Raw genomic sequence first — 72,089 nt, 5'->3', positions numbered from 1 at the left:
TTTGAGACTATAAAAGGCCTAGCTCACATCCCGTTTATTTTTTGGTTTTGCTAGGCTATAAAGAAAAGAGCACATGGGGCAGGGTCACATATGGCCATTGTTTGGTGGTTCTATTGACTAATTTGAACAGAGTTTTGGACATTTAATTGAGCTATAGCAATTAGGTGGTCATTGCTTGTGTCTTATTATTGCCAATTTCTGTGCCTATTTGATTTCCTGTTTGTTCAGTGTGTTGTTAGTGTTTTCTTAGTTTCCCAATATTAAAAAAATGCGTTGCTCTTGTACATTTTCTTTTTTGTAGGACAATTTAAAAAAAGCCAAAAAAGCAGATAAATATTGATTAAGCTTTTGCAGTTCCCCCCATGTGCGTGTATTGTTGTCATCCCATCTCTCTGCTTGCTGTTCTGTTGCTGGTGTTGTGTGCTGAAGTGATATGTGTCTTAGTAGCACAATAGTAGAATGTCGTTACACGTTCTAAGAGTTGTTTTTCTTGTTTAGTGCAGTGGTTTCACTTATTTTGGTTCTCACGGAATGCTTTGCTTTCTGACACTCCTCTCAATTGAGGTTTTTTTTATGACTGGCCTGCGACACTGGGAGGGAAAGGGGAGAAAGTGGGGGCTGGGGGGCAGAGCTACATTTCTCCTGACAGTAGATGAAGCGAAAAATATCTTTTGCTGTTTGTTGCCACCAAGCAGGGTCCTAGGCCATGCAAAATTGCTGAAGGTTCAATACAGAAGAAGAGTTGAGGCATTGGAAGAAGCCTCAGGAGAAGCAATGCCTGCAAGCTACCTTTATGGACCCAATTGTCAAAGTAAAGTAGAGACTTTTTCCATCAACATGTGTTGACAGAGAAGGACTCACAGGAAACATCATACGGAGGAGACACTGTGCAAATGTGCAAGGATGCTTTGGTCAGTACTTGGAAATTCAATTGGAGAAAGAGCACATGCATTGTGGAGACACTGCCTGCCATGTGACTTGTGATAATGTTTGCCAGGATCAAGTACTTCCACACTGGCCTGACTCAATGGGCTATCACCTTTGTGCACTATTTGGGTATAGAGATAGAGATTAGTTTGAAGCACTGACACAGTGGCTGTATTTTCAAGGGTAACTGTTAACATTGATGGATATATGTTGCTTGTCTAATGTTTTGAAGAATCTACTTCAGATCTTTTGACTTCTTCTGATGTCTGTGCATCGTGCCTTAGCATTTGGGACCACAAAGATGTGGTACACAAGTTTGTCCCTGCACCTACTCAGCACACCATTTTCCAGCATATGGTGCAAGTGGCTACATTTGGCTGATGTTTCTTCTGTGTGAAATACTCTTTCAATTTTGAATTTCTTTCAAGGCAAACACCACACAGGCTGGGCTCATCTGCGAATGCTAGTACTGTTGGTAGTGGTATTGATGGTATTTTTGATTGCAAAAAACAATGTCATGCGCTTTTTGATCTGTGACTGGAAGGCTGTTTCTCAAAGACACTATACAGAGGTTGGGACCAGCTTCTAATAATATGACATTCTCTGTATCTATAATGTCATTCTCTCCCTCCTCATCATAATTACTGCTTTCCAACCTCAATGCTGATTCCTTTATGGATTCAGATCGATCATCATTTTTGCTTTGATTATCATCCATCGTGTCATCATAACAATTGTTTGACTTATCAGTGGGTCAGGTGGCAGATATAGGCACCTGATATTTTCAATATACTCTTGCTGCTCTACTACATGGTTTTGTTCTTCCCTGATATCCAGTAGATAAAATGTGTTTACCTCTCCCTTCAGCACTTGATACATTAGCTGAACTGAAAGTGTAAACTCCTCTGACAGTCTTGGTGGATTGTCATCATCAAGGTGCAATAACCATGTATTTACTTGCCGTGGTGCATGAACAGCAAAGTGTTTTGTGAGAGCCGTGTGCAACATGAGTTAGATGATAGCTCCAATTCATCTTGTGCAAATTGTGCATCTCCAGTGCACAGAGCAATTGCTTCTTCAGAAGTGAAAAGACCACAACAATGAATCTCTCCCTGTCTCTGGTTTGTTTGGGTGATGACATATTGCTCCAAATGTGTTGCACACTCAGATGCTGGAGTGACACCATCATAAACACATTTCTAGTGCTGCTCCCACCAAAACACAGGCGAGTGTAACTCTTCCACAATCTGGGCTCAGAGATTCCCAGCTATTCCTACATGTCAAGGGATGGGCACAGGCTGTATATATCACCTGCCTTCTTGAATATTTGGTGCCCCTAACATTAAAATTTTCAAGTTGACCCCTGGGATTCCCAGCACCCTTCCTCCCCCCGACCTCCCATCTATCAAAAGATGTTGCAAGTTTGATCCACTCACCTCAAGAGAATGACACTCTCTGGTTTTTAACCCACCAAAGTGACTTTCAATTGCTCCTCACATCACAATGAGCTGAGCATGACTATAAGTTGCACTCACAGATTCCCAGCACCTCCTCCAAGTTTCGCCCAATGGCATATGGCTCATCCATTAAATTCTAGATATGTACACTGACTGGTGGTTGAATAGCCTCCCAGAATCCATGGTGCTCTTTGCACCAAAATCAGAAGGCTCGGACTCTCCCAACAGTCGCCCTCAGGGATTACTGGCTCCTCCTGACCCTCCTCCCAGGAGCTAACTGATGGCATATGCCTCATCCTCTCTCTTCAAGAAATGAACATTAACAGGCATAACCCACCTCCCCAAACCTCTTGTTTTCCTACCTTAAAAATAAGACGAGCATGTCTTTCTCCAAACTGGTTTCTGGGATTGTCAGTTCCCCCTGCCACTCTTCCCTACCAATGTTTAGTGCTCCTCCCACCAACATAACTACCTCTTTGGATTGCTTGCTACTCATGCTCCTCCTCTCTGATTTCATACGATTGCACATGTCTCATTCACTCACTTGAAGAGAAGAACAATGACTGGTGGTTAAACCACCTCCCAAATCTCTCCAGCTCCTCCCTCCAAATTCAGGCTAGTATGACTCCCCCACAGGCTGCCCTCAGTGATTTATGGATTTACTTCCTCCTTCTCCCAGGAGTAACATGATGGCATGTGTCTTTTCTACTCATATCAAGAGAAAACCACGGACTGGTGTAGTGGCTGCTTGTCTGAATCTCTCGTGTTCATCCTAACCAAATCAGGGGTTTGTGATGTTTCACCAAGCATCACTCACATACTCCTAGCCCCTCCTGCTCTTCCTCCAAGGTATCGCCCAATCAAAAATATCGTATACACTTATTTCAAGAGATGAATACCTGGTCTTTCTCCAGGCTAAGCCAAACGTTCATGACTCTTCAAGTGCTCCTGGGGATTCCTAGCTCTTACTAATCATCCTTCCGGGAGTGACCTGATTGCATATGTCTCATCCACTTAGTTCACAAGACAGAAAATGGACTGGTGTGCCACTTCCCCCCAACCTTCGCCCAGAGTTTCTGGGCCGTGTTTAGATGAGCCTCAGTTCAACACAAGATACTTGCAGGGAAAGTTAGAATCATGTACAAAGTTCCATACAGTCATCCAAGTTAATCACCTTCTCAGTAAGCCCCTTTTCGTAAACATACTCCAGACTCAACCACTTCAAATCACTGAATGTGTCACACAACTCGCCATAAGAAAAGGTTGTCTTAAATATAACTCCCAGGCTGGGTCCCAGTCACTCAATACTTCTGTCTCCCATTCGTTCTAATTTACTGCTTTAACTCCACACTAGTCTATTAACCTTTCCCTGCCTGCCTCCAGCAAAGAAAGGTTGCTGAGACTGGAACAGAGCTCCAATCACATGTTACCAATATGGTCTAACGTCAGACAAAGGTTTTTAAAAGTTCTCTGAAGTGCAACCACCTGAAATTCGGATGATTTGAGAATCTAACAATTAATAACGTCTGGACCCATTCAGAAGGAATACAACCACAATGCCTGTTAAAACTGTAAAATAAAATGGGGGCATTGCGAAATGATATGGTTAAACATGTTTGCACTTTATGTGGAAACATATGCCATCAATTCCGAGGGTCTATTATTCTTTGTAAATAAGGAACAACAACGTAGATTCCTTTGGAAAATATGTGTGTCAGATAAGTTCTCGGAAAGAGCTGAGAGTACAGTACAGGGGTCCTCATTACAAGTCAGGCGGAGGACCATGGTGCTATTAGCACCATGGTCCATGACGGATTCCGCCATGGTGGATGGCGGAATTACCGCCCCATTCCAAGGTGAGTGGGGCGGTAACTCCCCATTCACCATTTGTCCTTCCCCATTCCCATTTTTGCCCCATAGGGTATAATGGGGATGGGGAAGGCGCTAATTACGGCACCGTAAATTACAGTGCCGTAATTAGCACCAAGGTCGCTTAGCGCCTTGGACTTTAACGCCTGCAAAAAGCAGGCGTTAAAGTGTGAATCAGGCGTTAAGGGTTAACGGCACCGACGGCGCCGTTAAACCTTTAACGCCTGACTTGTAATGAGGGCCAGTGTCTTTGAATGTGGGTAATGAAAAAGAAAAAAGTGGATGTGATACAAAATAACGTTGCTTTGAAAGGTAAAACTAAAGGAAACGTTGATGAAGAGAGTCCCTCACCTACATACATGCCATCTGAAGTTGTGGAAAATGTGTACGTACAAGAAGAACATTTTGAATACTTGGAAACGCTGAGGGGATCAGTGTAAAAAAAGAGGGAGGATTTTTAATCATAACAACAGGTGGGAAAAAGTAAAACTCTGTAATATAACATGGAATATGGCCTGACACGTGAAGACAATAATTATGATTGTTCTTTTATAAATGTGAGAAATCATCTGCATTGGTAATTTTGGCTGATACACGTTTGAGCTGACTATGCTTTTGTGATAAAGAAGTCTGCAATGTATCTGTCAAACTTTGTAGAAACCGTTTTGAACCCTGTATCCTCCAAAATGAATGACTGTGGGTCTCCTTTCTTACTTAGTTACAAAACAGTGTGGGAACCCTTCTACTGAGAACGTACATGGCTCAAATACCCTGTTTTATGGAATTACTTCCACTCAGGAGGGTCTACAACCATATTTGAGCTCACTGAACCCTTCACAGTGGAGAAATATCCCTATACATATAATTCTTTGTCCCACTCGCAAGGGCAGTCCAGCACCAAAGGCGAGGCAATTCTCCTCTGAATAAGAGTACCATCAGCAACCCCAGACACAGGTTTTGGCCTTGTTCGGTCTCCTTCGTGAGGTGAAGCTGAGCCTCCCTAAGGCACTATGACCAAGGGGTCCACTTCTGAATTACTTTGGGTTACTTAGGGTGAAACCCCACATTTTTCAAAATTACAAAGGAGTGTGGGAGCTCCTCTACTGAGAACGAGCATGGGTCAAATACCCTGTTCTATGAAATTTCTTCCACTCAGGACGTTCTATAACCACATTTTAGATCACTGCACCCTTCTCATTGAAAAACATCCATTTGCATGTCAGTCCTTGTCCCACCCACAAGCGCAGTCCAGCACCAAAATGCTAGGCAAATCTCTGAACAAGAGTACCATCAGCAACCCCAGACACAGGTTTCGGCCTTGCTGGTCCTCCTTAGTGAGGTGAACCTGAGCCTCTCTAAGGCACAGTGAGCAAGGGGTCCATGTCTGGATTACCCTGAGTTACTTAGGGTGAAACCCCAAGATTTACAAAATTATAAAGGGGTGCGGGAGCCCCTCTACTGAGAATGAACATGGGTCAGATATCCTGTTCTATGGATTTTCTTCAACTCAAGAGGGTCTATAATCATTTTTTTTTGTTTTTTTTTTATGTTTTAGTTTGGTGTCAAACTTTTCCATCATTGTGAATTGGATAAGTTGTGGTGAGAAAGTATGAAGAGAAAAGAAAAAAAAAAAAAAGAAGAAGAACAGTCTTGTGCTGTGATTCAGGCATTTCTTCCGTTGAGTTGAAGAATGCTGGAGAGGAAAAGGGAAATTGTGTATATATATTTGTTGTTTTTTCCACTGAGAATGGCAGCCCATCTTTCTTCTGTATTCATTTGTTGCGTTGCAAGATCGAAGTAAGTGCCAAATTGCTTGCGTTGAGGTGTGAGGGTCTGACATTCCATAACCAGGTGGAATATGGTTTCCGGTGTTGTTTCAGCTTTGCAGAAGCGGCAATAGTTTTGTGATCTGACAATCTGTCTTATTGTGGCAAGATGAGAATTTGTTGGTAAAAAGTTCAAACGAATTCTTAGAAATATTGATCTGATGGTTTGGTCTGGGAATGATAGAAGATACCGCAGTGGTTCATGTATTTTTCTGTTGTCTTTGTTGCATTGAAGAGTCTGTTTGTAGCTGTTTTTCATTTGGATGGTTTTGATCCAATCGTTCTGTAAAAGTTTGGTTTTGGCATGTTGGGGGCGCATGGTTAAGAGTTCTCCAGATATTTCTTCCTTTTCCATTTCTTTAATGATAGATTTTTTCAATTTTTCTAGCACTGTGTTGTTAAAGGTGTTTGGTTGGGTTTTCAGAATTTGAATTGCAGGAGTTTTCTCGTCAGATAGTAGTTTTCGATAGATGTCTAATCTTTTCCAGCATACAATGGATCCAATAGATTGAGTTGCTGGTTCATAACGTATTCTCGGCATTGGGTAGGAGTGCGGGAGGTGGAGAATCTTACGCCACAAGGTTGACTCAAATTTCATCCAGTTTACATTTTCAGTATTCATCATTGTTTCTGTTCCGTATGTTATTATCAGAATGTATTTTAGTCTGTAATAGGTGATGATTGGTCTGAATGAACATTTTCCATATTTCCTGTGGAGTATGTATCCTTGTCGTGCCAGTGTTTGTGCCTGTTGTTCCACTTTATCCAGCCATTGTTCTTCAGTCTTGGATTGGTTGATTAGTATGCTGAGGTATTTGAATGTTGTCACATTTTCTAATCGGATTCCACTGATGTTAAATTGCGGTTGGGGTATTGTTTTTGATTGTTGTTTCATTAGAGTGATACGGCCTCATTACACGGTAGGCGGTAAGGGTTTACCGGTACCGTTAAGGGCACCGGTACCGGTAAACCCCTTACCGCCTTACTACGAGGTCCCTTTGCGGGTTGGTCTTTAACGCCTGCTTTTTAGCAGGCGTTAAAAACCAACCCGCAAAGGGACCAGGGTGCTAATTACGGTACTGCAATTTGCGGTACCGTAATTAGCACGTTCCCCATTCCCATTATCCCCTATGGGGCAACAATGGGAATGGGGAAGGGCAATGGGGATGGGAGAATTACCGTCCCGCCAACCTTGGAATAGGGCGGTAATTCCCCTTTCCACCAAGACGGTGCTGGTATTTTACCGGCATGGACCAAGGTCCTAATAGCACCTTGGTCCACCGCCTACCGTGTAATGAGGCCCAAAGTCTTTGTTTTTGAGATGTTGATTGTTAACTCGTTGTTGTTCATGTAGTTACTCAGTGATGTCAAGGCAGCTTGTAATCCAGATGCGGTTTTATCGAGCAAGATGATGTCATCGGCGTATGCCATAACAGGGACAGGAGTTGAATTTATTTTCGGTGGGTTTGGTTGCTCATCAGATGCTGTTCAATGTCTGATGTAAACAGATTGTAGAGGGTTGATGCTAGATGGCACCCTTGCTTTAGGCCCTTTGATGTGGTTATCGGTTTAGTGGTCATACCTTGTTTTGTTAGTCTCACTTTTATTGAAGTTTCTGAGCAGAGTAGAATAATTGGTTCCAGGATGTTCGGGGCAGTCCCATGTTTTGAGTTTTGCCAATACCTTCTGCCATGATATGGCGTTGAAGGCCATCTTCAGTTCGTTGAATGGAGCGTATATGGTGGTCTTGTTGTCGATGGCTTCATGTTTGATGAGATGGAGTAGTAGTAGGTTGATATTGGTTCCAACATTGGGAGTAAAGCCTGTTTGTCATGTTGAGATTCCGCCATTTTGTGTGGCCCAAGAAGTTAGTTGTCTCAGAAGTGTTGTTGCAAAGAGTCTTCCAAGTGGGTCCAATAGGGCAATTGGACGGAACTTCTGTGGTTGGTCTCAGGGTCCTTGTTTGTGAATGGGGACAATTGTGGCTGATCTCCAAGAAGTTGGAATTTGGTTGAGTATGTTTATGATGTCTATTATCTGGCACATGAAGTTTGCCCATGCCGGAGGATCTTGCTTTAATACAGCGTTTGAAAGTCCGTCGGGACCAAGTGCTCTTGATGTATTTAGTTTTTTGATCATGCATATCAGGTCGTCATAGGTGACGCTTACTGTCCACTTTGCTTTGTTATTGGTTGTTTCTTCTTCGAGTTGGGAAGGTCGGGCTGCATAGATGTTCGAAAAATGTGTAATCCACGTTTGTTGCGGTACGTTAGCCGTTAGCTTGTGCTGTTTTTGGGAATTGTCATTCAGGAGATTCCAAAGCTCTCTTGTGTTGTTTGAGTTATACGTCTTCATTATGGTTTCTGCATCTGTTTGCAGCAGAATTTTTTGTTGAGATTTTTTCCAGTTGTTATATGATTGTTTCAGTTTCAAAATCTGTAAGATGTTTTCTGCTGTTTTTGTTTTCTTCAGCTGTTTTAACGATTTCGCCAGGGCTTTTTTCTTTTCGGCTATTTTCTGGTTGTATATGTGGAGGTGGGGTTTTTGTGATCGTGTTTTTACCGTTTGTTGGAAGGGTATTAGAATCCACTCGTAGTTCAGTTTTTCGAGATCTGTCTTGTTTGAGGCAAAAAGTTTCTTCGATAGAGAGGCTATCGCTGCTTGTGGGATGCAGAGCCTTGAAGATGTTCCATTGAGTTCTACTGGACATGCTGTCTGGGTTGTATCTTGTTGGGTGATGAGATGTGAGTACACTGTTAATTTATTGTGGTCGCTTTTGTCAGAGACTATCGTTTGGGCTGACTTAACCGATTCATGCAGGGTTTGTGAGAGGAATATGTAATCAATGATTGTGGAAGAGGATCCTCTGGCCCATGTTGGCACGTATAAAGTGGAGTTGTTCCTTGCATGGTTAAGGAGGATGAGATCTCGGGTGAATATTTCATTCATCCATCTTGTTGCTTTTGGTGAAAGTTGATCGTAGGTTCGGGGAGTTCCATTCTGTGTGAATAAGTTAATGTTGAGATCCCCGCAGAGTATTATTTCTAGGTTGTAATGAGTTCCCGCTAGATTGTCGATTGTGATGAATACACCATCAATGAATGCTTTGGTTGTTATTGCTACGGGATTCCAGTACAGGTTTAGTGTAGCAATTCTTGTTTCATCATTTTTTTGGGTCTGAGTGTTCTCCATCATCGTTATTATTGTTAATTGGATCCAGGGATTGATGTTTTCGCTGATCATTACTTTCCATTGAGGGTTTATTTTGATTAGAGTGAGTAGGCCTGATGCTGGTCTTCCTTGTTTTTTGACTATAGCAGGGTTGAGAAAGGTGAGAAATCCATCGCACGCTGGCGTTTCACTGATCCAAGTCTCTTGCAGGCATATGATTTGATAATTTTCTAGATCAGTTGAGGGATGGGTAAACAAATGCAAGTTTCCTCTAGTATTCCATGAGCAAAGTTACCATATGAGAGCTGGTTTCAGTGATTGTAATGATTGGGAGTTAAATGAGATTCTTGAGGATACGGTTTCTGTGATTGAAGATTCGAAGTCATAGATTATCTTGAATGGTCGGTCTGTTCTGTTCCATTCTTCCGGTTGTCGAGCATGAGTCCGATTAGCGGCATTTCCTGTGTGATCCTCGGTGAGGTTGCTCATCTGCTTCCTTGGTTGGTGTTTTCTCGTTGATGTAGATGCCCAGCAGTTAAAGCCAAGTTTGAGGAGCTGGGCACGCTTTGATAGAATCAGTTCTTGGTCATTTGGGTTGGAAAGTTCAGCAACGATCTTGTCTAAATGCTTGTTGTCTTTGAAAGTTATTAGATCGAACTTTTTTGTTGTTATTTTTTGTAGTTGCGAAATCGCTCCAAAGAGGCGGAGAGTATTTGTTCTGTTGAGTATTAGTGGCTCAAATCGGTTGGTTTTATTTTCAATGTGGATTTCATAGATTTGGTTTTGTTGTAGTGGATTGACAAATGATGGAAATGTACAATCGGCGTTACTTGATGGACATGAACTAAGAGAGTCGTCTGAGATTTGGTCATAATATTCTCATGCTGATGGGGCGAAGGAGCCGGGATTGAGAGATATGTCTGCGGTTTCTTGTAATGGGTCCTCAGAAATTTCTTCATACATGTCCGATGGTTGTGGTTCATGATGAGTAGTGTACTCATCTATTATTATGAAGGTTGAGGGCATTGTGGGTTACCTAGGTGGCGGTGTGTCATCTGTTATCTGGTCTCCGTGGGTTGAAAGGTTGAGAAGTTCTTTGTCTTGGGTGGAAAGTTCGGACGGTGGCTCTGTCGGTCCACGGGTCTGTAGGGCCCGAGTATGTTGCTCCTGGTTCGGGTTATTGTTGTCCTTTATGGAGGGAGAGGGTATCTTCTCTGTGGGTAATGAAAGAATTTGACCCGCCATCTTCTCTATTGGTAATGGATGCCTTTGTTTTTGTCGTCTTTACTGTTCTGAGGAACGCTCTGGAGCCTGTTTGTTTTTGTCATTTTTTAATTGGTTTTGACTATACTGGTTTGATGGTAGTTGCTAGTTTATCCTTCGAGAAGATCTGATACTGCTCTGTTGTGTTCTTGATTGGTTGGTTAGGATCTTGGATCTCTGGATGTGAGGTTATGGCAGGTTCAGTCTTTCGTTGTGTGTGAAATACGCCGATGGTTCGGACTCCACCAATTGGTTGGTGGAGCGTATTGTTCGCTAGAGGAGCTAATGTAGCTTGATCAATCGTTATATTTGCTTTCTGCGCTGTTTGGTGTTGATGGTGAGCTTTAAGTAGAGCTAGTACTTCTGCGTTTAGGTTGGTTTTTTCTTGGCGATCACTTCTTGCTATTTCTGACAGACGATGTTGCCATCGATTGGTTTGCTCTGCTTCCAAGTTCAAACGGGATTCGATTGTGGTTATAAAGTTCTCAATGTAGATCTGTTTGGCGTGTATCAGTGCTAAGAGAGTTGCCTGGTCCTTGATATTGTCATTCATGGAGATTTGTGTAACTTCATAAAAGGAATCATGGATAGCGGGAGCACTGCAATAAGCATGTTTTGTAGGTCCAGCATGGTAGTCGGAATCCTAGGGTTGGTGTAGTCCTTGTGTTCGAGTTTGTTAGATGTCGTATTGGTAGTTTTGATTTCTGGTGCGCTCAGTTGAGGCGCAGGCTGTTGATTCTTGGTCGTAAAATCAGGCGTGTAGTAAGATTCATCTGTATCATAGGTGAATCGAGTAGGAATATTTTGGTTTCTTGGTAGGTTTGATTCAGTTTCTCTTTTGATGGGTCTTTGACCGGTTCCTTGTGTCAGGCATGGGGTCAAAGTAAGCTGCGATTGATGGTTTCCTGTTATATTGCCAAATATTTCTTTTCGTTTGTCGAGGCTTAGCATAATTGATTCAATTTCTGTCATATCCATTGAAAGTCTTCTTGCCTTGGTTATAGTTTGGTTATCGACGTTTTCTGGAGCTTGAGCAAGTTTGATTGAGTTATGTGTGTGTAGCCACGCAAGTTTGGCTAGCCTTGCTTTTTCTTTCTTTCTTTGTTGAGTTAAACTGGTTGGTGGTTTTTGTAAGGTAGTGAAAACTCGTGGTTCATCTGATTTAGGTTTGCCAGCTTCGTGATTGTTGGGATCTTTCGTGATCACACGTGGTTCTTCTAGAATGGCAGGCTCAGACTTGGGTGTGTGGGTGTGATGCTCGTTTGGCTGGTTTTTGGCAGTATCGTTCGAAGTCTCGTATTTTTGTGAGTCAAAAGATGGCGCAGATGATTCTTGGTGTTGGCCAGCAGGAGACTTGTGAGATAAGTTGGTTGTTTTTTCTGTTGGTACAGAAACTGGGTTGCTGGCCAGTGTGTCTCCTAGTGGTGATACAAGTCGTTCTTGTGGAATAGAAGCCTTCGTGTGACAGTTAGATTGTGTGATACCGTTAGTTGAAATATCATTAATAGTGGAATCCGGTTTTCTGTTTTATGGACTTTCAGTAGTGTTTTGCTGCTGGAGAGGGTGTAGGTTTTGAGACGTCGATGATGTTAGTTCTTCCCGTTCGACGTAGCTTCATGAGTTACCTTCTGTTGGTTGGACATCGGTGGATGACTGAGTAGGGGGGGTTCCTAGTCGAGCGGATGCTAGTTCAGGAGCGTTGTGGATGTTGGAGCCTTGGATGTCATGATGTTCAGTCATAGTGATGGTGCTGTGGATCTGTGCTTGTCTGTTGATCTGATTCGGTAAGACTGGTTGATCTTTCAGTTGTTGATTGAGTTCTGGAGTCGAAACATCAGTCTTTATTTTTGGGGGGTCATCTGTAATGAGGATTTGCTCGATGTCCAAGTCCACTTTCTGTTGGTGGTGATTCAGGTCAGATTTTGTCATATGGGCTCTGGAGAGTGATTATTCCAAGGTTAATTGCGAAGAATCTAGGGCAGACATAGCAGCGATGTTGAGTTTGGTTCTTAGTCTTGTTTTAGGGCGCGCAACGGTTTGCTGTTTGGGTCGAGTTGCCGACATTTCTCCTTTGAATGTTCTAAGATCTGTGTTGAGATCTGTAGTGCGGACCCTGACAGGATCCAAGCGGCGTGCCCTTTCGGTCTGCGGGTGAGAGTATGACAGTGACTCTGTTGAGGTTGTTGTACAATTTCCTTTTGGTCTCCTGACCAGAGGAAAGGAGCATTGTTGATGCTGTGGTAGAAGTTCCAAGGGATATACCCTTTCGGTTTCCTTGGATGAGGTTGTGGTAAAGAGATTGTTGCGTTTTGGTTAGGATCCAAGGTCCGAACCCTTTCGGTCTTCTAACAGAGTAGGAAGTGCGATGTTGAAGCTGTAAGATACAGGATCCAAGGGACAAGCCCTTTCGGTCTGCTGAATAGAGGACGTTGAAGAAGCTCTGTTAAGATCCAAGGGCCGAACCCTTTCGGTCTCCTAACAGAGTAGGAAGTGATATGTTGAAACTGTAAGGTACAGCATCCAAGGGACAAGCCCTTTCAGTCTCCTCAATAGAAGACGTTGAGGAGCTCTGTTAAGATCCAAGGGACAAGCCCGTTCGGTCTCTCAACAGATGTGGTCGAAGAGTAACAAGTTTGGTTGTAGTCTTCAGGATCCCAGGGACAGGCCCTTCTGGTTTCCTGAGCAGAGGGTGTTGTAGGAGCTCTGTGTAAGTCCAAGGGACAGACCCTTTTGGACTCCTGACTGAGGTGGTCCAAGATCTTCTGTAGGATTGGCCCGTTCAGTCTGCTGGCACAGTAATAGACAGAGGGGTAGGTTGAACTGTAGGCTCCGGAATGTTGTCTATAGGATATAACAGAGGGTCTGCCTGAAATTTGGAGAAGCGAACAGAGGAGTGATGTTCGTCCTGGCTTATCAAAGATTTGGGAGTTATTGTTGTCGAGGGTGGTGTTCTTAGTGCGGCACCCGGAGAGTGGTGGTATGTAGTAACAGAAATAGAGAGGATCCCTGTGTTCACGTGTGTAGTAGTTGCTTCAGGCGTTCTTGCAAGGAAGAGTTGGCTACGTGCGGTACTAAATGGTTGGTGGTGTAGGGAGTCAGAAGGGGGGGTAGACCCCTGCAAGCGCCTGTTCCTTAAACCTTAGGATTCTTTGTTCACTCTCTGATTGCAGTACTTGAGAGTTGATGCTGAGCAGTCTCTGTTACGGCACTGTTGGATAAGGGCAGAGAGAGGTTTGGAGATAGAGCACCGATGGAATGAAAATATGGTGCAACTAAGGTATGCAAGTCTGATCTTCTTTTAAGTAGTTTGCGTTCTTGATGAAGCACTAATGCAGTAGTGCTTAGGGGCTCCGTGTGGGTTAAGCGTGCTTTCATGGTTGCAGCGTGGAGTCGCTGTTTGTTCGTTGGGCAATATTCCGGGAGGGTTTATGTCTGTTTTGCGGCAGAGAGCAGGCTCGAATGCAGGTCTGTTTTTTGATGGATTAGCAGGAGCTGGACGGTGCGGGCAGAAGAGTCGAATTCCGAAAGCAAATGGCAGGGAGCTCTCAGCGTGATCCACGAGCAAGGGAGGGAGAGGCACCGGGAGGGAGACGCTGGCACTGTTGCAGCGCTAAGCGTTGGAGGGTGGGCGTTGTCTTCCTAATGTGGGGACGGGGGGGCGTAAGAGTCTTGTAAGTCTGTCAAGTATGGGAAGAGGGGCGCTGAAGCAGCACGGGCGGGTGATTGCTGAGTGTGGAGGGGTTGTGCCGGTGTTGTTGGCGAGGATCTGTCGGGGAGGGTGGCGGACAGAGGGGGAGTCTCGCTGCGGCACTCAGCGCGATCTGCGGGCGAAGGCAGGAGAATGGCCAAGGGGGATGGGTTAGCACGGCAGGTCACACAGGTGGGCAGGATGGTTTCTGTAAGTGGGTGGGGGGGTGCGGTCGAGTGGCAGTTGAGTGAACAGGCGGGAAGAAGGTTGATGTGTTGTCACTCACCACAAGGGCAGGGGTATGATGGTATGCTGTGCAGGTCCAGCCGGCGGAGATTTTCTTTTGCGGGGATACTTTAATGAACTTTGAGAGCGAAGTGTAGTGGCGCCGCGGAGCCTACAGAGCCTAAAGACCAAAAGACTCTGCAGCAGACTCCGCGGCCACTCCGTGGCTTGCTGGGTAATTTAAAACTGACAGGTAGTAGCAGTAGAAAGAGGACAAAAAGGGCTTCAATTCCTCAAAAAAACTGGAGCAAAAAGCTGACACTGACCAAAAGAAATATCCATTTGCATATCAGTCTTTGTCCCACCCACAAGGACGGTCCAGCACCGAATTACGAGGCAATTCTTCACTGAACAGGAGTGCTCAGCAACCTCAGACACATTTTTCAGTCTTGTTGGGCCTCCTCACTGAGGTGAAGGTGAGCCTCTCTACGGCACAGTAAGCAAGGGGTCCATGTCTGGATTACCCTGCGTAACTTAAGGTGAAACCCCAAGTTTTATACAATTACAAAGTAGTGAGAAGGGTGCAGTGGACTAAAATGTGGTTGTAGACTCTCGTGAGTGGAAGTAAACCATAGAACAGGGTTTTTGACCCATGTTCATTCTCACTAGAGGGGCTCCCACACTCCTTTGCTCTTTTTTCCTTAGGGTTATTCATTGGAATTCAAATGTGTATCTTTCAACATAAGAATAATACAAATTCTTTAGCAAGAGTCCCATACCAGTAGACTGTCAACTGATCCGTTATTCTAAGCAAAATAGTTTGTAACATAAATACTTAGCGCTTTCAAAGCATTTTTTTCCTTCAGGATAAATGGTTTAAGTCTCCACCTGCAAGAAACTCGCCTACTCAGACCAAAATGCAGTTTAACTTCAACAATCGAATGATCCGAGGGATGCCGTTCACAAATATTTGCCTCAACCACAGTTTCAGCTAATTTATCAGAGACAAGCACATAGTCAATTCTGGAAAGAGAGTCGTGAACCGGAGAATAAAATGAGAAATCTCTCTTCCCCTGATGTAAATGTCACCAAGCATCAACCAAATCAAATACTTCCATGAATTCCCGAAATTCTCTGCTCGATTTCTGTCCTGTAAAAGGACATGTCGAGGATCTATCCAACTTAAAATCTAAAATGCAATTGAAGTCCCCCCCAAGATAATCAACTCCCCCCTATACCACGCAGCAGTTTGGTTAGGGAATCGAAAAAGGTTCCTCCACCAACACATGAGCCATCAATAGAGCCTATGGTGATAAGTTTGGCCTCATATTTCAAATCAACTAAAATTATGTGACCCTCGTCATCCATAACCACTTTATCTACACATATGAGAGAAGCTGTTGTTACAGTGATTTGAACTACCACCCTATATCTCTTCTTAACATATGTGTGAAGATTATTACAAAAATTCTGGCCAACAGATTGGATAAATATATAGGTGATCTTATAGATGGGACGCAAGTGGGATGTGTGAAACAATGCTATGGCTACGATAATATTAGAACTCTTCTAGATGTTTTGAATCTGTCAGATTTGGAAGCTGATGGTCTGCTTCTGATGTCTTTAGATGCAGAGAAGGCTTTTGACAGTGTAAACTGGACTTTCTTAAATGTCACACTGATGAGAATAGGTTTAGGTCCATTATTTATTAACGCTGTTGGAGCACTACGGTTGGATATTAGTGCCAGGGTTTGGGTGAATGGGGACCTATCAGCTTCTTTTACATTGTTTAGAGGCACACAACAGCAATGTCTTTTATCACCTTACCTCTTTAATTTGGCATTAGTGACGTTTTTGATCTATATTCGACAAAATCAGAGACTTTCAGGTTTCAGGGTAGGGGAGATTGAAATTAAAGTACTGGCCTATGCGGATGATGTTAAGATCATTCTTGGTAATCTAGAGGAGGGGGGTTCCATTTTGCAAAATATGGTTGAGGACGTGGGTAGGCTTTCGGGTTGTAAAATTAACTGGGAAAAAACAGTAATATTTCCAGTTTGGGATACTCCAATATGTGATCAATTGATGAATTGGGGCTATAAATGGGAATATAGACATGTGAAATATTTGGGGGTATACTCATCAGAGATGTGAAGGGAACGGCTGGATTTAATGTGGAGAGAGTGATAGAAACTCTTCTTTTGATTATCTGGGTGAAGGTCAATGCCATCAAGATGGTGCTCCTACCTAAGGTTCTATATATTATTCAGTCACTTCGTTTGAGATTTACAAAAAAGGTTTTGGGCCGTGTAGATAAAGTTTTCCAATAATTTTTATGGGTGTTGGGAAAAGACCTAAGATACCACGGTATGTTATGGTTCATGGTGTGCAAGATGTGGGATTTGGATACCCGATTCTTGAAAATTATTATAAAGGTCTTTTGTTAAAAATATTGGTTACTTATTTTACTATGGACAGACCAGTGATTCTGTTTTGGGCTCAGATTGAGAAATGTAAAATGAGACCATTTCGCATAGCTCTTTTGGTAAGTTACCTAAGCAGGTGGCTAATTTACAATCTGTGGCTGCCACTAAAGATGCTATCACCTCACTGGTGTTGAGTGGTTGGCAAGGATTATATATGTATAGTGAGGCTTCCATCTGGCACAATCCATGATTACAGATTAATAACAAGATGTTATGTTGAAGGAGCTGGATTAGCAGTGGTATATTGTTGTTAGGGGACATCTGGTGTGATGGAGAAATGCCAACTTTTGAATTTTTGAGGAAGAAATTTGGTTTACACAAGAGGGAACTCAGGAGATATAAATTGTTGGAGGCGTTCATATCTGAGAGACGACAAATGCTGGATGTTCCTTTGATGAGAGGTGTGATTCTCTTAAAGTTATTCTGAAAGGGACCCCTAGGGGTCCCTCGTGCTATGGAAACAAGGCAATGACCATACACGAAAAGATGCGCCAGACACGAGGTTTAAAATTCCCAATGCTAGGGTTTATTGCAAGCAAAAGATAGTATCAATTGGCCAATTCTGATCTCACGCCCCCAACGTGAGTTTCCTAGATCTCGAGGGACGCAAGAGAGCGAATTACATACATCAGTTACATATATACAAAATGCATATCATACAATCAGCAAAGTCATGTTAAACACCCCTCTGTATTAAGTTCCTTTGAACTCGGGATGACGATGGACATATCCGACGAATATGACGATTATAATGCTTTCGATGTCTATTCTAGTAACAATGTACAATTTAGAAAGTGCGGAGGCATCTTTTAGAACACGGTGGTTATGTTCTTGGAAGCAATCAGTACACGGGGGAAGAGCCACATTCCAAGCTTTGCTATCTATGAGATACTATTCGTGTCCTGGGAGCCGACACGTTCTAAAGGGTTTTGTGAAGGGGGGCCGTAAGAGAAGCATAATTCAAGCCTTTAACTGTATTATTCTAACATATTCTACCATCGTACGAGACTGGCTGGCAGCTGTGAAGTGATTAAATGCCCTGCAGCTTCCACCCAAGGCTACAGAGAGGGAGCGTGGGGATTCCTCTCTGGGCTACTCCTGAGGAGTTTCCGCAAACTCTTCAGTCCCGCGACCTTGTCCTTTCCTATTCAGACAACAATGTTAACAGTTGAGCAGAGTAAGCAGAATCCGCAAGAATTGCAAGCTGCAAAGCAGTTTTTAGACAGAAAGCAATGAGCAATGGTTAACAAGTAAAATGGCGATTCTTACTACATTTAAAATGGCCGCTCGTCGGTCAAGCATAGCAGTTCATATTTCTCCAATTCGGTGCATAAGACGGTTGGCCCACGGCCATCAAGTTACATCTATCATTCAAATGAAGGGTATTCATTTTTCCAGATTGACAATTCCGCATATGGTGTAGTATCATTGGATCATTTGAGACTTGCTTGGTCTGAAGAATTAGGTAAGGTTATATCAATGAAGGAGTGACAGAGTATGTGGAAGGTTCCGATTAAAGCAAAAGCTGACCTGAATCTGTGCTACATCCAACAAAGTATTTTGGGGCTCCCTTTTTGGACCCCGAATAGGATGAGTAGATTGGGATTGAGTGATAATGATAAATGCTGGGGATGTTTGAAAGAAAAGGGCACCATGTTACATATGCTGTGGAATTGTACTAAAGTGAGGTGTTATTGGAATGATGTCCTGGATAGGATTGACATGGTATGGAATATTGTTTATTCAAGAACACAGTTATCTTTGCTATTGAAGTCCCCGAGTTGTGTTCGGCACCTTGATTATGTGACCTTATGTTGGGTTAATAAAGTTCTTCTGGTGGCTACCAGTGTAAAGGGATTTCAATCAGGCACACACCCAAGTCTCGCCCAGCATGTAATGCGCAAATTAAACCCTTATTTATGTTTGTCTATAAATTCAATATTCTGAATGATATACCACTCATATCACACCCTTCTCAAAATACCCCCCTTCTCCCCCTCCCCCCCACCCCCCCGGTCACACTGCACCAGGAATCAGGCTAGTTTAGAACTGTAAATATTTGTTTGTTTATTTAGACTTTAGAATCACAATATAGTTTTAATAGGTAACAACAATCACCAATGGGTGACAAGAACAATGAATAATATCTTTAATGCAGTGGAAATCAGGTAATGAACACAAAAAGAATGCAGCACAGAAAAGAATACTTTTGGGTTGGTTTGGAACAGATAGCACTGTGGTTAGAGTTTCCCCCTGCAACACCCCAAAACCCACCAATAGGTGATTTACATAGATGTGAGGAAAGAGCTGGTACTCAGGAATAATACAGATCAAACAGAATATCACTCCCATCTCCCCCCGTTCAACACAAGAGAAAATCGGATTTGACTTTTCCTTTTCAACTGTCAGTTTGGCTTTGAAATTGGCTGAGCACAAACACAAAGGGGCTGATTCATGGAATTATTTGCACCGAAAAACAGGGATTTGTGCGCCATTCTGCCCACAAATCCCTGTTTAACAAATGGGGATTTGCGGGCAGAATGGCGCACAAATCCCCGTTTTTCGGCACAAATAATTCCATGATTCAGCCCCTAAATGTGTCCAAACATGCTTAAATTATTATAAATTTCTACGGGAGCCGCTTTGAACAGATGCAAGCAAGCAAAAGCAATGATTTAATCAAAAGAAAACATTCGGAATCTCAAAGGCAAAGTGGGAAATAATTTAAAGACAATTCACACGTGTAAAACTTTTGCAATATGTAAATTAACGGCAAACTGTTACTATGCGATTTTTGATTAAAACGGGTCAACTACACTGTTTCGCAATGCAAGGAGTCTCTAGAGTGTTTCTTTTTTTCTTTTGTTCTGTGTAAGCTACTTTATCTGCAAATATAAATGATTGGTATGCTGCCATGACTATTGTTGGGCATATCCCATTCCCACTGTTTTAACATTTCGTGAAAGTGTATACTGCTATTAGCACAACCGTTGTAAGCTCTCTGCATCACAATAGAGACTGATGTATACATCAATGTGCAGTGATTTAATTTGAGCATATAGCTTTAATCCTTTGCTACCTCCGCCTTCCCATCTGTCTTCCACATTGATTCGATAAGTTTCCCCTAAATGTTGTCCTTGTTACTAACATTTTAGTGTTCACAGCTCCACTTCAGGTTTTGAAAACTGACACTCTGTTGCAGTTTGTCTAAACTTGAGTTGAGAAAATAGATGAGTAAGCGCGTTTTAGTCATGCTCATGTCTATGTGGTTCAAATTAAACACATTTTGGAGTTAATTAGCTCATACAATTAGTTTTGACTGAAACGTGTGGAAGCCACCTTCCCCAAAATAATCTTGCAGTGTTATATTACTTGTTTGTGTGTAAATATACATTGGGCCTCATTACACGGATGGCGGTGGACCAAGGTGCTATTAGCACCTTGGTCCATGCCGGTAAAATACCGGCACCGCCTTGGTGGAAAGGGGAATTACCGCCCTATTCCAAGATTGGTGGGGCGGTAATTCCCCCTTCCCCCATTGCCCTTCCTCATTCCACTTTTTGCCACATAGGGCATAATGGGAATGGGGAAGGTGCTAATTACGGCACCACAAATTGCGGTACCGTAATTAGCTCCCTGGTCCCTTTGCGGTAAACCCTTACCACCTACCGTGTACCCTTGCCGTTTATTTCCTGGGACCAGATAGTACAATAGTTGTGCTGGTGCTGAACACTGTGTAAACACATCACCAGTTTTATTGCACGTGTAATATGATTTTTTAAGATTTTTAGAATGAAGTGAAATGATTTTGCTCGTATTTAGGGCATACTCCAAAATTAGGCAGGTCACATAACATAACATTTTGAACCAAGGTAATAGGGATGCATCCCGGCTTCTCATGTGTTTCTGTTAATGTAAAAAAGGAACTAAACAATCTTGCTCCACTGTTCCAATGTAACACAAAATGACTTTAGAAGCAACATCGGTTTCTTTTCATGTCACATAGAAGACAATCATAATGTGTGAACATCTACTCGGTGCAATGATCATTCTGTAATATGGATTGGGGAAACACCTGCTATTCCATTGCCTACCAGGCATACAATAATTCTTGTGCTAAGGGCATTTGTTTAATTATTAGAACTGATGCAAATGTTAGATAATCTGGCCACTGGGGAGTATGCATGCGATCACATTTTGCTTGACCCTGACATGATAATGTCAGATAAAACCTGAGAAATCCCCAAAAGTACATACTGCCAAAAACACAGAGCAACAGTTTGCCAAAATGACTAATGCTGTGCAAGAGAACAGGAATGAATAGTGTTGTCTAAACTCCTACCCAGCTCCACACTACTCCTACACCAGCAGTGATCTCAATCAAAAAGATTAAACAGGCCCAGCATGAGTGGTGTACCTTTAAGGTAGCAATAGCCGAGGTAAGGCTATGCACTTCAAGAGAGTAGGAGCCAGAGCGGAAGCAACCAAGTAACAATAGTGCAGTAGGTATCAATAAGAAGGAATATCCAAATGACTTTCCATAAAAATATTACTTTAATTAAACTAAAAGGACAAACATATGATTACAATACTAACAACCCACCTCAGTAATGAAATCCGTAGTAAATGCAGACTTTAGGTGAAAAAGGCACTGTGAGTATGGAAATCAGGCAGGTAACAATATTGCAGAATAGTCAAACAAGTTCAAGACTTTAAGGTATAATGCAAAGACTCTGGCAATTGTCCCACTGGTGTGATTTCCCCCCTGTGTTGCATAGATAAGCTCCCCGAAACCCAAGTCGTGTGCTCCTGGCAGTGTCAAAGCATCTCAGGAAAGATCAAAGGTACACCCAGGGTTGAGCCCAACATCTGCTGTGGGTGAATACCCAGCACCAGTCAGTAATAAACAAAGGGATCTGACAGCTGCAGGAGCCACAGGAAACCAGTTGTTAAAAACATAGCATCAGATAGGTTTGGCAGTTTTTATTGGATTTCCACTTAGGCAGTTATATCAAACTAGTTACAGTTTAACATTAACATCTAAACACATTTCTTCCACCAGGCCATAGAGATACACAGTGGAAATACTTTGAAACATGGGAGCCCACTGCCAAAGGAAGCCATGGCTGTTGGGATTAATGGGATTCCAGAACGATATTTTAGGAATGCACATGTTACTTTGTAACAGCCATGTTACATTGCGCCCAGATGCCCCGCGTACTATGCTGTGTGACCTTCACCTGTAATTTTCTTGTAAATATCTTGTAACTATTCTGTAATATGTACTGATGTATGCTTTCTGCATACTATGTATCTGTAACTTCAAGAAATGCGCACAGATGCACTCGGGCCAGGTGCGCTATATAAATACAAATACAAATATTTGGCTAAAACACATTGGAGCGGAGGGTGTCAGTAGACAGATCCCAGCAAAAGTACACTTGTGCACAATAGTTGTTACCATGAAACATTGCAAAGTGGAGCCTGTTTAGCAGAGCTCACTTTCTGAGAACAACAGCATCATTCTGTATAGCAAAAATTAAACAAGATCAGGATACAACATCATTGCACAAACTGCCACTCAGTTCCCATGTCAGATCTGATGCTTCTGGGCCTCTGATGCAATGCTATCGCCCAGCTCTGACTATATATAATTGTTTAAGCTTGCAAGAGGCACAAACATCTGCGCATTGCTTGTATGTAGAGCCTGAGTGGAAAGGGTCTGACCTGTAATCCCTTTTGTGGGGAAATGTGTTCACAAAAAAGGCAGCTCTGCGAGTGATCACTGGCTGCTTGACAGCTTGAATTCCTGTAAGGTCCCATCCCATTAATCAAAACATGGATGAATATACGGAGGCAAACCATGCCTTCGCCTGTCACATTTCTTTTCACAAGTTATGTTGGGTTAACGGCAGCTCCTGCTATGTACCGAGGCTGGGGTGTCTCTGTGACCTGTGTGACCATCAGTACCAGCACCTCCTGTTGGTTTGCAATGTATACGCAAAATGCCAAATGCTGGTGTCTGGGATGGCCTGCTCACTAAATAAGTTATATTGTTTATCACACATCAGATAACTTTCCAAACAAAATTGATGGCCCATAAGGCCGGGCAGGCCGAGCTAGCCTACTTAGTGCAAATCCATGCTCATTTCAAACACTCAGCTCTGCATAGTCTCCAGGTTCACCTGTGCTTTCTCATTTGAATTGTTTCACTCTGCCTGTTCTGTATCAGGCTTCCTTCTTAGTCATCCTCATTGCTGAATTTAGGTCTTGGTCATCTCTGCAGAGAGGTTGTTTCATGTTTTCACCGATCAAAACTTTAGAAAATACATGTTCAAATGCTGACCATCCATCTGTTATCATACTGTGTGACTATGGTCCTACAAGGAGTGTTCATCTAAATTCCAATGTTTCGTTTTTCTTTGTGAATCATTAGGCAATATCAGCCGAAGAAAACCCTACACAATGTTTCTTTTCCATCACCGAAACACACTGTTTCCTATCTAGGTGTATGAAATAAAGCAGTCGGATTGCAGTGACATCTACTGCATTAATATGGCCAGTAATGTTTCTAGCATGCCCCTTCTTTTGCCCTGATTGCATAGGGTTACTAGATGCGGGCGCTCAAAGCACTTGTGCAAAATCACTCTTCTCATCTGGTCCGAAAGATAATCATATCTTCTACTGTGCATGATGCCATGTCAGTGTGAGCTATACAGGAAGCTAATATTCTTACACCACAAGATGTAGGTTCATAGAAGATCTTTAGGCAAAAAGGGTGTTTGAAAGTCGAGTTGCAAACTGCAGAAGTAATGCATTGTGATTTCTGGCAAATATGTAATGATAATAAATCCCATGCTGTAGTGCACACCAAAAGAAGAATATGTGCACTGCATAAGCAGAATATGTATGCTCACAGAAATTGATGGCATTAAAGGAATCATCAAGTCTGCTCAATTTCTGTCCTCTTTGTCCTTGTGCATACACTATTTGGTCTCTATCGCCCCCATTAATTACTCCAGTGTGTCCCATAGCCAGTGCTTAATCTGTGGGTATGATTGCCAGGGCTGATCCGCTGAACGTATGTCTGAACACCAGCACTTATTGTCTCAGTCTGAGTTCAATTATGATCTGGTCATTTGCCAATTTTACTTTTTTTTAACTGTTAGCCAATCTAATCACAAAACAGGCAAACGCAGTGTGAGCCGCGTGGGTGCTGCTATGCTAGATGCCCAGTTTCATGAATAGCAAACACCTAGAAGGGGGGACCAAGAGGCACATGAGTTGTTCATGCAAGCACACTGCTGTAATCAGCCTATGTGACACTGTTGCTACTGCTTTGCTTATGTGATAACTGGCAACACTGCTCTAGCAGATTGAATAGCTCAGGCGTGTGTGGCAGGCAGCCACAAACCACATACCCAGAAAGGACACAAAGCAAGCCAGGCAACCGTGGTACCAAATACAGCTCACTAGTTCAGCAGGCAGTCTGGCACACACATGTATGTGTGAAAATGTGCCAGTGTCAATTTACACTCTGGCCTTTCTGTGCCTCCACGGTGGGGACACTTAACAGGCACATGCAGAGGGCTTGCTAAACTGGAAACGTCCCCTTCTTCTTTTGGTATGGAGTCAGCAAGAGGTTCAATATGAAGGCATGTGCCAGGCCACCAACTCGCTGCATCTTAAACCCGCACTGGCAAATGACTGTGAATGGTGCTGCACAGCCACCAGTGATATTAGTGGAGTTGAGGGGCACTCAGCACAGAGAGAACAACAACAAGAAAGTGGCCAGCCAACAGCACCAGCAGAGAGGCAAACGAAGGGAAGATCCATGGGCAAAGAAGAGTGCCTTGCTGAGTGCTGACCTAAAGAAGAAAATCATTTTCTTCTTGAGAAAGCACCTTTTCTCTGTTTATGTGGTTAGAAATTCAAAATGTTCCACATTTGATGTCTTATTTCAAGGCACAATTACTGTTAGGTTATTTTCATTGGTATATGTAAGTCACACATCTGCTATGAGTGGTGCACACACCAGCCACTCAATGAGCCACTGGGATTTGCATCTGTAACCCCAATGAAGTTGTTACTGTGGGGAGTAGCAGTAGATGGGAGCAGCAGTGGATGGCAAACTGCAGCCCTTATGCTGTAAAGGCGTGCTAGAAAATATTTGGGACCTGACATTTATTTACAAATTAAGCATTGCCCATAGCATCGTAATGACTAACACTATTTTATTCACTGCCTGTCCTGCTGCTCAAATAAACCATGCATCCGCCAACGATACCTATAAAACACATGAGAAGTAGTATGGCAGGAAATAATATTGTGTCCCACCTCCCAGCACAGCAACAGGAGGCAGATTAACCGAATTGTAAGTACTTTTCAAAAAGCTTATTAGAAATCAAAAATCGAATGTGAACAGCGGATTGTTAGATTTGATTTTTTCTCTGTATGAAAGAAATAAAAGACTTCAGTTATTGTACACACGCTCATTAAAATATGTCCCCTTCCAGATACAATTGTTTCTTTTGTCAGAATACATTTTTGAGTGCTTTATGAAATGCACATAGTTAGAAGTTAAGAGATATGCCATTTCACTTGGAGGCATTTGGGAGGACAACATAAAAATTGCACAATCAGTTCCAGCTACTAAATTCACCACCACCCCTAAGTACAAGAATGACAAGACTTCCTCTCTGGAAATAGTATTTGGTTTGGCCACAGAAAGCTAGCACACTGATGTACAGCCAAACAAAATGTCCTCCTGTCACCAAGATATGCAAGACTATTTCTCAGCAAGTAGCATTTGTCCATGATACTGAAATACTGATTTATAGTCACTGAATATAATATCCTACTGCTTACAAAGAGTTATAAGACTTTTTGTATGCAACTGGTATCTGGTATGGCAACTAAAATACTACACACTCAGTTACAGCCACTGAATATAATCTTCTGCCTATGAAGACATATTAATAATATGTACGATTATTTTCTCTGGAACCAGTATTTGCAATGGCAATGAAAATACACCACACTCAGTTATAGCCACTGAATATCATTTCCTCACACCTACCAAGAAATATAAAACGTTTCTCCTCAACTACCAATACATAGTATTTCGTCTTGCCCATGAAAGGGGGCACATGGGTTTAAAGCTAATGAATACAATCCCCTCCAGCCTATCCAGAAATCCAAGACATTTTCTCTGCAGTAGTAATTATTACGACAGCTAAAAGGCAACCCACTCAGCTACTGCCATTAATCATAATCTCCTCTGTGCTGTCTAGGAATATTTGAAGATTTCTCCACAACTATTATTTGATATGGGACCTAAGAGACAACAAACTCAGTTATAGCCACTGGATAGAATCTCTCTCTCCATACTAATAAATATAAGCACTTTATCAAAGGAGTATTTGTTCTGGCAGTGGAAAGCTAGAGCACTGAATTTTCTATGGCCACTGAACCTAATTGCCCACTGTTTACAAACAAATGGAATACATTTTCTATGCAACATGTATTTTTTGGCAACTAAAAGACAACCCACTGATTAAAGTCACAGAATATAATGTACTCTTGATAACCAAGAATTAACTAGCTGTTTCTCTGCAATACCAGGAAATAGGTTTTGGTCCTGCTACTGCAATCTGGCACACTAATTTGCAGCAACTAAATATAATCCCCTCCTCCTTATAAGGAATATAATACTTTTTCTCTGCTACTGGTATTTGGTATCATCACTGAATGCTGGATTACTGATGTACAGTAAACAAAAAAGAAGCTTTATTTGGCTGAAGCCATGAAAGCATTGCTCATAACATTTGATAAAAGCATCAATCATCACTAAAGTGAGAGCATTTTAAAACTCATAAAACATATTGGTTCAATCAATCACAGATCAACATAATTATGCTAATATAGAATTACAGAGATGACTGTGTTTTGCAAAAAAAGCATTTCATCAACATGGTAGAGTTGCGACTCATCAAAATATGAATTCAATTGAATGCCATAGATCATAATATACATATACAAAATCACAAGAATATCAGCATGCATTGTATACACTGTCCGATATTTAATTATATATAAGAACCACAAAGCTCCATCAGCTAGCATCTTAGTAACCTGAAAAAAAGTATCCATTCAGTGGGTTGATTGCAGAAATAAATATTCCATAAAACAATACATTGATAGAACATATATAGGTTGTTATAATATGTTCACAGCCGGGGCAGGACCATTGGCCAATCAGGTGGCTGGAACAGTGGGCGAGAATATACATTCTCCGCCCACTGTTCCAGCCAACCAAGGCCCTTTCCCGGGAGGCACAATTATTTCTCCCTGTTAACTCTCCATGTTGCTTCTCCACTGCCCCACCCCCAAACCAAACCCAGACCTCTTTCCCATCACCTCTGCCTCCCTCACCACCACCCCACTTACCTGCAGAACTGGAGCGTTATGCTCTGGTCTGACGCACCTCCCATTATGGCTGCCGTAGAAATGGAAAAAGGAACTTAGTGCAATTTCCCCACGGCGGTTTCGATCTTTGATTATTCTTTTTTCCTTCAGAGTTTGGCATTGCTTACAGCAATGATTATACATGTTACATTGGCTGACTCTTCCAGATTCAGAATAAAAAAAAATCATTGATTTGTTGTTTCTTTTGTAGTACTTTACATCGACATTATTTATCTGCTCCAAAGGATCAAAGTGTTTTCCTCAGATTACAATGATTCTACCTATAAAATAATATCCTTGGATACAAAACAAGTAACAATATTTCCAATCAACTGGCTAGCATGTGTTTAACACATTTGCAGCCTAAGTATACTGCTTTTGTGCTTCTTCAGAGCCAATGAGCTGATGAGTATTTAGCGCAAATATATCAATAATGTAAATTATAATACTCAATTTCATAAAATATACTAAACAGGCTTTAGTCATTCCAATTTAGTGAGGTATTCTCTGATATCTAGTTGGCGTAACCATTGATACATTTAGATTTGACAATGATATAACCTTGTAATTAGTTCAAGTTTCAAATGGTCTCAAATTTCTTTAGCTTAGTTTGTGCAATATTCTACAGTAACCCTTTACATGTATTTTTTCTTAATCACCCCTTTCAGGCTAATGCTAAACCAACGGCCATGTGGGCAGGATCCAAAATTGAAAAATGTGTTAGCCTGAAAGGGTGATTGAGAGAAATGAATTTTAAAGGGACATAGTCAAACTGAAGCAGGTTTAACATGAGCATGTGTTAGGCGTGATGTACAAATAAATGTTTTATCTCTATGAAAGTGAAAGCATTTTCCAATGCTTTAGCTTTCTCTCTGGTGTGTTATAAAGGATGTTGCAATGAAAAAAGGTCCTCCCAGAAAAGAAGTGTCTTGTTGAAAGAAAATGTGCTTGCAATTTGCATTGTTGTCTTTGTGTCTCCTTTTGAAGATATAATTTTCAGAAGGCAGTCAATACCAGTAGCATTTGACTGCACTCTAAACATTTTGATTTGTTGAGAGGATGTCAATAACGATCTCCATGTGCTAAAACACATAGGAGATAGTAAAGTATTGTATCAAGCCCTCAACCGACTCAGAGGTGCCAGCAACTCAGGAAAAATGTGATGGAATCAACACTATTTATATTGAAAAAATAGACCAAGTCCAACAGATCAGCAAGTCAATGCCAGTATTTATTGACTGCACTCTAAACATTCTGACTAGTTTAGGTGAGGTCAATGACGATCTATCTCCATGTGCTACACATTGGCACATTGAATAGCTATTAACCATTGCTTGTGTGAAAGAGGGAAGGAAGGGGATTGAGATTTATTTACCAGAACAGTAGCTTGTGGGGAAGTATATACAGCATCCCGGTGTCATCAGAGCCAAAAACGTTCATGTTCTTCTAGCCCAGGACCAGCCTCATGCATAATGATAGGGAGTCAAAAGTAAGGAAGACCCTTTTGAATCTGTAAGTTTGTAGGGAAGAGATATTCCTTTAATTGAATTTTATCTAATTCTTACATTAATTTGTCATGTCCCTGATGGAAGTGGTTAGGGGACCATTTGAGCGTCTAATAGCTACATTATAGGCATGTTTTCCCTTGTAAGTATCCCACTAACATCATTTCTGCTTTGTTCATTCCCATGTGTTGTCTGACTTTCTCATTACTAACAGAAATACCTTGGGCATAAGCACATTTTCCATGATAGTGAAAGGTGAATGGATGGTGTAAAAGCACTTAAGAAGGCTTTTATGCCATTCATTCACATCACGGTTCATGCTCATTGAATTGTATGGTTGAGAGGAGGGGTGGAACGTAACTTACATTTCTGCTGTTCACGCTATCTCTCTACCATACAGATACTACAGTATTTGTACTGGCATGGATTTTCATTTTAGCACAACTGCTGTGAACTCTAATGGACTCCACCAGCTTATTACACCAGCAGACTCAGTAGGAATCTATTGTAAACGCCACCGTCCATGTTGACATGATATGCAGCGTTTACTCCATTTGCACAGAGGAGTGCAGTAGGGTGGCATACAAGTGTGTATGCCACCGTTTTGCCTTCTTTTTTGTACTCTCGTTTTACACAAAAGTGTAAACATACAGGTCCTGGCCACTGAATTACAACAGAACACAAAAATTAGCTCCATTATGTTCATAGGGACGATTTTGGAGCAGCTTCTGGTCCGACATAGATTTTGATGTAACACAAAGGTGTTCAAACCAAGCAATGCATTCTTCTAGCTGCTTAGCCTTGGAATTTAATAGACTAGGTTATTGAACTGTAATTACTGCCATGAATTCCCTGATAATGTATCAATCCTCCCCATTCAGCAGTATTTACGTGCCTCTGTTTTTTCCCTATGTTCTCATTGTCATACTTTACTACACCAAAACAACAACAAAACAAACTACACATGTCCTCGTACAGCAGCACATGACGGCTACCTACCGAAACTCACTCACCCCTACGCTCGTGAACAGTCTAAATCAAAGTGAAGCTGACAACAGCTACCCTGATATGCTTTAAGAGATCTGTGGTCCAGTGTCCCGTAACTTGAAGTGACCAGGAGCATTGGCCATTTTAAACCTTTCTTCATCCCTTTCTTCACCCCTTCCCTTCATCTATTCCCATATTAGTGCTCATAAGGTGTTAAAATAATTCCTATGTAACACGTTAAAAAATCCTAAATAAACACATTTTGTTTAAAACTGCAGTCGGGTTCATTTTGATGCTCATGCTTCTTGTATTTTGTGTTCATTTTTTTTTTCATCCCAATTCTTGGGCTTCCTCACTTATTCCTTTATTTTCTTTATTTGGTCTGTAGAACTCTCTCACTGTTCTTAAAATTGCAGGCTTATAATTTATTCCTTAAAATATTGGACATTTTTTGAAAATGTGTTCTATCTTTCCAGCAAAATACTGTTGGATCGGAGGCATTTGCAATTCCCATTATATTTTGGAATGTCTTTTTTATTCGATTATACCAGCATGAGACATCATGTTTGAACACAAGTAACCAAAAATCAAAACATAACACCCATGCCAAAACATCTTACATCTCCCCTCCCCCGTTCCCTGCTTCCCAACGGCATCGATAGAGTGTAACCACCATAACATACAACAAAGCAAAAGAAAGGTGGTTCTCAATAGTAAAAGTTTCCTTATTATCGTTCCCTCATTCCCCAAACCTCCTCTAGATTGCAACTTAATAACATCAAACAACATTTTTTAGAATTCACAGTCTCTGTGGACACGAGAGGTCTTTATATTCTGAAGTGAGTCAGTCCAATATTGGCTTCCAGGTGATACTTTATCTAATGACTTAGCAGAGATACTTAACTCCATATATTGCATACCTTGCCCAGCTGTTCTGTCATTTTCTTCATGCCTGATTACATTCCTTGGATATTCTGATGTAATGTAATGTAGAGTGTGTCTATGTATATTGAGATACCTGCCTTTTGTTGGCCTCTTGGCACTCAATGACATATGATTGTGTCCATTGTATCTCAGGTTCACCCTAAAGTCTGCCTTTAAGTATTTTATGTTCAGGGGCTGCTATAGATAACAGGTGAAATAAGTCGATTTTTCTATTGTGGGATTAGATCCATTTTGTCTTGGTCTTTTCTAACCCTTTCTCTTTTTCTCCTGTCTTTGGCCATACTGGATTTAGTCACTGGTTGATTTGTTTACACCATCTTTTCTGCTTGGTCACTGCAATATTCCCAGAGTCTTCGTCATCACCTCATAAGTCCTCCAGGGGTTACTTCATAAATGTTTATTCTACAATTCTGATGGTTGGTTGTAAACGTTCTTCTCCGAGATGGTCCTGTTGCTTCCAAAACCCAATAGATCCCTTTAGTTCCTTTACCATGCGATTTTCTTTTGGCTATGGTCCAGGTTTCCTGTCTGTCTCTTTCATAAAGCATGTCACCTGCCACTACTCTGTGTATGTTAAACGTCTGACGATGAACAGTATTTACTTTCTGCTGTATTTATTCTTTGTTACTGCTTTTCGTGGAGCCGGTTCGCTTTATATGCATGTAAGAGGTTTGTAGACCAGTGATGGTCAAGGAAACAAAATGAGGTCAAAGAGAATACTGTTACTTTGTATCAAACTGATGTGGCTCAGGAGACAGGTGTAAACAAGGATAGAAACAGTGTGCGTTGACAGGTTTTAATATAATCTTGCAGGCTTACCATCATACATTGAAAAGAAAAGTGTGAGAGCCCAAATGTGTTTTATTTTTTAAAATTTTTGTTAAATTCGTATTACACCTTCGATCTGCCCCAGCGCCAAACTCACACTCTTATTCCATTTCCTGTTACCAATGGCCATGGCTCAGTTTTAATTATCTCCTCTCCTCACATCTGCCCTCAATTTTTAGATATAACAGTGGTTTATTTATACGAGCACATTATGATCGATTGTGTTTTAACTTGCTATAAAGGGGGTAATAAATAGAATCCAGCGCACAAGTGGCGCACGGTGTGCGTGTGCGACAGTCTGCGCCAGACGCGTGCGCTAAAATCCATTTCCGCGCACAGCTTATTCATGTATTTTAACATCCAAAACCAGCCGTGGCGCAGAGTGGCGCAGCGACCCTGCAGCAGCTCCAGTTACGCCCCCAACCCCTCCCCGTGCGCCATGCACAGCGCACAAATCCCGTACATGGCGCACAGGCCATTGGACCAGCATACAGCCCCCAAACATGAAAACGCCTGTAAAACTCCTTGCACACCCCTCCGAATACATGTACACCCGGGCGCGGGGAGTTTCACACGCGATTGGCCCAGTGCGAGCGGGGTACATGTATCACTGGGGTTCGCGGGGAGTTTCAAATGTGATTGGCCCTGTGCAAGCGGGGTATGTGTATTTCGGGGGTGTGCGGGAAGTTTCACACCCGATTGGCCCTGTGCGAGAGGGGTACGTGTATTTCGGGGGTGCGTGGGAAGTTTCACACGCGATTGGCCCTGTGCGAGCGGGGTACGTGTATTACTGGGGTTTGCGGGAAGTTTCACACGCGATTGGCCCTGTGCGAGCGGGGTACGTGTATTACTGGGGTTCGCGGGAAGTTTTACGCGCGATGGGCCCTGTGCGAATGGGGTACGTGTATTACTGGGGTTTGCAGGAAGTTTCACATGCAAATGGCCCTGTGCGAGCGGTGTACATGTATTACTGGGGTTCACGGGAAGTTTCACACGTGATTGGCCCTGTGCGAGCGGGGTACTTCTATTACTGGGGTTCACGGGAAGTTTCACACGCGATTGGCACTGTGAGAGCGGTGTACGTGTATTTCGGGGGGGTTCGTGGGAGGTTCACACGCGATTGACCCTGTGCGAGCGGGCGACGTGTATTTCGGGGGTGCGCGTGAAGTTTCACATGCAATTTTGCTGTCAGTGCGGGGTACGTGTATTTCGGGGGTGCGCATGAAGTTTCACATGCGATTTCGCTGTCAGAGCGGGGTACATGTATTTCGGGGGTGCGCATGAAGTTTCACACGCGATTTCGCTGTCAGAGCGGGGTACATTTATCCAGTGGGGTGCGTGGGGAGTCCCACACGTGAATTGGCAGTGTGGGTCCTCCCAGGTATCCCCTCTACCCCCTTCACGGCCCTTGTAGGCAGCCCACACCACAGGGGACTACACTGCACCCCTGGTCATGTCCCGTAGGCAGCTCATCCACCATGGGCATGCCCCCCAGCCAAGCCACATGTCACCTTGCAATATGATCACCAACTCATGTACCCCAGCATCCCTACCCCCCAGCAGTGAGTGGCACATGCCAGCAGGCCCCCACTCATGTCCCACTCATGTCCCCCTGCACCCCCACCCCCCAGCAGTGAGGGGCACCTGCAAGCTGGCCCCCACTCATGTCCCACTCATGTCCCACTGCACCCCCACCCCCCAGTAGTGAGGGGCACCTGCCAGCAGGCCCCCACTCATGTCCCCAAGCACCCCCAACCCCCAACAGTGAGGGGCACCTGCCAGCAGGCCCCCACTCATGTCCCCCTGCACCCCCACCCCCCAGCAGTGAGGGGCACATGCCAGCAGGCCCCCACTCATGTCCCACTCATGTCCCCCTGCACCCCCACCCCCCAGCAGTGAGGGGCACCTGCCATAAGGCCCCCACTCATGTCCCCCTGCACCCCCACCCCCCAGCAGTGAGGGGCACCTGCCAGCAGGCCCCCACTCATGTCCCCCAGCAACCCCAACCCCCAGCAGTGAGGGGCACCTGCCAGCAGGCCCCCACTCATGTCCCCCTGCACCCCCACCCCCCAGCAGTGAGGGGCACCTGCCAGCTGGCCCCACTCATGTTCCCCTGCACCCCCACCCCCCAGCAGTGAGGGGCACCGCCAGCAGGCCCCCACTCATGTCCCACTCATGTCCCCCTGCACCCCCACCCCCCAGCAGTGAGGGGCACCTGCCATAAGGCCCCCACTCATGTCCTCCTGCACCCCCACCCCCCAGCAGTGAGGGGCACCTGCCAGCAGGCCCCCACTCATGTCCCCCAGCAACCCCAACCCCCAGCAGTGAGGGGCACCTGCCAGCAGGCCCCCACTCATGTCCCCCTGCACCCTCACCCCCCAGCAGTGAGGGGCACCTGCCAGCTGGCCCCACTCATGTCCCCCTGCACCCCCACCCCCCAGCAGTGAGGGGCACCTGCCAGCTGGCCCCACTCATGTTCCCCTGCACCCCCACCCCCCAGCAGTGAGGGGCACCTGCCAGCTGGCCCCACTCATGTTCCCCTGCACCCCCACCCCCCAGCAGTGAGGGGCACCTGCCATAAGGCCCCCACTCATGTCCTCCTGCTTCCCCACCCCCCAGCAGTGAGGGGCACCTGCCAGCAGGCCCCCACTCATGTCCCCCAGCACCCCCACCCCCCATCAGTGAGGGGCACCTGCCAGCAGGCCCCCACTCATGTCCCACTCATGTCCCCCTGCAACCTCACCCCCCCAGCAGTGAGGGGCATCTGCCAGCAGGCCGCCACTCATGCCCCACTCATGTCCCCCTGCACCCCCACCCCCCAAATCTGAGAGGCACATGCCAGCAGGCCCCCACTCATGTCCCCCTGTACCCCCATCCCCAGCAGTGAGGGGCATCTGCCAGCAGGCCCCCACTCATGTCCCCCCCTACATGACATAAAGATGCACAATCATGGCCCACTTCTACACCAAAATACCACAGCACACCACTCCATTCTTGAGAAGCAATGATTTCCAAATACACCCCACACTGACATGCCTATCTCAAGACACAAACCAAAAGTCAACTATGTACATCAACACATGTCCGTCACACACACACACTGGTTGGCATTGATTGTGAAAACCCACATTTTCACATGCATGAACCCAATGAGCGAATCCAACACATGGAAGTAAAATATAAAAATGTATAATGTACAAAAATAAAGCAATGAAATGAAAGCATAACAAAATAGCAAACATGAAATGAAAAGCATGTGCAAAAGATGAGTAAATGAAAAGTATAACCAATCCAAAGAAATCTGAAAGAAAAATAGTCCAAACTCTCCCTCCACCAACGCAAATCCAAAGGAAACGTAAAAAGAAAAATCCATTAATCCATGGTGAAATCAAAAGAAAAAGTTCAAAATAATCCATTGTCCAACTATGTACAATCCATTGTCCAAAAGAAAAATCCATTAATCCATGTTCAAAATCAAATAAAAAGTTCAAATAAATCCATTGTCCAACTATGTACAATCCATTGTCAAGGGTCCATGAGCCCAACAAAAGAAATGAAACCTACCTAAGAAAGTACCTAAGAAAAACAACAAATCAAAGGAAAAGGAAACCTAACTCTAAAAACTATTTACAATGGCAGAGGGGTAGTCCGACGGCTCACTCCCGATTTCCCAGGCCAGGGCATCATCATACTCCTGCTCGATGTCCCGGAGGCGGTCCTCTTCCGTGGCCCCGAGGGTTCACAGGGAAGATGACATGTGAACATCTAACACCCTGCGAATTGCCTCGAGGCACTCGGCCTGCCTCAGAGCCCTCCGCATGGAGTTCTCCGCCCTGACCATTGTGAGCCGTGCCTCTTCCGCCCGCTGCTGCTCCGCACCTATGGCCTGGCCCAACCACTGCCACACGGAAGACACTTCCAATCCTGGGTCCTCCTGCCCTCTGGCCGATGCCTGCCCCTCTGATGTTGAAGGCCCCGAGCCATCATGGCTCCCACCCTGTTGCTGCTGCCTGTGCCCTGGCTCTTGCTGCCTGCATGTCCTCCTCCGGCTGGGGTGCAGTTGTTGAGGTGGCCACACCTGCTGAACGTAATACTCCCGACTGTGGCAGGGATGTGTCCTCCACCAGCCTGGCCGCAGGGTCAGAGGCAGCTCCACAGGGTACCCAGGTGATACATGGGTGGGAAGATGGCATGGAGGACGACTGGCGCATAGGGTGTTCAGGTGAGGATGGGGTCAGAACAAAGTCCAGCAAACGGAGGAATCCGGCCCTGGTGACCCGTCCCAGTAGGTCAACGCGGTCAATGAGGCATTCGAGATGACGTGCAGTGTCCTCACGAAAAAACACTGCAGGTCACCTTGCATGCCCCGTTGACGCAAGGCCATCCCACTCAGGACAGGCTCAACCCGGTCCCGGATAGCCACATCCGCAGGGAGAGGAAGGCCAGTTGTTGTAAGCGAATCCCCTCCCTGAAAATGGGTCTGGACGTAGGCATCCCTGCTGGTGCAGGATGATGCAGTCACAGGATCGGGGACAGGATTACACACAGGCACCTCCACAGCGGCCTGTGCTGCCTCCTGTCCCTGCCCCTGCATTGCACCACTAGCACCAGTGGAATCCCCACCTCCAGACCCGTGTCTGTCCCTTCCACGGCCTCCTCCTCCACCAAACCCCCCCACCAACATGGATGACTCCGTGCCATCTTCCTCCGTCAGACCCTGTGGGATCTCAGCTGCACCTTCTGCTGCCGAGGAGTCCAACTCTGACCTCTGCCTCTTGGACCTACCCTCGGCAGCTGCTGCCTGGGACGTGGCACCGGACTCCTCACTCCCTGACAAGATGACAACCTGGGAGGGGAGGCGAGCCTTGCGTCTCCGGCTGGTGGTGCTTTCCCTGCCGCCTAGCTCCACAGCACCCTCTCCACCCTCTTCATCAGTTGACGCTGCATACAGGGAGAGATAGGACACAGGCATCAGGGCACTGTACAATGGACTGATACACACATGACAGTTGCACATGAGTGGCAGTGTCAAACTTCAAACATGGCATCACAATCCTCAACACACATGTCATTTCAACTCACACACATGAGCAATTCCACAGCAATATCACACCAGGCAGCACCATCCATACACATACAACAGCATGAGCAGCTGAAGGTGAGCCTGCCATCACATGAAACACAGGGAGTGCACAAGACATGCACACACGCCACCACACTTACATGCATGTGTACATCTCCACCAACTGTCGCAGTGATGAGATCGCCATCCATATCACATCTGGCATTCAGCCTTCTACATATCAGTGTCACATGCATCCATGTTGCATCACTTGTCAAATACACACACAGGCACATGTACACAGTGAAGATACATGCAGCTGGAACCAACATCCATGTGTGACACCGTAACCATGCAAATGTACATATACAGTAATTCAAACATGTGTGCTCCCACATCTGCATTTGGCCTGCATGCTTACCCACACATACACCAGGTGTGGGTTGGCAACTGGGTCCTGGGGCTGGGCTGTGGAGCGATGGTATCCCAGTCGGGAGTCTTCAGTTCCAGCAGGGGTGGTCACAGCAACTGCACCCCTGGCTGACGTGCAGGCAGCAAATAGCAGGGCATGTGGGCAGCAGGCAGGCAGCAGCAGATGGCAGGTGGGAGCGTGCTCGGGGCTCTTGGGGCCTTAATTCGGCCTTCTGGGCAGGAGCGTGGTCTTCCGTGTGTTGTCGCATGGCCAGCTTGATACGGAGTGATTTGGCACGTGAAAAAATTGCACATCAGCGTGTAATTCGAGGAAAGGTCCTTAGGGCGTAAGCACATCTGTGACATTACGTGCGCGGGTGTTTCGCTCGTGATGGGTGTATAGTGAATCAGCACGTGAAGACACTGCACGTACGTGAATTCATTGGACCAAAGGCCCTTTAGCGCATAGGCGCGTCTGTGACGTGACGCGCAAGGGCGTTTCCCTCAACACGGGTGCATGTTCATCGTACACGTGCAAAAACTGCACGTCCAAGTGTCAGCTCGTGTAATTGGAGGAAAGGGCCTTAGCGCGTACACACGTAAGTGACGTTGTACGTGTGGGCCAGTTGAAAAGGTATGTGTAGGATGCCATTTTCTTGTACGTGCTTTTCGTGGAGAGTGAGTGGGTGAATTTTGTACTTCTAGTCAGTTCACATGCAATTACTTCACAACGGTTCAAGTTCGTACTCCTTGTTACCTCTGACAGCGTTCAATTCTTATTTTGGCCTGTTTCCTCAAACAGCGTTCACTTCTTCTTTTGTCCTGTTTCCTCAGACAGTGTACAATTCTTCTTTTGGCCCGTTTCCTCAAACAGCGTTCACTTCTTCTTTTGTCCTGTTTCCTCAGACAGTGTACAATTCTTCTTTTGGCATTCTTTTTCCAGGCATGCGGTGAGTCGCGCATGTATTTACCAACTGTGCTTGCCCCGTGTGTCGCGTACCCCTTCAGAGGTCAGCATAGGCTGCGTGTATTACGCGTACGCTTAATTTTGTGTTTCTGGGTGCCACAGCATAGTGCGGGTTCATTTTTCCACGCACGTGGTCTACGAGGGGTTGCGTGCACGTTCATTTTTGTTTTCGGGGTGCCTGTGCTTTGCGTGACCTGTCATCTTCCCACAGGGGTCACAGACAGCCTTGCTAGAGCACTAGGGTACGAATTCCATCTAGTACCCTACCCCTTTCCCCCCCATTTGCCCAGGACAATTGTTTACTGCTACTCCCATACGCACAACAACATCAGTGCCATGGTTGGGAGGTGACCAAGCGGTAAGGGAGGCAAAGGTGGCCGACCTCCAAAAGGTGGGCATGGTGGGCGCGGTAGGGGACATGGCCAGGATTGACAGGGTGCCCCTAGACCCCCGTGTGTGGAGGACTAATTAGGGACACCCATGGCCCCCCCATGGTTGTGGGAGACATAGCTGACACCATCCCAGCTCAGCCCTTGTTGGACCAGCCCATTTTGGTACCTGAACCAGACAGGATGACTCCCAGGCTGACTTCCAGGTCAGCAAGTCTAAGCCATGTGTGGCGGTGCAAGTTGCTGTCACCAGCCCACGTGGATCTGGGGCAGCAATGTCACCTGTGCCGTCGCAGGTGAGTGTTTCTGGCAGGGATTCTGTTCTGTCCAACCCACCTGCACCAGGGGTAGAAACGTCTATGGGGATGTCAGTGTTGTTAAGTCCGCCTTTGGCGGTTACGGATGCAGGGTCACACTCCACAACATCTGATCCTGTTCCTGGGCCAACAGATCAGAGGGGGAATGCAGTCCTGCAGCCTCAGGCAGTGCCAGCACAGCAAGGTGCAGATCACCTTGCCCCGAACAGGTGTGGTGCCCGCCGATGCGGTGGCCGTACACCACCAGGCAATACTGTATGGGAAAACTCCATTTACAGTATAGCAGCCCAACAGGGAGCATCAGTTGAAATGATGGCTCAGACAATGGAGAGGGTGGCCACTTCCATTCTCCCCCCTGAAAGGCAGATGGAGCAACAAGCCATATCTATAGAGTCACAGGGCAACAGGGAAGCCCTGAGGGTAGAACTCCATAACCTCAGGGAGACTCTGGGTGAACTTGAGGCTTCCCGAAATTTAAGGTCAGAACAGCAGCTGCAGCAGCTCACACGTTCGCTCTCAGTTGAGCTGCAGGCAACTCAGGAGGAGATCCGGGTATCACGGGAGGCCATGCGTGCAGAAATGCATCAACCTGTCAGGTGCTGCATGGGGATATCCGTACTGTCATCCTCCAGAACGAGACCTTCCACACCCGCATGCTTGCTGCCATGGAGGACCATTCCAGGGCTTTGCGTGGGCTGCCGCCCATAGCACCACCTCCTCCTGATGCAGCAGCAGAGAGTGATGAGAGCGACAGCAGCACTCCTCCCACACTAGCGTAGCCGTGCAGGCCATGAGCACATGGAGGTATTTTTTTTCTCGCAACATCAACGCAGGTGGCTGTTGGTGTGCACCCTGTCCTCGAACCTCCTGGGTGGCCTCCCCTCCTGGACCCCACATGGCCATTTTTGATTATTTTTTTTTATTTTTTTTTTTACAGTGTGTTGCCTTGTGTGGCTCCCGTGGGCATCCACTGTGTATTCCAGCTGGGCACATGCAGGCTTGTCCTGTGTTTGGGTTAGATGCTTGGGTTCCTGACACACACACCCCTCCTGTTTCCCTTTCGATGGGCTTGCAAAGGGTGTGACCAAGTGACAGTGACTTACACAGTGAAATTGGGCTCCCATGAGCTGTGTGGGCAGTCTGTAGTCAAAACTGTGTGTACATTCCTAGTGGGGATTGTTGTTGTATTGAACACTGCATGGTGTATTAATATGTGCTTGTGCCTCCATGTCTTCCTCCTTATTCACAGGTACCTTCTTCATGTCTTCACAAGGCCGTCTCCTTTGCAGATGCAGTTCATGTTGTATGCAGTACTCTGACACATTTGCCTGACGTCAACACTCTGCAGTTGGAAGGGGTGGTTGTGCTGGCTTATTCAGGTTGTAAAACTTGCACTACTTTTATTTGGTACTGTCATATTTTGGCAATGTTTCATCCTGTGTTGCTGTATTGTGTTGCTGGTAAGTATTTAGTCATGTGTACTGTTTGTCATTGATTACTGGGAGCATATTGTCTGTGGCCTGTTTCCATTTGGGACAGTGCACTTTGTGACACTTGTGTCATGTGTTGTGCATTCCTTTGTTTGCTTTCACAATACATGACATGCCATGGTGTGTTGGGTAGCGGAGATGGGGAGGGATTGGGTGACATGGTGCTATTTTCATGTTGTATTTTGCAAGAGGGTAGTCGTTCATGCAGCATAAATGTGTGTCTTTTTGTGACATAGCATTGGTTGTCTTTCGGTAGGTAGGGATGCACACAATGTAACACTTCCAGGTGACCAATCTCAGGCTGGTATGGTTGTGACAGTTGACTGTCCCTTATGTCATCATCATTGATTGTCATCTGGTATGTACCAGGGCTGTGTGCATTCCACAGGGGTGTGATTTTAGGTGAAGTAATTAGCCACCAGGTGCGTACGGGCTGCCTCACCACGTGCCCTTTACCCTCCCATGCGCAGCGGCCGTGAATGTGGTTGGGGATGTGGGGGCACCACCATATCCACCGACAGGCCCCGGCGGGTTGCAATGTTGTGCAGGACACATGCTGCCACTCTGATCCTGCACACTACTGGGGGCGCGTATAGCAGCTGCCCATCAGAGACATTACTCAGTATCTGACATGCATGCATGTGCAGTGGCATTTATACTCACAAAGCAGCCATGTATCGCCATGCCGCCCAGTTTCTAGGTCCCGGTTTAGGGTTCACATTCTGTAAATGAAACTGTCATGGGTGGACCCTGGATAGTTGGCATATACTGAGGTGATGATTCCCTTGGCATCACATACTACCTGCACGTTGATGGAATGCCAGTGTTTGCGGTTTCTATAGATGTGCTCAGTTGCCCTAGTAGGACGTAGAGCCACATGGGTGCAATCAATGGCACCTAGCACTTTGGGGGAGTGTGCCACCCCGTAACAATCCTGGACGGCAGCCTGCCTTTCTGCAGGTGTTCTGGGCAGGTATATGTGCCTGCGGACTGATGGGCATGCAGTCATGATTGCCAAAACCTGGTGCAGGCAGCGTGACTGTGTGGCCTGTGACACCCCCCCCACTATGGCACTTGTCCGCTGAAATGGACCAGTGGCCAAGAAGTGCAGTACATTGAGCACCTTTTCCAAGGGGCTCAGTGCTTGGGAGGACAGGGTGGGTGATGTGAGGTTATCCTCCCACTCACTCACCAGGTCGAGTATTATGTGAGGTGGAAACCTGTACCTCCCATACACCTGGTCATCAGGCATCCCAAAAAGGCTGGTCCTGGGTGTAAAAATTATGGCCCTGACTATCCTCCTCCTCCTGTGTTGTTCCACGACCACTGCTGCGAGGAACGGTATATTCATTGTAGTGTCTGAGCTTGTTTGTTGTTTGCACGCACTTTTATGCTGCGCGGGTCTGCGTACACTTGCTTCCTGCTGGCGTACGTGTTTCCGGATTAGCGCGTCTTTTTTGGCGCATGTGTTTGCCCTGTTCTTTTCCATGAATACGTGTTGTAAGTTCACGTGTGGGCCGTCTGCGCATTTGCCTCCTGTACTTCCCCCGTAACGCCCACATTTTCATGCGTTGTTCCCCATTCCGCATGTTACGCCCCGTGTTACGCCTACTTTTGTTGTGTGCGCCGCGCTATGTGCGCTTTCGCTGTGCGCATAGTGCACGCCGTTTGATAACGTGTGCGCCCTCATGCGCCACACAGAATTTTAGCGCACATCCCAGATTTTACACGCGCACGGACTTCCATGAATCGATGTGCACAGATTTTGCACGCTTGCACTGTGATTTTCGCACTTGCGCTGCGATTCGCATGCTTTTGAGATTTTCGGCGCACATTTATTCCATGAATCGGCCTGAAAATGTTTTGTGTCATATTTTCAACATCATGTCGCTTTGCACAGGGCTGACAAAGTCTGTGAAGCAGTCAGAAGATTTTATTTAGCAATTTGGGGTGACAAAACCATGCACTATTACTGAGATATGGGGTATGAATCCAATTGTGGGTCATTATTAGTATGGAGGTTGTTGCGTGTGACCTTACTATGACGACAACATCTGTTGATTTAGGTCTATTCAAGTATTGGACCCTGAGAGAATTCACCAGTTGTAACACAGCCAATGTGATCTACATGATTAAATGTCCATGTGATAAGATGTACATAGGAAAAACCAACTGAAAATGTAAAGTATGCATCAGTGAACATAAGAGTTATTTGAAGTTCCAACCATGTTGATAAGGCGCCGTTGGTGAAACATTTCATGGAGAAAGGACATGGGATTAAGGAATTCCAGTAGGCAGACTTGATGAAAATTAAGGGTGCCAATCAGGTAGCTATTAACAAGAAATTGTTATGTATGGAACAAAAACCTATTTTTTTATTTTTTTTACAGACCTGAAGCCACTTGAGGGGGTTGAACGAGAACATCGAATGGCAGCATGCATAGAATTGCACGTTGAGTAATAACCGTGGGAGACGGGAGTGACTGGATTCTCCAGATTGATGGGGGGTAGATGCAAATGGAAGTAGCCGAGATTAATGTAGTAGTCTCTTGGACACACATTGTAGAAGGACTCTCTGTTTGGGTTGCCCGGTAAGAGTATTTTCCTGGCAAATTACATTTGCAATAGGGTATGGAGTCGGAATTAAATGTGGTAGTGCTGGATATTGTACAGATCATTTTCTTGACACTATCCCTTGGTCTTAAAGGTATTCACAGGAATTAACATTAAGGAATTGTGGGTTTGACTGAGACCAGTGGAGGTGTAAGGGTTAACTGTTGTGCTTGCAGAAAGGGGCGGTGCCAATAAGATATTTGTTGTTAGGGTATTAGATGTAATGAATGGGCCCATAGTCCCTTGTTTATGTTTACCGGATTACATAATGCAGTATTGTACGCCACAAGCAGTAGAAACGTGGTGCAGCCTGGTCAGGGGTGATCACGTGAGCGTCTAGATCACATGAGCATCCAGTTGGAGTAGATTCATAGTTATCAAGGCACTCAGGTCTGGCGGCCGTGGCATAGATTTGTAAGAAGCCGAAGTGTTCGCCTGATGAGAGAGGGATGCTTAAGTGATTTGATAACTGTAATTGTGGCTCATACTGGAGTCAGCAGACTTTTCCTGATTAGTGCGGGTGTATTTGGTTGATTTATAGATGCTGATGACCAAAGAGACAAGACTTTGCTTTGGCGTGCATCTAATATGTTGCACCCCACAAGCAACGGAAGAGCGGGCCTATCTTTGGATGTTAATGAAAGTGAGCTGGTTTGCCATCTAGGCTTTGGGACACCGTAGCAGCTTGAGTTCAGGAAATGGGAGTGGTGTGCGCTGAGGTGTCAATACACGTAGGCATGAGTATTAATGAACTATAACAGTATATAGAGGTGAAGGATATAGATGAGCATGGGTGTTTGGTGACAGATGTGTCCAGAATGATTGAAGGTATGGAATGGTTTGAGACCTTTAATGAGTTGGTGCTCGATTATTGTTTTAAACAGGAAGATGGTTTGGTGTGTCAAGGGATGATAACCCAGGGTTTTGGAATTGACACATAATTGATGTCCACGTATTGATAAGGTCTTTGGCCATCCTGATGATTGAATGAACACAGGTAGAGTGATGGTGAGGTGTGCAACTAATTCGTACATTTTGTGATATCAATGGTAATTTGTATACGTTGGAGAAGAATTGTGCGTGCAGGTAATTGTTCATTTATTTTATTTTATTTATTTAATATACATATAGGCGAGTAGGTTTTGTATATACACCATAAAATAATACGATGGAGAGTAAAACATTAAAGACATTAGTACAACAGAAACGGTACAAGAATTATACATTTAAAAAAATCTAAAAACATCAAATGTATAAAAGCTAATTTATCTGTTCTACATGTTGCATTTAGCCGTACTCTGTATTGGAGTCAACAGGGACAGACAGTTGTTTAAAAAACAACTTCCAACAATTGATTTAAAATATCAATACACTTCCAGTAAAACTTGGAAATAAAATGTATAAAATTCAGATCATTTCCCTCCATAAAAAGACTCCAAAGAGTTGATAGATTATCACAATAATACTGGTTATGATATGATTTTAAAAAGGTTGTTTGAATACCATTCAGACTTTCACATTCAAATAACAAGTACTTAAGTGTTTAACTCAAGTGCATTCCAATAAACATTCATTATCATCAGATCCATTGAGCCCAGACGTAGCTCACCAAATAATGTAGCAGTGAGAAAGCATCTTGAATTTGCCAATCAAACATATTGTTTATGTTGCATCCCTGCTTATAGGCCATGAGTAACCCCCCTTCGGTCGACCCTTAGGGCCTTGGTTGGCATGTAAACAAAGAACCTCATACCCATCCCAGACAAGATTACCCAAGTCCAGGTCTCTTGCAGGAGTATCAGATCAAACTATTATAACTCCTGTATTCGTTTTTCATTTGAGATCAAATGTGGGTTACCTCTTGAGTTCCATGACACCACACAAAGGTTCCCCACAGAGCTCAAGGGGTTGACTCAGAGTTTTCAATTGGGCTATAGGATCTCGGAGGGAAAGGGCCAGCCATATCCAGTCTGTTCTTTCTATTATTTTGGTCTCCTGCCCATAAGCCAAAGAATCTTTCCCCTCTTTTCGAATCTCCTTTCCATGGGAACCTAAGGATAAGACCTTTGGTTCTTTAAGGTATGAACAGAGTCCCTAAAGATAGTAATGTCAAAGCCCCGTTTCTGCAGACACCCAGCCTCTTTTAACAGCAGAGAACGTACCAATGGAGACAGTATATTTAATATTACATAATCATACCTAAGTGGATTTATACAATCAACCAACTTGATGTCTGCAGAAGTGATCAACCTTAACTCCGGTATGTCAGAGAATAGAGAGAATATACTAATTCTATTTAAAGAGGCAGCACCGCCCTCCTCAAATAAACAGTTCAGGATGAGGCTGGGTTCTTCAGGAAAAAACGGATCTCTGACGACAAGTGTGACACCTCTCTCTGCCTCCTTGATACTCTCCCCAGAGATATCCCTGAGCTTCTCAAGAACATAATTATTAAACTCTACAGGTCTGTGTGAAATCTGCTCTATCCCTTGTTTATTCCCTATCACGTATGACCTCCATTTAACACCTTCTTGACCCTCCACATCAGAGCATCTCTCCTGATGCATCATGTTGTCGACCAACTGTCTCACAGACTCTTTGTGCATGACCATGTCAGGGTAATCTACTTTCCTTTATGAGGACCCAACATGTGTGGACAAGATGTGCGGCCCTAACAAATTGGGCGAGACAAGTCCCCCTCTTTCCAATCTGTTAGGTGCACCCATGGACACTATTGAATCAACCTTATTGCTACATACCTGAGGATCTATCCAAGGGTTTCAAGTTTTTTCCCTCTGCAACATTTTCATTAGGAGCAGAGTCACCTTCCAGGTTAGATAGCAGTGCCTTTTCTGGGTCCTGAATCCCATGGGAAATGGCCAATTCCTCCACCCTAGGTGCAGTAGGTCCTGCTAAAAAAGGAGCAATGGGTCTTTATGAAATTACATGATTTTTAAAGATGTCAAAAATATTATTTGTTGCCGATTTCAGGGATTTGAATTGCGAGTCTATCTTCCCAGTATCTTTCGTATTTTTCAGTGCTTCTGAAAATCAAATGGAACCATCACTATGTCCACTCTGCGTGGAATGATTAGTGCGTGGTCTCATAACCTCAGGTGGCAACATTTTAGGGCATTGCAGCTTGCTAACACAGGACAACTCAGAGTCTGAGATCACAAGCGAATCTTCCCCACCATCAGTTTTATCCAAGAGATCCCAAAGTCCCTTGCCCGGTAGGAACTTTTGTGATGTCGTCTTAGTGGCACATTGAGCTAATGCCAATTTTTGTTTATTTCTTTTCTCACGTGTTTTAAAAAATGTTATACTAAAATTAGTATGATCATTAGGATGAGGAGGCTGGGCTTCCAAATGAATTATCTCCTGAATTTAATCTGTTGCATTTTCAGTCCATTCTTGACAAGATCCCTTTCGGGTTCAAAACTTATAGGGTTAGATTCACATATCTGACGATCATCCGTTTTTTCATATACTTATGAAATTTGCTTGAGAATTCGACCACAGCCCTCAATACCTAATTCATAGTCTTGGTCTGAGCTCTCATTTCCTCCAGGATCTCATCTTTCAACAACCCAAATAATACATTCAAGGCCACTGTTTCCTTAGTCATCATTGGATTTCAAACATTTCCACAGCTGGAATGTATTTCCACCTGCCCTTCACCACCATCATTGTGCTCAGATAGTCCCAGAAATGAGATTTCCCCAGAGAGAGAAAATGGTGGAGTAACCAGAAAGGAGTGGTCCAGGGCCTGCTCCCCTGAGAATCTTTCTCATTCAGGCCCCAAAACCCCTTTTTGTAGATTACACCCTGCATCACTGTCCCTCTCCTCTCCAAACAGTGGTTGCGAGGGGTCCAGACCCTATACGGTATGGATGTTAAGGGGCACAATTGTGGGGCTTTTGAGTTGATTTGAGCACATTTGAGCACATTCCAACAAGACAGAGTCATTTTCAGGGGATGTGGCAGTGGCATCACTACAGCCCTTGAAATGCTATTCCTGTGAGTGGAAAATGACATAGGTGCAGGTAGAGGATCTTTTCTCATGGAAGAGTTTTTTTCTTCATTTTGGGTAATTAAAGCACAAAGTTTACACAATTACAGCACAAGAAGAAACAATATATATAACTTCAAGACCTTCAAAAACAACATTGTTCACTGGTAGTTCAAAGAGACAATAAAGAAAAAAACAATGTGTTCAGTTTTCAGTTTTTTTAGCAAAACGTCATGGGAGCATTCAACTGAACCAAGGGATTAGCTTGAATTCGAAGTCTCACCGCCCCACTTACATGTTGCTTTTGAAGCTACCTTGAATGGCCCTCACCCCAGCAAACAGACAAACAGCCAAACAGCGCACTCAGAGTGCACTCCGGATGCACGTACGCAGATGCGTGCACCCCGGAAATAAGTAGAATATGCGTTTCAGAGAGTGGCCGTGGCTTAGAAATTCAAATGCAATCACTGTAAATTTTGGAAAGAACAGAAGATATTATTAATGTGTACTTCACAGTACAAGTCCTTAGTTGTAGAAACAGTGTAGAATATCCATTGACAGATGATTACCACACCAAACTAGCTTCCCGTCATGGAAAGACATGATCATACAGGACAGCTGAAGCAGAGCGGTCCACAGTTACTCCAGAGTTCTCAGCCGAACAGGGCACTCTGTGTGCACTCCGGATGTGCACGCGGGTGCTCGCGACCCGGAAATAAGTAGAAAACGCATTTCAGAGAGTGGCTGCAGCTTAGCAATTCAAATGTAATCACGTGCCAAATGAGCTTGATGTCATGGAAATAAATGATCCGTCAGGACAGCTGAAGCAGAAAGGTTTACTCTATTCCAAATAAAGCAGGGACAGCATACAAGCATTACAATCTTCAGGTTCTTCCCCAAATTCATACAAAACAACACTTTAAATAACTTTGATGCGTCATATATGGTTGCATACAAAATCTACAGGAATGGGGATTGGTGGCGACATATAGATCACATAGGGATTACACAGTCAGTTGGGTATATTGTATCTGAGACCACCCTACTATTGATCAAAGTAAAAGTACACAATGTCTAAGAAAAACAATTGGCTGGCATACTATATGGTGGCCGGTATGACACTAAGGCATTCGATTGGTTGTCTTCTTGCTAACCAACTATGAAAATTTCTACAGGTGGCAAGATATGCAGCAGACAGTGTGTGATTTTAGGGAGTACAACATGTGTCCTATCTTCTGCTGGCACCTAAGGAATAGCCAGTATTTTCCCGTTATAAGTCATGTGATAGAGGACCATGTATGAAGTGGAATGACCTCCTATTAATTGAGACTTTAGCTACTATTAACAAGTGTGTCATGCTTTCTGTTGCCTCTAGAGACACTCTTGAGTTACTCTACACAGGGTCATTTTGGCTTGCTTTGCCATTGCATTCTGCTAACAAAGGTTGGTTGTGCTCTTATAAGCTTTAATTAATTGGGGAGTATCTTGTCTGTGTCTTGGGAATCACTATCTTGTTCCATTTGATCCGCCTTTCCCATCCAACCTATCTCCTTCTGACCTTTGGACTAACTGGTGGGATGCGGGGCAATGCACTCCTCGAAGGCATCCCGTCATCCTCCCTTCTGCCCCTGAGAAGTGTCCCACACGCCGATGCATGCCTTATCATGGGTCTATGCATCACCAACCCGGCACTCATTGACCTTCACTGGGTCCGACTTAATGCACATATCACGTTCAAGTATTGCTACATCATCTATAAGGCAGTCGCTGTCAAGTCACCCAGCTACCTCGCGGAGAAACTCTGCATTTCCGGCAGACAGCAAGCCACCAGAAGCCAGGACATGTGCAGACTTGAAATCCACTGCTGCAAAAACGAAAAGACCAGAAAACAAGCCTTCTCTTCCGACACCCAAATACCATGGACCTTCCTCCCTGTCAGCGTCAGACTCGCCCCACACTCCTACAATTCAGAAAATAACTCGGACCCACCTTTTTAAGGAGTCGCTCCTCCTCAAAACCTAGGCCCTCATGTCGCCCCTCCCATCACCTGACTCGCTAGATGCCTCCCACCCCTCTCCTCCCCACAACCCAGTACAGATGAAGCCCTCCTCTGCCCCCCTCTGTATTTTACACTTGCTGTATATCTGTTCTGTTGTTACCACTGAAAAGCGCTCCTTTATGAATCTATAATGTTGTACAACTATGTAAAACACTCAGTTATGTATCTGTATTGGTGTATACCTCTGTAAAGTGCTGTATTGCTCCTCGAAGCTAGGTCCACAGTCACTAAATACAATAATATTATTATTATTATTATTATTATTATTATTATTATTATTATTATTAATTGCCAGCTACTGTCTGAGCTCTGAACAGCTCTGCATTTCTGCAGGTTCAGCTTTTTGAGTTCTCTGAAATCCTTGAGGGTTTTGTCTATTTGATAGCATGCTGCAGCGTTCATTTTAAAGAGGATGGCTGCCCTATTACGCTCTTATTTCTATATTAAAGGGCTACACTTGCATGTCGTTCAGTTTGCATTCAGTTTATACACTGGTTATGTTAGTGTTCTTCATGTGTTGTGGTTGCTTTATTAATATTTTAAATTTATAAATGCGTTTTTGACCTAGTGTATGTGTTCTTCATGTGTTGTGCATATCTTCTTCTTGTCTAGTGCATGCACCTATTAATGTTACGACGTTAGCTTCACTGCTTTTTCCATCTTCGGCATCGATTGTCTCTATGTCTTGTTGTACCTGCATTGTATAAGACGGTTATGGATGTCCGAGTGAGTAGCGCTTCTCACCTGTGAGTTATTACTTTGGGGGTGGGGCAGAAGCTATGGATGATGTATTCATCTGCCTTCCCAACAATACTGTCTTAATAATGTGCATAAGCGTCCAAAGTGACTTGTTGGGTTTTTGAGTGCCATACAGAAGCAAATATACAAGAAATGAGGACATCTATTATTAAATAATGCATTTATAAATTTGATTTATTGTAATTTGAAACATAGCTATGCCATCACACACTCTACTGGACAATTGTTGATGCCATAAGACGCACAGGAGACATTCATTTCCGAACACTCAAAACTCGATTCCATACCTTTTGGAATGCATACATAATCCAAAATGCAATACCGGGCAGATAGTTCAAGCCCATGGGGCTCACCTTGAGAAAAGGATGTTTCTGGGTTCAACTCTTCCTTTCACCCTCCCTAATTATTTTAGGTGTACTTAACTACCACGCACTGAACTGAAGCAATGCTGATGGATTTGAAAAATTGTGCAAAACTCTTAACTCCTGCTATCCCAAGTAGTAGTTCAACTCACTTGTCAGGGTACTTATATGTTAGAACAAAAATGGGAGGTTGGCACTCCTCTAAAGCATGATCAGGAAAGAAGAAGTGTGATGTGCGGGCATTCCAATCCCAAGATGCCAAAACAGCTGCAAGGGGAAACTTCATCAGTCTGAGTATGATTTAAGGCCCTGATTTCCACAGGAGCTGAATAAAGTTCTGTGGCACTTGTATTTTGAATATCCTTATAATTAAGGGGGTAATTCATAGAATTCAGCGCACAAGTGGCGCACGCGGCTGGCGCACAGTGTGCGCGTGCGGCAGTCTGTGCAGGCTGCGTGCGCCAAAATCCATTTCCGTGCACAGCGTATTCATGGATTTCAACATCCTTAACCATCCGTAGCACAGAGTAGCGCAGCGGCCCTGCAGCAGTGCCAGTTACGCCCCCAACCCCTCCCCGTGTGCGATGAACAGCGCACAAATCCCATACATGCCGCACAGGCCAGTGGACCAGCATACAGCCCCCAACCACGAAAACGTCTGTAAAACTCCCTGCACACCCCTCCGAATACACGTACCACGCTGCACTGGAAGTTTAACACGCGATTGGCCTTGTGCGATCGGTGTACGTGTATTTCGGGGGTGCGTGGGAAGTTTCACACGGGATTGGCCTTGTGTGAGCGTGGTACGTGTATTTCTGGGGTGCGTGGGAAGTTACACACGCGATTGGCCATGTGCGAGCGAGGTACGTGTATTTCGGGGGTGCACGGGAAGTTACACACGCGATTGGCCCTGTGCGAGCGGGGTACGTGTATTTCTGGGGTGCGTGGGAAGTTACACACGCGATTGGCCATGTGCGAGCGAGGTACGTGTATTTCGGGGGTGCACGGGAAGTTACACACGCGATTGGCCCTGTGCGAGCGGGGTACGTGTATTTCTGGGGTGCGTGGGAAGTTACACACGTGATTGGCCCTGTGTGAGTGGGGTACGTGTATTTCGGGGGTGCGCGGGAAGTCTCACACGCGATTGGCCTTGTGCGAGCGGGATATGTGTATTTCTGGGGTGCGCGGGAAGTTTCACATGCAATTGGCCCTGTGCGAGCGGGGTACGTGTATTTCGGGGGTTCGCGGGAAGTTACACACGCGATTGGCCCTGTGCGAGTGGGGTACGTGTATTTCTGGGGTGCACGGGAACTTTCACACGCGATTGTCCTTGTGCGAATGAGGTACATGGTGTGCAGGAAGTTTTACACGTGATTGCCTTGTGTGAGCGGGTAGTATGTGTATTACAGGTGTGCCCCAACGAATTGGCAGTGTGTGTCCTCCCAGGTGTGCCCACTCCCCCCTTCCCAGGGCCTGCAGGCAGACCCCAACACAGGGGTACACACTGCAACCCTGGCCATGCCCCACAGGCAGCCCATCCACCCTGGCGAAGGCCCCCAGCCAGCCCACATGTCACCATGCACAAGTGAGCACTGACTCATGTCCCCCAGCACCCCCATCCACCCAGCAGTGAGGGGCACCTGCCAGCAGGCCCGACTCATGTCCCCCAGCACCCCCATCCACCCAGCAGTGAGGGGCACCTGCCAGCAGGCCCGACTCATGTCCCCCAGCACCCCCATCCACCCAGCAGTGAGGGGCACCTGCCAGAAGGCCCTGACTCATGTCCCCCAGTACCCCCATCCACCCAGCAGTGAGGGGCACCTGCCAGCAGGCCCTGACTCATGTCCCCCAGCACCCCCATCCACCCAGCAGTGAGGGTCAGGCCCCGACTCATGTCCCCCTGCAACACGACAGGAAGCTGCACAATCATGGGCCTCATGTGCACCAAAATACCACAGTATGCCACCCCAGTCTTGACCTGCAATGATTTCACCAATCCACCCCACACCGACATGCCTATGTCAGGACACAAATCAAAAGTCAACCATGTACATCAACACATGTCCGTCACACACACACACTGTTTGCCATAGATCGTGTAAACCCACATTTTGACGTGCATGAACTCAATGAGCGAATCCCACACATGGAATTAAAAAAACAAAATGTATTATGAACAAAATCAATGTAATGAAATGAAAGCCAAAAAAATAATACAAACATGAAATGAAATGAATGTCGAAAAATATGAAAAAGGAAATGTAGATCCAATCTCAAGAAATCCTAAAGGCAAATGGTCCAAACTCTCTGTCCACCAAAACAAATCCAAAGGAAACGTAAACATCTATCAAAGAAACTACCTAAAAAATAACTATATACAAATGTGTGGGGCATAGTCCAATCACCCCAAAATAAAGCAAATCTAAAATTAAACCTAACACTAAAAACTATTTACAATGGCGGCGGGCTAGTCCGACGGCTCACTTTCCGATGTCCCGGGCCAGGGCATCATCGAACTCCTGCTCAATGTCCTGGAGGCTGTCCTCTTCCATGGCCCCGAGGGTTCGCAGGGATGATGCCATGTTGGACTCCAACTCCCTGCGAATATCCTCGAGGCACTCGACCTGCCTCAGTGCCCTCCGCATGGAGTTCTCCACCCTAACCATTGTGAGCCGTGCCTCTTCCGCCCGCCGCCGCTCCGCACCTATGGCCTGGCCCAACTGATGCCACACGGAAGACACTTCCAATCCTGGGTCCTCTTGCCCTCTGGCCAATGCCTGCCCCTCCGATGTTGATGGCCCCGAGCCATCATCGCTCCCACCTTGTTGCTACTGCTGCTGCTGTGCCTGAGCCCTGGCTCTTGCTGCCTGTATGTCCTCCTCCGGCTGGGGTGCAGTTGTCGTGGTGGCCACCACTGCTGGACGTCCGACTCCCGACTGTGGCAGGGATGTGTCCTCCACCAGCCGGTCAACGAGGCGTACGAGATGACTTACAGTGTATTCACGAAAACACTGCAAGTCAGCTGCATGCCCGATTGATGCAAAGCCATCCCAGACAGGACAGGCTCAACCCGGGCCCGGATTGCCGCGTCTGCAGGGAGAGGAAGGCCAGTTGTTGTGCGCCCATCCCCTCCCTGGTCTGGACGTAGGCATCCCTGCTGGTGCAGGATGATGCAATCACAGGATTGGGGACAGGATTACACACAGGCACCTCCGCGGTGGCCTGTGCTACCTCCTGTCCCTGCCCCTGCACTGCACCACTAGCACCAGTGGAATCCCCACTTCCAGACCCCGTGTGTGTCCCTTCCACGGCCTCCTCCTCCACCAAACCCCCCACCAACCTGGATGACTCCATGCCATCTTCCTCCGTCGGACCGTGTGGGGTCTCAGCTGCCCCTTCTGCTGCTGAGGAGTCCACCTCCGACCTCCGCCTCTTGGACATACCCTCGGCAGCTGCGGCCTGGGACGTGGCACCAGACTCCTCACTCCCCGACGAGATGACAACGTGGGAGGGGAGCCGGGCTTTGCGTCTCCGGCTGGTGATGAGATTCTTGCAGCTTTGCCCCACAGCACCCTCTCCGCCCTATTCATCAGTTGACGCTGCAGACAGGGAGAGATAGAACACAGGCATCAGGGCACTGTACAATGGACTGATACACACATGACAGTTGCACATGAGTGGCAGTGTAAAACTACAGACATGGCATCACACTCCCCAACACACATGTCATTTCAACTCACACACATGAGCAAATCAACAGGAATATTGCATCAGGCAGCACCATCCATAAACAAACAACAGCACAAGCAGCCGAAGGTGAGCCTGACGTCACATGAAACACGGGGAGTGCACAACTCATGCACACATGCCACCAGACTTACATGCATGTGTACATCTCCACCAACTGTCGCAGTGAAGAGATCCCCATCCATGTCACATCTCGCATTCAGCCTTCTACATGTCAGTGTCACATGCATCCATGTTGCATCACAGTTGAACACTTTTCAAATACACCCACATGCACATGTGCATAGTGCAGATACATGCAGCATGAACCAGCATCCATGTGGAACACCACAACCATGCCACAGAACATACTCATAAGTCATTACATGTGTGCACCCACACATACATTTGCACAGCATGCTTACCAACACATACACCATCGATGTGTCTCACACTTGATAGGAATCACATGTGGCAGGTTCACGTCCCTGTAAATACGCAGCTATACATGTCCCTACAAAGACATATGTGCAACCTGCACACTCCTGGCACACCACAACACGCACAGCGTCCGATCAGTATGCATGTACACTTACCGCTCGACTCCAGACGGGTCTGCCCCTCAAGGAGCTGGACGTGGAGTGCTGGGCGCATGCATTCCAGGACCCTCATCTGGTTGTCGGTCAGGTGGACTCGGCACCCCTTGGCATCCGATGCCTTCAAGAGGTGCCGGGCCTTGTTGCGGGTCCTGGACCTGAAGTCCTCCCAGCGCTTCTGGACGTGTTTGATCTCGCGGACTACCACCCCCTCCTCGTTAATGGCAGTTATGATGTCCATCCAGATCCTCTTCCATCCTTCATTGTTGGCACGCAAACTTCCAAAGAGGGCATCATACTGCCCCAGGACTTGCTCCACCAGGACACCAACTTCCCTGGCACTGAAGCTGGTGGCCCTCTACCTCTCTGCCTGGGGGTTGCCAGTGGTGCCAGATGGTGTAGTGTCCGACATGGCAACCCCAGAGGCAGGTGTGGGTGGGCAACTGGGTCCTGGGGCTGGGCTGTGGAGCGATGGTATCCCAGTCGGGAGTCTTCAGTTCCAGCAGGGGTGGTCACAGCAACTGCACCTGGCTGACGTGCAAGCACCAAATAGCAGGGCACATGGGCAGCAGGCAGCAGCAGATGGCAGGTGGGAGCGTGCTCGGCGCTCTGGGGGGCAGATATATGGCCTTCTGGGCAGGAGCATGGTATTCCGTGTGTTGTTGTGTGGCCAGCTTGATACAGAGTGATTTGGCATGTGAAAAAAGTGCACGTCAGCGTGCAATTGGAGGAAAGGCCGTTAGTGCGTAAGCGCGTAAGTGACGTTACGCGCACGGGCGTTCCCCACAACACGGGTGCATAGTGAATCAGCAAATGAGAAAACTGCACGTCACCGTGCTATTGGAGGAAAGGGCCTTAGCGCGTAAGCGCGTAAGTGACGTTGCACGTGTGGACTGGCTTAAAAGGTACGAGTATGACGCTATTTTCTTGTACGTGCTTTTTGTGGAGAGCGAGCGGGTGATTCTTGTACTTCTTGTCGGTTCACACGTGATTACTTCACGTTTCCAGTTCGTACTCCCTGTTTCCTCAGACTGCGTTTGTTTCTTCTTTTGGTGGGGGTGTTGCCAACGCGCAAACGCGCGTCTTTTTCACGTTCTTTTTCAAGGCAGACGGTGAGTTGTGCATGTATTTCCCAACATTGTAGGCTGCGTGTAACACGCATACACTTATTTTTGTGTTTCTGGGTGCCACAGCGTAGTGCGGGTTCATTTTTCCATGCACGTGGTCTACCAGGGGTTTGCGTGCACGTGTACTTTTGTTTTTGGGGTGCCTGTGTGTTGCATGACCCGTCATCTTCCCCCAGGGGTCACAGAAAGCCTTGCTAGAGCACTAGGGTACAAATTCCATCTAGTACCCTACCCCTTTCACCCCAATTGCCCACGACAATTGTTTACTGCAACTCCCATACGCACAACAACATCAGTGCCATGGTTGGGAGGCGACCAAGCAGTAAGGGAGGCAAAGGTGGCCGAACTCAAAGAGGTTGACGTGATGGGCGCGGTAGGGGACGTGGCCAGGATTTGCAGGGTGCCCCTAGAGCCCAGTGTGTGGAGGACCAATCAGGGCCACCTATGCCCCCCCCCAATGGTTGTGGGAAATGTAGCTGACACCATCCCAGCTCTGCCCTTGTTGAACCGGCCCATTTTGTCACTGCACTGGCACAGGATGACTCCCAGGCTGACTTCCAAGTCTAAGCCACGTGTGGCGGTGAAAGTTCCTGTCACCAGGCCATGTGGATCTGGGGCAGCAATGTCATCTGCTGCCCCAAGTAGCCAGGGTGAGGAGGCTGCAGGGGCAGCTGCAGGTCAATCCACCCCAGCTCCGAGTCTCCCAGCCGGGACAGTGTCGGTCCTGGTCCATCACACCGACGTTGGCACTGCCAACATCACCCTGCAGCCAATGCCTGCACCAAGACCTTTGGTCATTGTGCCTTTACGGGCTTCAAGTACCCAGTCCACCTGTACTTCTGCCCCTACTGACCAGAGCGGCCTAAGCCACTCAGGATCCGCACCACCTTCCAAGAAGAAGAAGAAGGGTGCTATTACACTACAGGCTGGAACCCCAGACACGGCTACACACTCCGGCACCTCAAGGAAGCCTAGCTTCAATGACGCCGAACTTGATGCACTTGTGGCCTATGTGTTGGCACATAGCCACGAAATGGTGGTGACTACAGGCTGCAAGACTACACCTGCTCAACGTAGGGCCCACTGGCAGACCATCGCGGACCACATTAGCGCCCTTGGATTTGTGAGGCACACAGCTGATGATTGCTACAAGCAGTGGAATGACCTGAAACACAGAGCAAAGAACAAGCTGGCTTCCAATCATGCCTCTACTCTGGTGACTGGCGGTGGGTCTCCACCAGAGGACGACCAGCTCACTGAACTTGAGTCTGTTGCTGGAACCTTCGTCACAGAGGAACAGATCCAAGGCGTGGGAGACCTAGCAGATTATGTAGCATTGTCTGGTGATTGCCCATGCATGTGTGTGTAATCCATGTGTATGTTGCTTGGGTGATGTGTTCTGATTGAGTGCCAGGTGAGGGTGTGTACTCATGAGTGGTATGGGTCACCCATGTGCTTCCTCCAAACCATTCCCCAGCCTTGGATTTGGGTATGACAGTATCCCTTCTGACCACAGTAGCCAATTAGCACTACATTACTGCAGTTGCCCTTGAACTGTCATCTTGCAACAACAGTGTTCAAAATGTTCAGTATTCATTCAGCCTGATTGTTTCAATCCTCCCATTTTTACAATACATATTTCTGCCCTAATGCCACATATGTGACATGCTTCTGTCATAGATTACACCCCACAATGGCCCCCATTTATTACCTTCTTATGGGAATGATTTGACCATTCAGGCTGATTGAGTAAGGGCCTGCTTACATTAATTTTTGGGCCCTGTTTGAATGTGAAGCATGACTGTTGTCTCCTGTCATGTTGAAGTGACCAACCATTTATGTATCCATCTACCTGCCATCACTGTATAATTGAACACTGGATGTGTTGCAGTGTGTGGCACATGAGTATTTTGTTACACTATTTTGCATTTTTCATCTCATCATGTCCATCTCACATGGATGGGTGACAGTACTCATTCACTAACATATGGCTGTACTTGTCAAATGTACCATGGCTATGCTACGTGCCATCTGTGTGCTGGCATGTGTCATGTATGTGTATTGTACATGCCACTCACAGGTTAATGTGTGATGCCAGTGCTATCCAGCATGCAGCAAATCTGTTGCTTGTCCATCTTGGAGTCCTCAGTGTCTGCTTTTTGCCTCCCCTTCCAACTCATTGACAGTGCATGCATGCCAGGGTTATAGTCATGTGGGACATGTGTAATTCATGTACTGGATCTCTGGCTTGTCAGGCCTATGTGTGTGCTATGGTGCTCATGCCTGTTTCCATTTGTTGTCTTTCCTGTTTTTGCAGGTGATGACGCACTTGATGCTGTTGAGGTGGAGGAGATGGTGCAGACCCAGGAGGAATCTCAGCCACAACTGGGCACCAGTGGAGGACGTGTGGTGGTGGTGGGTGAAAACCCAATCCTCCTGCAGACCATACTGTCCACGGGTGTCTCTGGGTGCACCTCCCCAGACCTCTATGATTCAGGTGCTGAATCGGACAGCGAGACATATGTGCCGTTACAGGTGAGTGTTTCTGGCAGGGATGCTGTTCTGTCCAACCCACCTGCACCGGGGGTAGACCCCTCTATGGGGATGTCAGTGTTGGTAACTCCGGCTTTGGTGGTTATGGATGCAGGGTCACACTCCACAACATTAGCTCCTGTTCCTGGGCCAGCAGATCAAAGGGGGAATGCAGTCCTGTAGCCTCAGGCAGTGCCAGCACAGCAAGGTGCAGATTACCTTGCCCCAAACAGGTGTGGTGCTCATCGACGCGGTGGCCGTGTGCCACCAGGCAATACTGTATGGGAAAACTCCATGTACAGTATCGCAGCACAACAGGGAGCATCGTGTGAAATGATGGCTCACGCAATGGATAGGGTGGCCACTTCCATTCTCCCCCCTGAAAGGCAGATGGAGCTCCAACAGCAGGCAACAGACTCCATTTGCCAATCACACAGGGAGGACATGTTGGCGTCCAACAGGGTCCGACGGGCGACACTGGAGACTCTGCGCAAAGCCATATCTGTAGAGTCACAGGGCCACATGGAAGCCCTGAGGTTCGAACACCAGTTCCTCAGGGAGACTCTGGATGAACTTGAGGCTTCCTGAAATTTTAGGTCAGAACAGCAGTTGGAGCAGCTCACACGTTCACTCTCAGCAGAGCACCAGGCAACCCGTGCGGAGATCCGGGCATCAAGCGAGGCCATGCCGGTAGAAATGCGGGCTACCCGTGAGGTGCTGCATGGGGATCTCCATACCATCATCCTCCAGAACGAAACCTTCCACACCCGCATCCTTGCTGCCATGGAGGACCATACCAGGGCTTTGCGTGGGCTGCCTCCCATAGCACGGCCACCTCCTGATGTAGCAGCAGAGGGTGAAGAGAGCGACAGCAGTTCTCCCACAGTAGCGTAGCCGTGCAGGCCATGAGCCCATGGAGGTATTTTTTTTCTCAACATCCACGCAGGTGGGTGTTGGGTACACCCTGTCCACAAACCTCCTGGGTGGCCTCCCCCAACCACTGGTCCACACATGGCCATTTTCTTTTTTTTTAACAGTGTGTTGCCTTGTGTGGCTCCCGTGGGCATCCACTGTGTATTCCAGCTGGGCACATGCAGGCTTGTCCTGTCTTTGGGTTAGATGTTTTGGTTCCTGACACACACACCCCTCCTGCATCCCCTTTCCATGGGCTTGCAAAGGGTGTGACCAAGTGACAGTAACTTACACAGTGACATTGGGCTCCCATGAGCTGTGTGGGCAGTCTGTAGTCAAAACTGTGTGTACATCCCTAGTGGGGATTGTTGTTGGATTGAACACTGCATGGTGTATTGATAAGTGCTTATGCATCCATGTCTTTCTCCTTATTCACATGTACCTTCTTCATGTCTTCACAAGGCCGTCTCCTTTGCAGATGCAGTTCATGTTGTATGTTCATGTTCACTGGTAAGAATTTGTTCATGTGTGCTGTTTCTTATTGATTACTGGGAGCATATTGTGTGTGGCCTGTTTACATTTGGAACAGTGCACTTTGTGACACTTGTGACATGTGTTGTGCATTCATTTGGTTGCTTTCACATTGTCTGACATGCCATGGTGTGTTGGGTAGCTGAGATGGGGAGGGGTTGGGTGACATGGCACTATTTCCATGTGTATTTTGCAAGGGGGTAGTCATTCATGCTGCATGAATGTGTGTCTTTTTGTGACACAGCATTGGTTGTCTTTAAGTAGGTAGGGATGCACACAATGTAACACGTCCAGTTGACCAATCTCAGGCTGGTATGGTTGTGACAGTTGTTTGTCCCTTATGTCATCATCATTGATTGTCAGCTGGTATTTCCCAGGGCTGTCTGCACTCCACAGGAGTAGGATTTTAGGTGAAGTAATTAGCCACCAGCTGGGTACGGGCTGCCTCACCACGTGCCCTTTCACCTCCCATGCGCAGCAGACGTGCATGTGGTTGGGGATGTGGGGGCACCACCATGTCCACCCGCAGGCCCCGGCAGGTTGCAACGTTGTGCAGGACACATGCTGCCACTATGATCCTGCACACTACTGGGGGCACGTATAGCAGCTGCCCACCAGAGCGATCAAGGGAGCGACAGCGTGACTTGAGCACTCCGAATGTGCGCTCCACTATGCCCCGGGTTGCAATATGGGCTGTGTTGTATCTTACCTCAGGTGGTGTGGTGGGGTTCCGAATTGGTGTCACCATGTGGGTGCTCAGAGGGTAGGCACTGTCCCCTGGGGAGGTGATGATGTGTATCATTAGTGGGGTTGTCATATTCCTCAGTATCTGACATGCATGCATGTTCAGAGGCATTTATACTCACCAATCAGCCATGTATCACCATGCCGCCCAGCTTCTAGGTCCCGGTTTAGGGGTGACATTCTGAAAATGAAACTATCATGGGTGGAGCCTGGATAGTTGGCATATACTGAGGTGATGATTCCCTTGGCATCACATACTACCTGCACGTTGATGCAATGCCAATGCTTGCGGTTTCTATAGATGTGCTCAGTTGCCCTGGGAGGACGTAGAGCCACATGGGTGCAATCAATGGCACCTAGCACTTTGGGGAAGTGAGCCACCCCGTAAAGGTCCTGGATGGCAGCCTGCCTTTCTGCAGGTGTTCTGGGCATGTATATGTGCCTGCGGACTGAGGAGCGTGCAGTCATGATGGCCAACACCTGGTGTAGGCAGCGTGACTGCGTGGCCTGTGACACCCCCCCACTATGGCACTTGTCTGCTGAAATGAACCAGTAGCCAAGAAGTGCAGTACATTGAGCACCTTTTCCAAGGGGCTCAGTGCTTGGGAGCACAGGGTGGGTTATGTGAGGTCATCCTCCCACTCACTCACCAGGTCGAGTATTATGTGTGGTGGAAACCTGTACCTCCCATACACCTGGTCATCAGGCATCCCAAAAAGGCTGGTCCTGGGTGAAAAAATGCGGGGCCTGGCTATCCTCCTCCTCCTGCGGTGTCCCACGACCACTGCTGCGAGGAACGGTATATTCATCATAGCGTCTGAGCTTGTTTGTTGTTTGCGCGCACTTTTATGCTGCGCGGGGCCGCGTACGCCTGCTTCCTGCTGGCGCACGCAATTCCCCTGTTCAATTCCATGAATACGTGTTGTAGGCGCGCGTGTGGCCATTGCAAGCATTTACCTCCTGTACTTCCCCCGTAACGCCCACATTTTCACTCGTTGTTCCCCATTCCGCGTGTTACGCCCCGTGTTACACCCACTTTTGTTGTGTGCGCTGCACTTTGTGTGTTTTCGCTGTGCGTGTAGCGCACGCCGTTTAATGAAGTGTGCACCCGCGTGCGCCACCCAAAATTTTAGCTCACATCCCAGGATTTACACGCGCACTGACTTCCATGAATCGATGTGCGCGGCTTTGGCACGCTTGCGCTGCGATTTTCACGCTTGCGCTGCCATTTTCGGCGCACATTTATTCCATGAATCGGCCTGAAAATCTCAATATGCTTCTTCTCATCCCTACAGGTGTCAAAGTGACTGTGCGTTTAATAACTTTAAAAGGAGCGAGCTACGTGTCCGCATTTCATGTGTTAGCCCCTTCAGTGTGCCCGGAATCTTTAGACAAACCAGTTTGCATTTTGATACATTTGGAGTGATATTACAGAAACGTTGCACCATTGCAAGAGCGATTGGCACCAGGGAAAGAAATGTCCCCAGTGCAAACCAAATGTTCTTTCAACGCATATTTCCACCAGGGCAAAGGACTAGAACTAGGTTTGCCCTAATGGTAATTGCACTTGCACTGGTGAATATAACCCTCATTCAGTCAACATAGTTGACCAACAGCCCGGAGTGGCCGAAAACGTCACATGACTTAATAAAGTTACAATCAGGGACCACTTGGCTTCTGATCATTTTCACAAGTTCCCTAAGAACAATGGGACCGATTCACATTAAACCAGCAACGAAAACGGCTTCTGTTGTTCATGAAAGCTTGTGCCTAATAAGACTTACAATAAACGGGTGTTCAATGGAGCACCCCATTTTGCTTGAGAAATACTGCAAGAGAGCAGCAGGTCAGTGGGCAGGACAGGAGCTAAGCTGAATTATATCATCCATATATCAGAGAACAGGAGAGAGTTTAAGGGGGCTGGACAATGCACTGGCGGTGTACGAGCATAACACATGAACAATGGCAGCTCAGTCCACCTGGGTTTCATAGACAGGTTTTCTTTTTGATTAATGAACGGCCTCCAGTGAGATGCGAAAGGTAAAGGTAAAGCTAAGTTCACCGTAAACTAGCTTAAAAAGGCCGTAGCTGAAAAACCATTTGTTGTAATGTCATTTTTTTCATAACAAAATCTGTGCTAAATTGCAAAGGTCAGGAGGGATCTGGGTGTTTTTAAACGCTGTCTGCGAGCAGTTTTTTAAAGGTTAAGATGTCATGTAGTTTCAGAGTTATGGATTTCGGAGGAGAGACCCGGCACGCCAGTTCCACCCCAGGCCATGCACTGACTGAGACTCACAGTGACAGTGAGCAGCAGGGGTCTGGCAGAGCAGGGGCTGCCTGCTAGCCACAAGGGAACACATAGAGGATTTGGATTATCATTCAGGTATCTGTGTGCGCTCTTGCAAATGTATATCCTTTGAAATGTTTAAACATAGATATCCCAAAATATTACTACATATCCAGAAGTGAATTCAGTGGCACCTGCTATGAGTCCAACATGCAGAGCTTTTTTCGCCCTTTTGTGCTAAGAAGGGTATTTTACTTGTGCTTAAAATGCAACCGATTCACAAAGCGTATCTGTTCACAAAGATGCATGCTTGTGTGCCTGGACTCTGCAATCTGCGAATAGGCAGAGCTGCTGCTTTATGAGGGGGAGATGGGTGCTCCCTGGTTAACATCCTCTTAGCACATGCACAATGTCAGCGGCTGCCAGAGAGGCAATGCAAACAGTTAGTTAAAGCAAAACGAAACAAGTTGCTTACTCCGGTTTCCCAATTTGGATTATGTTTTATTTCAGACAGGGCAAATCTGCAGGAACAAAACTGAACATGTTCTAAAAACTTTGCCTGGTAGTGTTTCACTTTCTCTATTGGTTCACTTCTTTCAGACAAAAATGTGCAGTTTTATTTATTTGCATTTCTATAGTAATTTCTAATGTTAATGTTTCCCACACAGCACTTGCAGTTTGGGATTTGTGCTTTGTTTGTGAACCAGGACACTTCTGCGCAGGAACTTCCTTCTGTGAATTTGTTTTATTAGCCAGGATACTTTTGCGCACACAACACGTAAATAGTACAAATTACAAACGACACTAATAGATGTTTTGTGAATCACCATTCCCATGCAGTTTAGCAACTGTCGCAGGCGTAAAATGTGCCTACCGCACTTTGAGTGTGCAGGCAGAATGCCCAGCAGACCACTGAGCGCAGAACCTGAGCACCACACTTTGAGTGTGCAGGCAGAAGGCCCAGCAGTCCACGGAGCACAGAACCTGAGCAGCACACTTTGAGTATGCAGGCAGAATGCCCAGCTGGCCACTGAGCACAGAACCTGAGCACCACACTTTGAGTGTGCAGGCAGAATGCCCAGCAGGCCACTGAGCACAGAACCGTGAGCACCACACTTTGAGTGTGCAGGCAGAATGCCCAGCAGGCCACTGAGCACAGAACCTGAGCAGCACACTTTGAGTGTGCAGGCAGAATGCCCAGCAGGCCACTGAGCACAGAACCTGAGCACCACACTTTGAGTGTGCAGGCAGAATGCCCAGCAGGCCACAGCATGGTAGAGTGAGGCTTGAGGAGTCTTGCATGCTAAAGAAGGTGGCATTCTTGACTGAGGCTCGCACATCTCAAGTAGCCCTTTCTATGATCCAAAGGTTTTCATCGCCAATAAACTTTAACAAGTAGCTTCTGGTAATGGAGTGGAGTTTCCATTTTGCCTTCGAAGAATATTAAAGAGAGAGCACGATGGAGAGCGCGGGAGGGAGAGAACGAGAGAGAGAAAGGCAACGTAAGCTAGTGAAATGAGACCATGTAATGCCTTCTCCCCCTTAACCTGACTGACTCCCCTCTAAGATCTATGACCACCTTACACTAAACACACATATTCCACACAGACGGCTGCCAAAGGCTTAGCCATTCGCTCATCAACATTAACCGAAGCATGACTAAGCTCTCCTCTTTAGCCCTATCACACCCTCCCACATCAGCAGATGACCAGACACCAGATACACCAAGAGTTCATTGCAAAAGAACCTCTTACCAAATAATAAGTACACTGTATTTAAAAGACATTTGATGAAACTTCTCTCCCTTACTCCCCTAATGATGACTTTATAGAAACTCTAAATTCCCCCATTCCGATATCCCATCCCTTCATAAATATTTGTTTTTATACTATGCATATCTTGTATATTATTCTGTCAAACATTTCTTTTTTTTTAAACCAAATGATAATCCGTGGACTATACAAATGTTTGGGTCCATTTGCGCAATCAATGATGTTTGTGGACCTTATGCCTAGTCCGGACGTGGCTAGTCTTGCATGATGCACTTTTAATTAGTCTGCAGACAATCAAGCATGATTGCAGAGGTCACTGCGCATGCGCCCAGCGGTATTTGTGGTCTGCGGACATCAGGGCGACATACCGTACGCCCCCCCTGGATATCAGCATTTGACCACGCCTGTGCGGCGTGATGACGAGTCTGCAAACGATTTCTGTGCTCCACGGACATTCTCAACTTTTTACTTTCCAAGGCATATTTCATTTTTGACTTGACAGTCCACAGACGTATAGAAGTCCACGGATGGTTCCTCTGAAGGGACCCACCCATTACTTTTAGTCTTCTCAATGTGGCAGTCTAGACAGAGCACATGCTTTGTAGATCACTTTTTAAAAACTTGCTACCTGCCATCTGTCATGGACATCTCAGCTCCCCCGGGGCCACCACCACTACAACCACCAACAGCTGGAGTGTCTGGACAGGGGAACAGGCGTGCTGATGCAGAGGAGGATCAAGAGGACGAGGAAGATGAGGTACCTACCTCCAGCACCCAGAGAGAATCATGGCAGTGGCTTTTTTTACAACTGTTGGAGGGGTACAAAAGGCTCAGACTGCCCGCATGTGGAGTCATACTCAGTCGCGGACAACATGGGCAGTACTCTTTTGGTACCACCTCCATGTCCCTACACACTCGCTTAAACCACCCAGTTTTCTGAGAACGGCTGTTCCCTTCTCAGGGAGTAGGTTTTCTTCTTCTGCCCCATGTTTCTCAACCGCTCTTGCCACGAAAAAGTCTACTCCTGTGGGGCAGAGGATCCCACTGGCTGCTTTGCAGGCCATACAAGAGGCTGTGTATCTATATCTTTCTAGGACAATAGTACTCAAAAAATATAATCTCATAGAGTCCATCTGCTTAACATTTTTCAGTCAAGTAGTTAGACTTGATAAGATACGCGAACATTTCTATTAGCATTTTGTTCTATGCTAATGAAAATAATGGACAATTGGCTGTCCCAAATATTTTTTCTCTAGGATACAATAAGGACCATAACTTTATAAGCACCTTTTGTAGCCTGTATAGTCTGCGGACAGTATAATATTATGAGTACCCCTGGAAAATTCCAGGTGTGTGGGGGAGTTAAAATCAATTAACTTGTTTTGGTTAAAAAAGTGTGGCTATTAAAAAGAATCTTTTTATTTTTATTTTTGGGGTGTTTTATATACTGAACTAACACATTTTCTACTGTTCTTAATTTTTTTTTACAACTTTCACCAAAAAGGCTTTCAATTTTCTTTCTGTTTTTGCTTTTTTATTTACTACAGCTAATAACAAATAGTGGACAGCATATTTTAGGTGTTCACAGAAACTGTTCCAATGCATTTTGAACATTGAAAAGAAAAATCTGATTTTCAACATCAGTCAAATGGATTCCATTTCTTAGAAAAATGTTCACGCCATCAAACTTGATATTTTCATAGTGGAAAAATGTCATTCCAACATCCTGCAAAAAAGCACATAAAGCTTTATTTACATTCCGCCTGGCTTTTTCGATTTGTGGACAAAACAAGTTAGAACTTTTCCACATGTGCCTTTGCGCTATCCGGGAAAAAAGAATCTTTGAACATGGAAACAGTTCCCTTAACTTTGTAAATGTATCCTTCATGGCAAACTGTAAATATATTCCAGTCACATATTCCAGTCACATAGCCCAAACGGTTGCCTCCACAGTGTCTGATGTCTGGATGCTTCAAAGTAACCATACTCTCACAAAATGGTAGCAATTCCACCCACTTCAATACTCAAAATCCATACCAAGAAACATCACATTCCATGGTCTCTGTAGTCCCCTTTCCATGCCAGGCATCCTTAAAAGACCCGGATGGCTTGTGTTGGTCCACAGACTATTCTGGACATCCGCCGATGCCATAGCAAGCACAGCCACTTTTTACTGTTATGTTTGTAATATTCCCTCATTGGCTGCTTTCAAACAGTCACACATCCATCCACAAATCACATCCAAAAACTCTACATGTAACCCTGGGACCTCAGTCCAATACTTCAGATGTAAGCTTGAACTCTAAGGCTATATGTCTTCTGTCAGTCACAGCCTACTGTATCAAAAACTATTGTGAAACTTGCCAACATGTCTATCTGCAGATTCAACAATATTGACATTTATCAAAACATAGTAGAGGTATGCTTATTTTTTTAATTAAAAGTATTTTTAAAACACCTCAATAAATATATGTATAGGATTGCTACCACTTACAATGTAATGAGCATCTCAATAAGCGTACTCTCTGTTTTGACCACTGCTATCAAATGCCATGTATTGCAACATCTTATTACATCAAGTGGCAGTTACTTAGATGTACTGCCAACATATTAAACTTCCACACACCAACTGCCAGATAACAGTGTTCTACAAATCTTTTGCAACTTCATTTCCTTTACTCATACAAGAAAAGTCACACACAGTGCATATGCATTTTATTATTTTCAACAAAATGCTCCTAAAAAGAAACATTTTTAAACAAATACAATTTTGCATTTTTCCTAACATACTTTCCAACCTTTCTCATGAAATTCCTTAAAGTGCCACAGGTCTAGTCCCTGCCCACTCAACATCTTCTTATTGGAGTAGCAGATGAAGAGCTACAATTGGGATCCCATGCATGAGTTTATGTAACATGTTTATACTCTCATGTTGAGATAGTGTAAAGAAGTCACCAAGAAGGATGGCCACTGCCAAATTGCCAAAATGTGGCTATGGGAATCATGGATGAATGCTAAGTAGGTCTGACAACAACAGAATGATGCAGAAGATATATAAACCTATGTTGAAACAATATGAAATACTTAAGACTGACGATGTAACTGATGCACGAAGAGAAACATGTACCTAAAATTAAAGTAACCGTGCAATTTAGAAAATGTATTAACTTGCTGACCAATAATTGTAAATATGCTATAACGCAAGGTAGAAAAAGCATGTAGAAGCTTGCTGAAAAGCAGTATATACACAATGTTTAGGATGGGCCTTGGAAGAAAATGGACGGCGGTCCGTGTTAAAGAATAAAACCAGCTACCCCAAAATACAAGTTTAGGATTGCAAATTGAAGAATTGATGAAGAAGCTGTTTTCATGTGCAGAATACGGGAGTACGTTGGCCTATTGTCAAGGAGAGATAGGCGCGCGGCATAAAGGTAGTCGAATGAACAGACCATGTGCGTGAGACATATTTCTGCTAAGAGTAGGAGACAAGGACATTTACAGATGCCAGGTGTTGGACAACCACGAAGGCAAAAGGCTTTGTGAGAAGGAATGAGCAATTCTCTAAAGGCCAGAAGGGGTAATGACACCCTGTTTTATAAAATCAAATAGCAGTAATTGAAAGGCTGACATGTACAAAATTGATGAAGAACCAAAACATAGGCTATTCAGTAGAGCTTGAATTAAGATAGTGGTGTGCTCACACTCCCTTGAATGCCTCAGAACAGTGAGCAGACTACGAGGTCAACTACAAACTATAGACCTTGGCTAAGGATCAGGTCAATGAAATGTGATGGACTCATTGGGAAAACAAGAGAACAAGTTGAAGCAGCATGAACATCTAGTTTTCACTCTATTCCCGTGTTGCTAAGAAGCTGAAAGACCAAGGGTTACCAACCAATCAAAAAGCCTGCCATGCACTTTCATACAAAATGTTGCAGTTATTATTCCCCTGCCATATCAGTATCTGATGTACATAGAAATAGTTGAGAGTGTGTCCTACAGACAATGGGCAGCCAATGAGATATTAACCCTTATACAATTCTATAAGTAGATATGTGCCCCTATTCCAATCCTCCTGATGATAGGTTTTATGAAATGCCACGTAGGATGACATCATAAATGACATATGTGAAAGTATATACAAATGTATAATCTGACAACGTCAATGGGCTGCAAACATTGTACACTCTCTCACATGTAATTTTTCAGGTGCTATGCACTGGCAGCAGCTCACATGTTTGTTTTTAAACTGGTACTTTTCTATCTTTGCCGATTTTTCTTCAGTATAAATCTCCCTACTAAATTAATGGCTGGACATTTCAACTGTGTTTCACTTTTTAATTGTGCCTATTGAGTAATGCTATAGAGGCACTTATACATTCAAAACTATTGGCATACGGGTACTGAGGGGATGATGATGAGATGAGATGAAAAGAAGGGAAAAGAAGGGAAATACATCCTGTGGGTGTTGTTTTGCAGATTTGTATTCAATGTCACAAATGTGGCAGTGGGGAATAGGCAGGGCACGAAGGCCATTCTTTTTTGCAAAATAAATGCTAGTTTTATGTAGATAAGCCAACAAAACAAGGAACTTTGAGGGATTTCCAATAAAAGGCAATGCACTCTTTACAATAAGCAAAACAAAAGAAATCCCCATCAGGATTTTATTTTGGCCTGATTCTCTTATCAGTCAGTGGCAGGTGCCAGAATCTCTGTCCATGACCTCCAAGTCTTTGTTTGAAGAGTACTGCAGCACCTTCCTCCACTCTATCTTTGTGAGCTCGCAGTGTTCCTGGGTTCCTGGACCTTCTTTGTCTGGCTCATCCTTGGACATCTATTTTTCTCTGCCAGTAGCAAGTGCCAGGCCCCTTCACTCTGGAATGTTAGTCCCAGTCCTTGGGCATTATAGAGGTTGGGTCCCACCTAGTCCACCATTGGTTGCTCACAATGTTCCCAAACCCTCTTCTGTCATGACCTCTAGGTAAAGTGTTTCTGGGGTCGCACACACTCAATCTATAGGTGGATTTTGTGAATTTGTAGTAGACACAGAGGGCTAATCAGAGATGTCCATTGTGCACAACAGCAAAAGCATGTTGACCTATCCCTTTTCCCTATCTAAACGGTTGGTACTGTCTTGACACCCACGTATACGTCCACCATCTGAGCCTGCCTAGTGGCAATTTAGCCCACAAAAATCTGCCTACTTCTGGGTGACTTGTCCATGGCACACATCATTGTCGCTACTGCTTTTCTGCCTATGTCATCCCACCTCCACTACATCAGCTAACCAGATATCTCAAAGGGTTCTGTCTCACTAACAATCTCTGGTAGTTTCTCTTACTTCCTCATTACTCTTGAAATTCTCTCCTCCTTCCCTTCTTTGTTGGATATTCCTTCCTTTCCCTTAGCCTCTGCTGGTTTCAGCGTCTTAATCACCCCTTTTTCCAGATCGTCAGCTCTTACTCAATATGTAACCTATTCCTCTATGTTCTGCCCCTTCTCAAACCCGCTAACAGCAGGTGATTACGAGTGCGCGAGCATGCGCGTTCCCCCATGCCGGTAGTGGCAATACCACCATGCCGGTAAAGGGCCACCAACCCCCCTATACTGGCATTGCAGGGCCCGCCCTAGCGTTACCGTCTCATAACAACCCCTAAATATCGGCACAGTATTACCATGTTCGCAAAAAACGGACCCGGAAATTACATCATCGCGCAGGAACGGGAAATGGTCCAGCGGCCATCTTTAAAAACACAATCCATTGCCATCCTCCACAACCACCAGTTCTATCGTGTTCTTCTGTGGCAGAATAGAAGCAGGATGTCCAAGGCTACCAAGAAGGTGACCCAAAGGAAGAGAAAACAGCATTTTTCAGACGCTGAACTAGGCATGCTTGCTGACACCCTGGCCCAGCATGCGGACACGATCAGGAGCACTGACATGAAGCATGCGGCCCAAACCAAAAAAAAAGAAGTCTGGCAGGAGGTCGCTCAGAGGGTGTCAGCAGTGGGAACCAACCCAAGGAGTGTGCGTGACTGTAGGAAGAGGTGGGATGACCTCCGCCTCAGGGTGAGGAAGATCCTGGTGGAGAACAGGAGGGCCGCAATGGCGACAGGTGGGGGCCCACACTCCCCAGTGAAGTTTACGGTATGGGAGGAGACCGCCAGTACCTTCATTGACCCTGAATCCATCGAGGGAATTGGAGACCAGGAGGTGGGCGCTGCATCATCCACAGAAGAAGGTGAGTGACCCATCACATCCATGTAGGCTAAACCATGATGTGGCACAAGTGATGTGGAAGTGAGACTAGGCAAGGCAATGCATGTCCCAGGCCCACATCAACATATCCAATCAAGAATGTGTGGCACACCCTGCAACACACGCATGCTGAGTGCCAATCCCAATGCCAACACAAGTGCAACATGCCCCAACCGTGCCCATGGAACTCACCACACAGAGAGCATACCAATGCCATGCCACCAGCCATGCATCAATTGCCCACATGCCCCCTCCGAACACCAAATGCCATACCCCAGAAATAATTTGATGCATGAATGTATGAACATATCGCAGCGCAATACATCATAGCTGCCATGTGACACCATCACTGATGACCTGCATCTCTTCTATCCCCCAGGCACCGATGAGGAAGATGGAATGCAGGACAGGGGTGCAAGTTCATCCACTGCACGGCAAGGGACCAGGGCCACCGCCACCCCCCAGCCCAAGAAACTGCCCAGAACAACAGGCAGTGTGCCACACCGGGCAGTAATCTTGCAGGAGATACCTGCAGCCACAGTACAGCAGCAGCCACCCACAACAGTGGGAGGCATTTCGATTCCTGCTCCGCCAGCCACCGCAGACGTTGTGGATACAGAAGTGGAGAATGAGGGTGACATCATGTCCGGCACACCCATCCCAAGCCCCATTACCAGCCTACCCCACCCTACAGTGGCCGAAAGCATGGACGATCCCTGCCTCCACGACTCGGACCTTGGAGACTCAGACATAGGCCTCTTTGAGGAGGACTGTGTCCTGGACGTGGGCCCCACGCAGGTGCCATCCCCCACCCTGCCTACCACCACCCTGCCATCCACCACCCTGCCTACCACCACCCTGCCATCCAGCACCCTGCCATCCACCACCCTGCCTACCACCACCCTGCCTACCACCACCCCGCCCACCAGTACTCCTGCAGCCAACGACTCCTTCGAGGCTCGCCTGTCAAGGGTTGAGGCCCGACAGGAGTCGATGCTTGAACTCATGCGGCAACAAATATCCAACGTGAATGACTCCATGAGGGCCATTGCCACAGCCATTGCAGCCAACACTGCTGCTGTTGAGGCATCAACACGTGCCATGAGGGAGTGTATGCGGGCACTTACACAGGCCCTGCTTGCGAATCTACCTCAAACGCAGTGCCCACACCCTGGGGCAGGCATGGGACTGATCATAGACACCTCCGCTGCCACAATGCCTTCTACCTCGACCCAATCGAGGCCCATGTGGTTGACGCGGAGGAGTGCATGGCGCTTGACCATTGCATCCCCGGATCCCAAAATTGCAAAGAAATAGGGTGGGCAGACAATGACATTTTGAAAATGTATGTTGGTGAAGGGACCAGTGTTTGTTGGACATATGGTGACATTTGGGGTTTGTAGGGTGGGTGAGGGAGTTTACTTGGGTATTTTTGGGGTTTGTAGTGTGGGTGAGGGAGTTTACTTGGGTATTTTTGGGGTTTGGAGGGTGGGTGAGGGTGTTCACTGGGGGTTGTGAG

This window comes from Ambystoma mexicanum, chromosome 1q (genome assembly GCF_040938575.1).
Source record: "Ambystoma mexicanum isolate Mex_15411 chromosome 1q, UKY_AmexF1_1, whole genome shotgun sequence".
NCBI classification, from domain to species: domain Eukaryota; kingdom Metazoa; phylum Chordata; class Amphibia; order Caudata; family Ambystomatidae; genus Ambystoma; species Ambystoma mexicanum.
The sequence above is the reverse complement of the archived record's forward strand: the minus strand, read 5'-3'. Positions refer to the sequence as shown.